General features: G+C 44.5%; 3 protein-coding genes across 4 annotated transcripts in view; 1 reads left to right on the top strand and 2 right to left on the bottom strand.

Moving 5' to 3' along the window:
- Positions 1 to 5224: 5224 nt before the first annotated feature.
- Positions 5225 to 12536, bottom strand: tubb6 (tubulin, beta 6 class V). Of its 2 annotated transcripts, XM_041881055.2 has the most exons (4): positions 12398 to 12536; positions 11750 to 11858; positions 7021 to 7131; positions 5225 to 6422 (listed from the first exon to the last, which is right to left on the bottom strand). In XM_041881055.2, exons 1-4 carry the CDS (start codon positions 12494 to 12496, stop codon positions 5359 to 5361), a joined length of 1383 nt encoding a protein of 460 aa, XP_041736989.1. In that variant the 5' UTR covers positions 12497 to 12536; the 3' UTR covers positions 5225 to 5358. The 2 variants fall into 2 exon arrangements, with proteins under 2 accessions (XP_041736989.1, XP_041736990.1); XM_041881056.2 differs by lacking the exon at positions 12398 to 12536 and having other exon boundaries at positions 7021 to 7154; positions 11750 to 11836.
- Positions 12537 to 14180: 1644 nt separating this feature from the next.
- Positions 14181 to 30665, bottom strand: cidea (cell death inducing DFFA like effector a). Its single transcript, XM_041881057.2, has 5 exons — positions 30485 to 30665; positions 22596 to 22734; positions 21374 to 21520; positions 17394 to 17564; positions 14181 to 15247 (listed from the first exon to the last, which is right to left on the bottom strand). Exons 1-4 carry the CDS (start codon positions 30550 to 30552, stop codon positions 17448 to 17450), a joined length of 471 nt encoding a protein of 156 aa, XP_041736991.2. The 5' UTR covers positions 30553 to 30665; the 3' UTR covers positions 14181 to 15247; positions 17394 to 17447.
- A 24960-nt stretch (positions 30666 to 55625) lies between these two features.
- The window catches only part of LOC121569828 (enoyl-CoA delta isomerase 2-like), a 25036-nt gene continuing 8572 nt past the window's right edge, over positions 55626 to 72089 (top strand). The window contains exons 1-2 of the mRNA XM_041881054.2: positions 55626 to 55785; positions 56867 to 57029. Coding sequence (XP_041736988.1) covers positions 55733 to 55785; positions 56867 to 57029 — 216 coding nt within the window. The 5' untranslated portion in view covers positions 55626 to 55732. The remainder of the gene's footprint in view (positions 55786 to 56866; positions 57030 to 72089) is intronic.

Below are 72089 nucleotides of genomic sequence, written 5' to 3' on the forward strand. Positions count from 1 at the left end.
AGCATAACTCATCTTGAGGGAAGAAAAACTATCCCTTTATTGTTTATAACATGTCTTATACAATATTACCAAACTTTAATAGCCTATAGGCTAAGGCTGCCATATGCTGTATAGGCTCTAATTGCAGGTGTATGTGTGGGTATGCCATAACCTTTGTTAAAGAAAAGGGCAAAAAGCATGGCTCAAGCATCCAGAAAAGCAACAGCATCATTATCCTACTTTAGTTATTTGTTCACTATCTACCCACCAGAGGGTGCCATTCATGCATATACTGTATCTCCCTATGCAGTACCAATGTGCACCTTCCATTCATCTCCATTAAGTACATACACTAAGTCACTCTTCCCCTTATTTGGCAATATTTTCATAACCCTGTCTGAGAGCCAGCGCAACCCAGTCTGAGAGCCAGTGTACAGTCCTCCCTTAATAGGCAGTGGGTTTCTGCTAGAGTGAGGCTGCAGAGACACATGGGAGGGTTTCACTGGGTCTTTAACAGCTGCAAGTACTGTCTCTTTAAGACAGAGTCCAACAATTTCACCAACTGTGGTTATTTTCGATCTTCAAACTCACAAAAATAGGACCATTTCAGGGAAACATTTATTGATGTTTGATTCACATACTGTTCAGACCCGAAATACTCTAACATAGTTGCAACATCTTACTTACTAAAGCAAAATACTTGGTTGGTTGTTGGTTGTGACATACTGCAATCTACCATATCTGGTTCTGGCTCTAATGCAAGAACAGCTTTCTATAGAGAGTTAAATTTTCTTTCTTTTGCTCACATGTTCTGCTATCAATGATTCATTTGATCACTTTTGAGCGAGTGAATCCTTTACAGGGATAAACACTTACAGTCTCTGATAATACTTAAACAATCACTATTAAGTAAAAACATTGTCAAGGTCATTGCTGGATATATGTGTTTCCAGTGCTAATGCCTTAGCTTTAGCTCAGTGAGATAACATTGTCTTCAAAGATGGGGGCTTCAAGGTTCTATTCCCTGTTGGATACAGAATACAGTTAACATGTATTAAGATCAAAGTGTAATAAACAGCCTGCTCATAATAATGTAATAATAATGTAATACATACAGTACTTAAGGCGCGCGACACACACACACACACACACACACACACACACACACACACACACACACACACACACACACACCCCACCCTGGAGTTGTTCTCAGGGTCAGTGCCAATGTAATTTGAGTGGCATGAACCACTTCTGCAGCTGACTTCCCAGCTGACTGGCCAGGCCAAGACCGTCTGTGACACCAGCTGTGCATACCACGCCAAGCCCTTCTAACCACCACATCAAGTCAACGTACAGCCAGTACCAATTCACTTCCCACCCATTCCCCATGGCCTTAACACTTCGATGTTCACAGATCTGAAGGATCTGTATAAAGTAAGTGCAAGCAGTGTGGTGGAGCTTCCACCTTACAGATCTGTAAATGTTGTTAGGGCCAAGTACCCACTATTGGGCTGATATAGTGAGAGAGCCTTAAAAATCAGATGGTGATCATGCTTCATCTTGTTCATATCACGGGGCAGGATTCACTTCCAGTTTGCTTCATTTTCCTAAAGCACACTGCATGCAAGGTGCTTTTATTGTGACATATAGTAAAGTTGTCTTTAAAGGTATAAACCTTTTCACACATACTTGGTATTTATTTCTCACTTCAAGGCCTCCAACTTTAGCACTGAGCTGACACAGTTAGCTATTATGTGTATGGCAGAAGACTCATTGAGGCCATGAATAGCTCTAAATAGTTGGATGCAGACTGGAGGTCCCCTATTGTTAGCTCTACAGTTCTAAGTAGATAAAGCCTTGCTCAGCAGCTGTTGTGAATAACCAGGGGTAGGAGGGGTGATTTGCCCACCATAGGAACGTTGAAGCCTGTCTGCTGTGGTAAATGACTGAGGCGGATATGAACAAAGCACTTGGGGTTTACAATGACTGGTTCCCTTTCTTTGTCCCCTAAATAGAACTGCTAGGAAATCAAGTTCTAAACACAATGGAGGGAGAACGATTAGCAAGCTATTGACAGTGTACTTTTCTGTATTGTCCATACCATAGAGTGCCTGGAGTTATATCTACTAAGCATTTACACCAGTGTTGTTCTTTATTCATCCAGGAAGTCCCTTAAGGCTTGACACTTCTTTTATGATCGAGACCAATGGAACAAGTTATATTCTAAAGGTATTCTAAAGGGTATAAAACATAAAAAGTTTAAGGTAAAATAAAGATTAAGAGATGAATAAGGAAAAGCTCATCAAGACAGTTTCATGTTTTGGCTTTGTCTTCCATTCGCTTTGCACCAGACTAGAGCAGAAGCTTAGCAAATCAGTCTCCCAATGTACTAATCAAATACACATCAACCATCAAACATGTCATGCCCACAACTGACCAACTTGAATTGAGAAAAGTATTTGAATATAGGGTCGTTCCATTTGATTTCGAACACTTTTTGACCGCACCCCTTTGGATTTGAACAAAACCATCTATACATATTTTCCCATGGTAGAAGTGGTCAGAAAGTGACTTTTTGGACCAGAATGCAAAAACTATTAGGGGAAAGATGTGCTCAAAGTTGACCTGTTTTGCATACCCCACCCTACCATGAGACATCCATGTCTTCATCACTTGAACAGTTAAACGGTTAAGTTTTATATAATTTAAAAGCTTAAAAAACGGGTTATATTATTATTTTTATTTGTTATTATTTAACTTTAACATAAATTATCTAAAAATGTGTAAAAGACACAGCATACTCTTGAAGACAGGGTGGGTCATTTCAATCATACAAATATAATTCATAGAATGGACATATCCCTTCAGACCACTGCAATTTAGCTGATACATCATTTAAATTGAAATATTAACTTCCAATTACTACCACAAAGATGACCGCCGGTCAACCCACCATTGTTGAATGTCAACTGAAATGGGAATATCTATTCTATTAACTATATTTCTATGATTTCAATAGGTTTCCTATTGAAGATTGAAACTATAATTTCAAACAAATGATATTCCCATTCATTCAACATTTTCTGATGTGGTGACCTCCAATCGTCATTGTGCTACCATTTTAAAGTTGAAATGTTATTCCCATTTATCAGCCAAAACATGACACCCAACATGAAAACCCTCTGATGATGTAAAATACGGTCTAAGCTACAACATACACTACCGGTCAAAAGTTTTAAAACACCTACTCATTCAAGGGTTTTTCTTTATTTTTACTTTTTTATACATTGTAGAATAATAGTGAAGACATCAAAACTATGAAATAACACATATGGAATCATGTAGTAACCAAATAAGTGTTAAACAAATCAAAATATATTAGAGATTTGAGATTCTTCAAATAGCCACCCTTTGCCTTGATGACAGCTTTGCACACTCTTGGCATTCTCTCAACCAGCTTCACGAGGTACATTTTACATTTTACATTTTAGTCATTTAGCAGACGCTCTTATCCAGAGCGACTTACAGGTAGTCACCTGGAATGCATTTCAATTAACAGGTGTGACTTCTTAAAAATTAATTTGTGGAATTAATTTCCTTCTTAATGCGTTTGAGCCAGTCAGTTGTGCTGTGACAAGGTAGGGGGGGGGTATACAGAAGATAGCCCTATTTGGTAAAAGACCAAGTCCATATTATGGCAAGACAGCTCAAATAAGCAAAGAGAAACGACACTACATCATTACTTTAAGACGAAGGTCAGCAATACGGAAAGTTTCTTCAAGTGCAGTCGCAAAAACCATCAAGCGCTATGATGAAACTGGCCGCCACAGGAATGAGGACCGCCACAGGAATGGAAGACCCAGAGTTACCTCTGCTGCAGAGGATAAGTTAATTAGCGTTACCAGCCTCAGAAATTGCAGCCCAAATAAGTAACAGACACATCTCATCATCAACTGTTCAGCGGAGACTGTGTGAATCAGGCCTTCATGGTTGAATTGCTGCAAATAAACCACTACTAAAAAGGACACCAATAAGAAGAAGAAGCTTGCTTGGGCCAAGAAACACGAGCAATGGACATTAGACCAGTGGAAATTTGTCCTTTCGTCTGGAGTCCAAAATTGAGATTTTTGGTTCCAACCGCCGTGGCTTTGTGAGACGTGGTGTGGGTAAACGGATGATCTCTGTATGTGTATTTCCCACCGTAAAGCTAAAGCATGGAGGAGGAGGTGTTATGGTGTGGGGGTGCTTTGCTGGTGACACTGTGATTTATTTAGAATTCAAGGCATTCCACAGCATTCTGCAGCGATACGCCATCCCATCTGGTTTGGGCTTAGTGGGACTATCATTTGTTTTTCAACAGGACAATGACCCAACACACCTCCAGGCTGTGTAAGGGCAATTTTACCAAGAAGGAGAGTGATGGAGTGCTGCATCAGATGACCTGGCCTCCACAATCCCCGACCTCAACCAAATTGAGATGGTTTGGGATGAGTCGGAGCGCAGAGTGAAGGAAAAGCAGCCAACAAGTGCTCAGCATATGTGGGAACTCCTTCAAGGAAAAGCATTCCAGGTGAAGCTGGTTGAGAGAATGCCAAGAGTGTGCAAAGCTGTCATCAAAGCAAAGGGTGGCTATTTGAAGAATCTCAAATATATTTTGATTTGTTTAACACTTTTTGGTTACTACATGATTACATGTGTTATTTCATAGTTTTGATGTCTTCATTATTATTCTACAATGTAGAAAATAGTAAAAATAAAGAAAAACCTTGAATGAATAGGTGTTTTAAAACTTTTGACCGGTAGTGTAAGTGAAAACGAAAAAAATAAGAGTTTACGCGTTTTTAGATAATTTACGTTAAAGTTTAAATAATGACAATTACTATTTATTTTGTATTTTTTCAAGAAATTATAACATTGTTAGAAAACCTTTCTTGTAAGCTTTTAAATGATATCAAACTCAACCATTTATCTTTTCCAGAGATGAAGAAATTGATGTCTCATGTTACGGTGAGGTATGCAAAACAGGTAAACTTTGAGCACATCTATCCCCTAAATGTTTTGTCATTCAGGTCCAAAAAGTTACTTTCTGACCACTTCCACCATTGGCAAATATGTATAGAAAGTTTCGTTCAAATCAAAAGGGGTGCAGTCAAAAAGTGATTGAAATCAAATGGAACGACCCTATACACAACATATCACACAGTGCAAAACTCTACTAGACGAAAACTTAACATACAACACATTCAAAGCCTTTAAAAATGTTTTATTTCCACCACTGCTTCCGAGACCTCTGGACATAAAAGTTTCAAAACAGTACACATCAAAACACAAGTAAAAACAAAACGTTATTTTTTTTACAAACAGGCAACATTATCCTCACTCATTGAGCTCTTCTTCTTCGTCGTCGAATGTCTCTTCCCCGTCATTGGCCGTGGCCTCCTGGTACTGCTGGTACTCAGACACCAGGTCATTCATGTTGCTCTCGGCCTCTGTGAACTCCATCTCGTCCATGCCCTCCCCGGTGAACCAGTGCAGGAAGGCCTTGCGGCGGAACATGGCTGAGAACTGCTCCGAGATGCGCTTAAACAGCTCCTGGATGGCCGTGCTGTTGCCGATGAACGTGGAGGCCATCTTAAGGCCACGGGGCGCAATGTCACACACAGCCACCTTGACATTGTTGGGGATCCACTCCACGAAGTAGCTGCTGTTCTTATTCTGGATGGCCAGCATCTGCTCGTCAACCTCCTTCATGGACATGGGCCCTCGGAATACAGTGGCCACGGTGAGGTAGCGGCCGTGGCGCGGGTCGCACGCCGCCATCATGTTGCGGGCGTCAAACATCTGCTGGGTGAGTTCGGGCACTGTCAGGGCGCGGTACTGTTGGCTCCCCCGGGCGGTTAGTGGTGCAAAGCCAGGCATGAAGAAATGCAGGCGGGGGAAGGGCACCATGTTGACGGCCAGTTTGCGAAGGTCTGCGTTGAGCTGTCCAGGGAAGCGCAGTGAGGTGGTCACACCGCTCATGGTGGCCGACACCAGGTGGTTGAGGTCTCCGTAAGTGGGAGTGGTCAGTTTCAGGGTACGGAAGCAGATGTCATAGAGCGCCTCGTTGTCAATGCAGTATGTCTCATCAGTGTTCTCCACCAGCTGGTGCACAGAGAGCGTGGCGTTGTACGGTTCGACCACCGTATCAGACACCTTGGGCGAGGGCATGACGCTGAACGTGTTCATGATGCGGTCGGGGTACTCCTCGCGGATCTTGCTGATGAGCAGGGTGCCCATGCCCGAGCCCGTGCCCCCACCCAGGGAGTGGGTGAGCTGGAAGCCCTGGAGACAATCGCAGTTCTCACACTCCTTCCTCACCACATCCAGCACAGAGTCTACCAGCTCTGCTCCCTCAGTGTAGTGGCCCTTGGCCCAGTTGTTCCCCGCACCTGTCTGCCCTGCAAGGGCAGCAAAAACAAAAAGGGATGAAAATGGTCAGTTAAATCCTACACCCCATCCCTCCAGTAACCCCAAATCCACCCCCCACTACCCCAACACACACAAGCTAATTGTGAGCCATTTATCATCCAGTCTAGGCCAAGAGAAATGTGGGGTCAGTACAGGGTGTGTGTGAGGTGAGATTCTTAGGCTCAAGTCCTGGGTGGGACAGTCCACGTGAAAACCCTGAAAAGTTGATTAAACAAATGTCCAAAACATTTAGGCAAGAATGTAGGTTGAGTCTGGCATTTGTACAAGCTACATGTTCTGTCAAATAGTTTTCCATTGTCTCCCCGTAGCTACTAAAGAAAAGGAAAATGACTGTGAGGCCATGTCGAACCCGGATATGTAGTGACGCCTCTAGCACTGCGATGCAGTGCCTTAGACCGCTGCGCCACTCGGGAGGCAATCTCCTGACAACTTCTGCTGGGACCGCCACACTTGATCCATCCCAGTGTTCATTAGGTCATGCAATGGAAAACTTTTTTAAATGATATTGGACAAACCTAGGTAGTCCCTCCCTGTTTTTTAAGGTAAAGTGTTACAGTGTCCACTTACCGAAGATAAAGTTGTCAGGTCTGAATAGCTGTCCAAAGGCCCCCGACCGGACACTGTCCATGGTCCCAGGTTCCAGGTCCACAAGGACTGCTCTGGGAACATACTTGTGTGCTGCAAAAAAGACAACCAGACACCTATACAGATTGGAATACATTTAAAATGTATCTGAATGTATGGTATTGTACAGTAGGCTATGTTTCACAAGCAAGACTTCGTCAGGTATGCCTATTACCTATAACACATTCCTTATTTAGACCTTAAGGAATTGCCAACAACATAATAATATTTTCCTTTTCATTGCAGCCTGCCATCTTCACTCACATTGAATATGCCAGTCCTAACTAATACTAACTTTGAAGTCTGAATTAAATATTCATCCTTTATAAAGGCCTTTATTTAAAAGGTGTATATAGATGCTTCAGAAATAATGTGTGCACATCATGCTATATAAAAAGCCTGGTCTCATAGACTAGACTTAACATAGTAAATGTAATTCCGGGACACTCAAATTAGTATGATATGTTACGTTTAGTATGTTTACATTAGACAGAAGGTTAACCCCGGTGCGTCAATCTAAGTAACATAATAAAAAAAAGCTAGAGATATGTTTTTTTGCATTGGATGCGTCTCAATCCACCGCATCCGCCTATGTCGCACTTCCGCATCGGCGGTGAAAGGTGGCAGAGCTAGAGCGGTGTTTGTCAGACCATGAGACGTCCCAAAAATCATTCTTCTCATGAAAATGTCTGTAGCGTAAGAAACGGCTTTACTCTACAACCCCCACAGGTGTCAGGAGACTCGTCTGACGTCGGTCCCGTCGATGTGCCAACTTCTGTTTGTAACGTCCGAAAAGTTTGGGCAACAAACTAATGTCACCCCACTGTGGAAAGGGGACCCCACAAGTGTCACGGGACTCGTCTGAAGGTTAAAAAAAAAAAAAAAGTAGTTTTGTGCCTACCCAAAAAAAGGGGTTAAATGTGTAAAACAAAATTATATATACAGCTCTGGAAATAATTAAGAGACCACTGCAAAATTATCAGTTTCTCTGGTTTTACTATTTATAGGTATGTGTTTGGGAAAAAAATAACATTTTTGTTTTATTCTATAAACTACTGACAACATTTCTCCCAAATTCCAAATAAAAATATTGTCATTTATTTGCAGAAAATGACAACTGGTCAAAATAACAAAAAAGATGCAGTGTTGTCAGACCTCGAATAATGCAAAGAAGTTCATGTTAATTTTTAAACAACACAATAGTAATGTTTTAACTTAGGAAGAGTTCAGAAATCAATATTTGGTGGAATAACCTCTGATTTTCAATCACAGCTTTCATGTGTCTTGGCATGCTCTCCACCAGTCTTTCACATTGATGTTGGGTGACTTTATGCCACTCCTGGCGCAAAAATTCAAGCAGCTCGGCTTTGTTTGATGGCTTGTGACCATCCATCTTCCTCTTGATCACATTCCAGAAGTTTTCAATGGGATTCAGGTCTGGAGATTGGGCTGGCCATGACAGGGTCTTGATCTGGTGGTCCTCCATCCACACCTTGATTGACCTGGCTGTGTGGCATGGAGCATTGTCCTGCTGGAAAAACCAATCCTCAGAGTTGGGGAACAATGTCAGAGCAAAAGGAAGCAAGTTTTCTTCCAGGACAACCTTGTACGTGGCTTGATTCATGCGTCCTTCACAAAGACAAATCTGCCCGATTCCAGCCTTGCTGAAGCACCCCCAGATCAGCACCGATCCTCCACCAAATTTCACAGAGGGTGCGAGACACTGTGACTTGTAGGCCTCTCCAGGTCTCCGTCTAACCATTAGACGACCAGGTGTTGGGCAAAGCTGGAAATTGGACTCATCATAGAAGATGACCTTACTCCAGTCCTCTACGGTCCAATCCTTATGGTCTTTTGCAAACCTCAGCCTGGCTCTTCTTTACTTCTCATTGATGAAGGGCTTTTTTCTAGCTTTGCACGACTTCAGCCCTGCCCCTAGGAGCCTGTTTCGAACCGTCCTCGCCGTGCACTTCAACCCAGCTGCCGTTTGCCATTCTTTTTGTAGGTCACTTGATGTCATCCTACGGTTGTTGCGTGACATTCGAATGAGTTGGCGGTCATCCCGGTCAGTAGAGAGTCGTTTTCGCCCTCTGTCGGTCTGTAGCGTTGTTATCCTTAATGTCTGCTGCTTGAACTTGTTCTTATGAACCGCCGTCATTGAAATTTTAAGGATGGAAGTAACCTGACGCTCACTGTATCCTTCTGCCGGTAAAGCCAGAATTGAACCCTTCTTTTCCTCACTCAAAACTTTCCTTTTCAACTCTTTTGGCATGGTCAATAGTTATTTTTTATTGATATTACTTTTGAGGTACTATTAGCACTGTTTTTGCCATCCAGCTGGTCCTATTGCAAGAGGATAGCGACGACCACAGCAGTGGTTTTTATACTTTTCCTCGTTAAATAAGATTTGGTTCAGGTGATCTTCTAATCAGTACCTAATTCAGTAGAATGAGGTGTGCCTGTGTTGGAATTCAACAGACACTGCAGTGGAATGGCTGTCATACATGTAGAGATGCTGATTTAAGAAAAATGTGCAGTGGTCTCTTAATTTTTTCCAGAGCTGTATATACACACACACTGCTTTCGGAAAGTATTCAGACCCCTTCCATTTTTCCACATTTAGTTACGTTACAGCCTTATTCTAAAATTGATTAAATATAAAATGTTCCTCAATCTACACACGATACCCCATAATGAAAAAGCGAAAACAGGTTTTTAGAAATGTTTGCTTATTTATAAAAAATAAAAATAAATACCTTATTTACATAAGGATTCAGACCCTTTGCTATGACACTCGAAATTGAGATCAGGTTAATCATGTTTCCATTGATCATCCTTGAGATGTTGCTACAACTTGATTGGAGTCCACCTGTGGTAAATTCAATTGATTAGACATGATTTGGAAAGGCACACACCTGTCTATATAATGTCCCACAGTTGACAGTGCATGTCAGAGCAAAAACCAAGCCATGAGGTCGAAGGAATTGTCCGTAGAGCTCCGAGACAGGATCGTGTCGAGGCACAGATCTGGGGAAGGGTACCAAAAAAATTTCTGCAGCATTGAAGTTCCCCAAGAACACAGTGGCCTCCATCATTCTTTAATGGAGGAAGTTTGGAACCACCAAGCCTCTTCCTAGAGCTGGCCGCCCGGCCAAACTGAGCAATCGGGGGAGAAGGGCCTTGGTCAGGGAGGTGACCAAGAACCCGATGGTCACTGACAGAGCTCCAGAGTTCCTCTGTGGAGATGGGAGAACCTTCCAGAAGGACAACCATTTCTGCAGCACTGCACCAATCAGGCCTTTATGGTAGCATGGCCAGATGGAAGCCACTCTTCAGTAAAAGGCACATGACAGCCCGCTTGGAGTTTGCCAAAAGGCACCTAAAGACTCTCAGACCATGAGAAACAAGATTTTCTGGTCTGATGAAACCAAGATTGAACTCTTTGGCCTGAATGCCAAGCGTCACGTCTGGAGGAAACCTGGCACCATCCCTACAGTGAAGCATGGTGGTGGCAGCATCATGCTGTGGGGATGTTTTTCAGCAGTAGGGACTGGGAGACTAGTCAGGGTCGAGCGAAAGATGGCTTCAGGACAAGTCTCTGAATGTCATTGAGTGGCCCAGCCAGAGCCCAGACTGGAACACGATCTAACATCTCTGGAGAGACCTGAAAATAGCTGTGCAGCGATGCTCACCTTCCAACCTGGCAGAGCTTGAGAGGATCTGCATAGAAGAATGGGAGAAACTTCCCAAATACAGGTGTGCCAAGCTTGTAGCGTCATACTCAAGACGACTCAAGGCTGTAATCACTGCCAAAGGTGCTTCAACAAAGTACTAAGTAAAGGGTCTGAATACTTATGTAAATGTAATATCAGTTTTTTATTTTTTATAAATGTGCACACAAAAATAAAATCAATTTTAGAATAAGGCTGTAACATAAAATGTGGAAAAAAAAATCAATGGGTCTGAATACTTTCCGAATGCACTGCATATTTCCAGAGCTTTCTTATATCTCCTAGATATAGGACAGACACTTTAAAACCTTATTTCTAATGATAGATTTTTTTACTGTATTTTTTCCCCATTTATGCGTTATACAAAACATTTCTCTGGGCTATAGTAGTAAAGGCCAAATTCAATATTATATCAAATAATTTTTGGGGACCTAAAGGGGTACTAAAATCCAATAGCTAAATGATCCATCTTAAAATAATTCCATATTTAGAACCCCCCCCATTTTCGTGCCATTCATCCGCCGCCATCACCTTAGGTTCCAGCATGAAAATGCACGGCCCCATGTTGCAAGGATCTGTACACAAATCCTGTATTCCCAGTCATGTGAAATCCATAGATTAGTACCTAATGAATTCATTTCCATTTACTGATTTCCTTATATGAACTGTAACTCAGTAAAATCTTTGAAATTGTTGCATGTTGTGTTTATTTTTGTTAAGTTTAATTGGAGTTTCCCGGATTTACATTTACAATGTTACATCTACCCCTGAGTTCAAGTTGCAGCAAAGGGGTGGCAAAAGGGTTATGGCAATTTGTCAAAGCACCAGAAGTAAGGACCCTGTAGTAGCCCATGAGTGTGCTTATGTTAAATTCTCTATGCCTTTAGAAATTTGGAACAACTTGTAAGCATGATGATTCATTCAACCACAGACACACTTACAGGAGGCTTCGTTGTAGTACACATTAATCCTGTCGATTTGAAGCGATGAGTCACCCACATAGTTTCCTGCCGGATCGATGCCGTGTTCATCACTGATAACTTCCCAAAACTGTCCAGTTATCAACATTGGAGGAAAAAAGAATACAGTTAAATCTCCAAAAGTTATCAAGACATCATGAAAAAACGATTGGACATTGTGCATCTTTCGGTCTTATTTGATGACTTCAGCACGCTCAGCTGCTGAAACGGATAGACACGCACAGCGCGGATTTCATGCCACTCCCTGGCTGCACTCTAGTGACCGTTATGAAGTTTATTATAGGCTTAATAGAATTGTAATTAAGCGATGCCAATTGATATTTTCAAAAGGCAACGTCGTAGCCTATGACCTAAAGCATGAATTTGTCACATCAGCTTCTAAACATTTAGGCTAAGGCCACACACGGTATTCTCGGAGTTAAAAAATGGACCATTCGTTAGTCATCCGTTGTCATAAATCTGGCAACGGATGACTCCCATTGAAAAAGCATTGGCTCCAGTAAAAATTGAACACAAAATCCATTAAAAAAAAAAAAAATCTCCACAAAACATGGAATGTGTTGTTAATTAAAATGAAAAAGCCATTCAGTTCAAAAGGTCTCTACTTGCCTTGGTGCCAATCTGATTCCCACATTGTCCGGCTTGAATGTGAACAATTTCTCTCATTCTGTCTGTGTGCAAGGGTGTCTTGGCAGCGAGAGTGTGCATGCAGCCTGGTTAAACTCAACTGATTAGCAGGCGCTCTAAATTCCTGTTCTCCTCTGCCGATCTTCCACGCCCAGTAGGGCTGGGACAAGTGAATGACACCCCAGCTGTGCAATAAAGTAGTGAACCGTTATCTTCCATCCCATCTCAGTTTTCACAAGAGAAGTATCTTATCAGGCTTAGTTTGTTGAAATAATGTATCGAATTCAATTCGGTTGTGACTTATGATGCAAATGTAGGCTATTAAATAATTGTTGAATAATTAAAGAGTAGCCTGGGCTTTGCACCATTTCAAGTGTTAAAGTTAGAAGTTGAGCTCACACTAATCTCAGAAGAAAAGGTTAGGGTACAGTATTGTTCCATGAGGGTACAATAATATAAAAATACACAATGTACCTTCAGAGGTACACATGATTTCACATGGTACTGTTCGGTACCTTTTAGGGTAAATGTGCGGATAATCTAGTAATGGTACATTTTTGTACCCATTATTTTGAATCTAAAAAAGGTACAATCATTGGGGGTGTGGCTTTCAATTAGTTATTGTTGGCCACTCGTGAGTGGAAGTGTTGTACCAGTTTAAGTGGTCTATTGTTATATTACAAGTTTGTGCATGTCCGCTGCCAGTTCTGAAGTCTTTATATAGACTTACATAAGAGCATGTGACACTATAGACAATATTGTAGCGAGCTTAACCCAACACTAAGCAACCTAGTCAAGTACAGACCTCTTGGTGTAATGGTTAAGGTGTTGGCTTGACAGCCGCTGGACCCAGGTTTCGAGTCACAGTTGGGGCTACCCTCTGAAGGGGGACTTAGGTTAATATTTGCCACTTGAAAGGAACAAACATCTTTGTCACTGTGTTGGTACCTTAAAAAAAAAAAAAAAAAAAAAGGTACAAACTGCAAAAAGTACAATGGAGGTACCTTATAGGGTGTGACAAAACATCCATCACACGAAGGAAGTACATGAGTGACGACGCACAGACTGAAACAGGGGGACTAGATGGGTCATATTAATGCGTCTCTACAAGCTAGTCTTGGTCCATTTTATGCCATTTGTTACGGCGTCCCCTTATGAACACAACCCAGAATGTAGCCTATTATCGTTAATTCCCCTGACTGCTCCCATGAATAGATGACATTCCTGCAGGTGTCAAGACAAAAGGATCAAATTACCCAATTGAGGATATCAGGACTGGCTTTCACACTGCTAATTTTGGACTGCCCATAAAGGCCTTGGTACAGGAGGGTGCAACAATACACAACATTCAGATAGAATTGTACCATGTAGAACAAACAGGATTGATCAGTCATTTATTGGGAATAGTGTCCACGAGTAGTCTGATTGCACCCATAAAGATTCGAAATGCCTGTTTACAGAAATGTGTATGTCTATTGCTCTGGTGAAGGATATGTAAGTGTCACTGTGGTTACCCAGCAGAATTAATGAATTAGAGGAAATGTACTGTGCCATGTCTGACCACCCATCACTAGCACACAGCGCAATGGATTTAAAGAGCTTAAGGCTGACAAAGGAAATCATGGCAGTCGGCAAAATGACTGCAGCTAGGCCCTTTGACTGAAGCGTGGGATCCCCAATGTCTATGTATTTTACAATAGCCCACATAAAATAATATACAATCATGTTGACAAAGAACTAGTCGCTTGCACCAAGTCAGATCTGATACTTTTTACAAAAACCTTTATTTATAGATTTGACAGACAGGGCAAATATTCAGTGACATTTTAATTTCAGAGTGCTTCCAAATGGAACTTTTTTTGTACTTGCAGTCACAGACAGTTGGGCTTTCAATTAGTCCTGGAGTAAACCCCATTTTACATTTTAGTCATTCAGCAGACACTCTTATCCAGAGCGACTTACAGGAGGAATTAGATCCTTGCTCAAGGGCACATTGACAGATAGTCAGCTGAAGGATTCGAACCATCGACCTTTCGGTTACTGGCCCAATGCTAGGCTACCTAGCGTTGGGCCATAGTCTTCCCTCAATTCCTCAAAACTCATTGAGGACAATATCTGAGGTGATCTTCTCCTCCAATGCGATTTTAGAAGATGCATAGAGGAATCAAGGAAAGACTTGAGATTCAGCCTAGTAGATTGCCATTCTTCTAATGGGGAATGGAACCACTAAAACAGACAATATCAAGTCAATCCAAGCAACATGTCAGGCATGCTTCTCACCCGAACCCCCACGGTTTAAAAACATACAATGACACAATGAAGCCATCCAGATTTCAAGGGCTAGTTTAAGAACATTGATCTTTTGCTACAGAGGCCAACCAGATTTTTTATTTTTCAACTTTAAAAAAATTAAAAAATCACCATGTGGGCCAAATCCCAACTAGAGATTAATGCAAGTTGGGTTGTTGCCCGTAGTAGAAATGTGCATATATTGTATTTACATCCTCCTCCAGCAGGGCAGTGCTTTTATTTGATGTGTTTCATCAACATTGTTTTACATACATTTGCAATGGCTCAACTAAACCAGCCCATAACAAGGCCTACATGCATCTCATGAAGGAATTTTCCCCATTTCTTAGTGAGACAAATGGCATTCAAGAGGCCCTGGACACTTGTCACCTGGTGCATTTTAAAGCGCTCAAAACAGGGCCTTGGACTTTGGTCATGCCCTTGTAGTCGTCATCCCCAATGTACTGCAGTATGTATGAGGAACCACACAGAAGCAGCTGCCCCGCCACCCTCGCCACATATGTCAGACAACGCAGAAGAGATCTAAAGAGAATGTGAAAAGGGAGAGCTGAAAACTTCCTGAAGCAGTCAAAGCACATATTCTGATATCTCAGAACTTGTTCAGTGAAGACCCATTTGTAAGCCACAACTTGTTCACGTTAAAAAACAAGTGGAATCTCAAGAGATCCTTGCAGCCAACCAACACGACACAAACTGGTAGAATAAACATTGTTTCCATGTCATTTAAACACCAAAAATGGTCCCATCTGATGATGTTGAAAATTGGCAACAAAATATATATATATATTTTAACATTAGTCCAATGACATGGTTCAATTTCTTGTTGGTTTCACTTTGAATTCACATAAGTTGCCAACTCCATTAAATGTAAATCAAAACTAGACGTTTAACTGACATCTGTGCCCAGTGGGAATAAACAAACAAAAACACAAGAGGACCCAATGACCTGCCGACATTGTACAGTGAGGGAAAAAAGTATTTGATCCCCTGCTGATTTAGTACATTTGCCCACTGACAAAGAAATGATCAGTCTATAATTTTAATGGTAGGTTTATTTGAACAGAGAGACAGAATAACAAAAAAATCCAGAAAAACGCATGTCAAAAATGTTATACATCGATTTGCATTTTAAATGATGGAAGTATGTATGACCCCCTCTCAATCAGAAAGATTTCTGTCTCCCAGGTGTTTTTTATACAGGTAATGAGCTGAGATTAGGAGCATACTCTTAAAGGGAGTGCTCCTAATCTCGACTTGTTACCTGTATAAAAAGACACCTGTCCACAGAAGCAATCAATCAGATTCCAAACTCTCCACCATGGCCTAGACCAAAGAGCTCTCCAAGGATGTCAGGGACAAGATTGTAGACCTACACAAGGCTGGAATGGGCTACAAGACCATCGCCAAGCAGCTTGGTGAGAAGGTGACAACAGTTGATGCGATTATTCGCAAATGGAAGAAACACAAAAGAACTGTCAATCTCCCTCGGCCTGGGGCTCCATGCAAGATCTCACCTCGTGGAGTTGCAATGATCATGGTGAGGAATCAGCCCAGAACTACACGGGAGGATCTTGTCAATGATCTCAAGGCAGCTGAGACCATAGTCACCAAGAAAACAATTGGTAACACACTACGCCGTGAAGAACTGAAATCCTGCAGCGCCTGCAAGGTCCCCCTGCTCAAGAAAGCACATATACAGGGCCGTCTGAAGTTTGCCAATGAACATCTGAATGATTCAGAGGAGAACTGAGTGAAAGGGTTGTGGTCAGATGAGACCAAAATGGAGCTCTTTGGCATCAAGTCAACTCGCCGTGTTTGGAGGAGGAATGCTGCCTATGACCCCAAGAACACCATCAAACATGGAGGTGGAAACATTATGCTTTGAGGGTGTTTTTCTGCTAAGGGGACAGGACAACTTCACCGCATCAAAGGGACGGGGCCATGTACCGTCAAATCTTGGGTGAGAACCTCCTTCCCTCAGCCAGGGCATTGAAAATGGGTCGTGGATGGGTATTCCAGCATGACAATGACCCAAAACACACAGCCAAGGCAACAAAGGAGTGGCTCAAGAAGAAGCACATTAAGGTCCTGGAGTGGCCTAGCCAGTCTCCAGGCCTTAATCCCATAGAAAATCAGTGGAGGGAGCTGAAGGTTCGAGTTGCCAAACGTCAGCCTCGACACCTTAATGACTTGGAGAAGATCTGCAAAGAGGAGTGGAACAAAATCCCTCCTGAGATGTGTGAAAACCTGGTGGCCAAATACAAGAAACATCTGACTTCTGTGATTGCCAACAAGGGTTTTGCCACCAAGTACTAAGTCATGTTTTGCAGCAGGGTCAAACACTTATTTCCCTCATTAAAATGCTAATCAATTTATAACATTTTTGACATTACTTTTTCTGGATTTTTTTGTTGTTATTCTGTCTCTCACTGTTCAAATAAACCTACCATTAAAATTATAGACTGATCATTTCTTTGTCATGGGCAAACGTACAAAATCAGCAGGGGATCAAATCCTTTTTCCCCCTCACTGTATATTTCTCTGCAAAAATATTGAACATTTTGACCAGTGCCTATAGAAACGTAAATCAGTCTACTTCACCTGACATTTAAAAACCCAGCCCCCATTAATTTCCCCTCGAGAGATGGTGTAGTAGTAATGTACTCACTTCAAGATAATCTTGGCCCTGGTGCATTGGAAGTCGTATGACAGTGTGTAGATTTCATAAAGAGTCACTGATGGTTAGACACCCGATGAAGTCCTTGGGGTTCAACTTGTACAGGTCAAAAACCAATTTACAGATTCCATTTCTCCTGGGCTGGATGGAACTTGGGAGGACCTGTACAAGAATGGACAAAGGTCAGTCTAAGACAGGGCTATTAAAATCTGGCCCTCTAGGTGAGTTACACTTATGGTTCATTCTTCCCTCTAATCAAGGCATGATTTAGACAGTGCCTGCAGAAAGTATTCACACCTTGACTTTTTCCATATTTTGTTGTGTTACAAAGTGGGATTAAAATTGATTTGTCAATCACACAAAATACTGTCAGTGGCAAAAAAACACAGACAATCTATAAAACACTAATAAGTCTTGAAACCCCTGAGTCAATACATGTTAGCATCACCTTTGGCAGCGATTACAGCTGTGAGTTTCTGGGTAAATCTAAGATCTTCGCATACCTGGATTGTACAATATTTGCCCATTCTTTTAGAAATTCTTCAAGCTCTGTCAAATTGGTTGTTGACCATTGCTAGACAGCCATTTTCAAGTCTTGCCATAGATTTTCAAGCCGATTTAAAATCAAAACTAACTCGGCCACTCAGGAACATTCAACGTTGTCTTGGTAAGCAACTCAAATGTATACTGAACAAAAACGCAACAATTTCAAAGATGTTACAGTTCATGAGGAAATCAGTCAATTGAAATGAATTCATTAGGCCCTAATCTATGGATTTCACGACTGGGAATACCGACTTGCATTTGTTGGTCACAGATACCTTAAAAGAAATGGCCCTCAGGATCTCGTCACGGTATTTCTGTGAATTTAAATTTCCATAGATAAAATGCAATTGTGTTCGTAGCTTATGTCTGCCCATACCATATCCCCACCGCCACCATGGTGTACTCTGTTCACAACATTGACATCAGCAAACCGCGGTTGGAGATACTGCTAAATTCTCTAAAACAACGTTGGAGGCAGGTTACAATAGAGAAATGAAAATCTGGGATCTTTTATTTCAGCTCATGAAACATGGTACCAACACTTTACATGTTGCGTTTATATTTTTTGTTCAGTGTATATTTAGCCTTTAGGTAATTGTCCTGCTGAAAGGTGAATTTGTCTCCCAGTGTCTGTTGGAAAGCAGACGGAACCAAGTTCTCCTCTAGGATTCTGCCTGTACTTAGCTCTATTCGGTTTCTTTCTGTCCAAAAATTAACTCCCTAGTCTTTGCCAATTACAAGCATAACAATAACATAATGCAGCCACCACCATGCTTGAAAAAGATGAAGAGTGGTACTCAGTGATGTTGGATTTTCTCTAAACAAAACGCTTTGTATTCAGGACAAAAAGTTAATTTCTTTGCCACATGTTTTGCAGTATTACTTTAGTGCCTCATTGCAAACAGCATGCATGTTTTGGAATATTTTTATTCTGTACAGGCTTCCTTTTCACTGTCATTTAGGTTAGTATTGTGAATTAACTACAATGTTGTTGATCCATCCTCAGTTATCTCCCATCACAGCCATTAAACTGTTTTAAAGTCACCATTTGCCTCATGGTGAAATCCCTGAGCAGTTTCCTTCCTCTCCGGCAACTGAGTTAGGAAGGACGCCTGTATCTTTGTAGTGACTGGTTGTATTGAAGCACCATCCAAAGTGTAATTAATAACTGCACCATGCTCGAAGGGATATTCAATGTCTGGTGCACTTCTTTGTGAACCTTGGAAAACCTTCCTGGTCTGTGTGTTTGAATCTGTGCTCGAAATTCACTGCTCGACTGAGGGACCTTACAGATAATATGTGTGGAGTACAAGAGATGGGGTGGTCATTTAAAAATCATTTTAAAACGCCGTTATTGCACAGTGAGTCCATGCAACTTATTATGCGACTGGTTTAGCACATTTTTACTCCTGAACTTATTTAGGCTTGCCATAACAAAAAGGGTTGAAGACTTGACTAAAGACATTTCAGCTTTTCATTTAATTAATTTGTCTAAAAGCATACAGTACCAGTCAAAAGTTGACAACTCCTCATTCAAGGGTTTTTCTTTATTTGTACTATTTTCTACATTGTAGAATAACAGTGAAGATATCAAAACAATGAAATAACACATGGAATCATGTAGTAACCAAAACAAAAGTTAAAACGTTGAATCAGAGTTACCAGCCTCAGAAATTGCAGCCCAAATAAATGCTTCACAGAGTTCAAGTCACAGACAACTCAACATCAACTGTTCAGAGGGGACTGTGTGAATCATGCCTTCATGGTCGAATTGCTGCAAGAAAAACTAAAAGGACACCAATAAGAAGAGACCTGCTTGGGCCAAGAAACACGAGCAATGGACATTTGACCAGTGGAAATGTGTCCTTTGGTCAGGAGTCCAAATTTGAGATTTTTGGTTCCAACCGCTGTGTCTTTGTGAGACGCGATGTGGGTGAACGGATGATCTCCGCATGTGTATTTCCCACCTTAAAGCATGGAGGTGTTATGGTGTGCTTTGCTGGTGACACGGTCTGTGATTTATTTAGAATTCAAGGCACACTTAACCAGAATAGCTACTACAGCATTCTGCAGCAATACACCATCCCATCTGGTTTGGGCTTAGTGGGACTATCATTTGTTTTTCCAACAGGACAATGACCCAACACACCTCCAGGCTGTGTAAGGGCTATTTTACCAAGGAGAGTGATGGGGTGCTGCATCAGATGACCTGGCCTCCACAATCCCCCAAACTCAACCCAATGGAGATGGTTTGGGATGAGTCGGACGGCAGAGTGAAGGAAAAGCAGCCAACAAGTGCTTAGAATTTGTGGGAACTCCTTCAAGACAGTTGGAAAAGCATTCCAGGTGAAGCTGGTTGAGAGAATGCCAAGAGTGTGCAAAGCTGTCATCAAGGCAAAGGGTGGCTATTTGAAGAATTTCAAATATATTTTGATTTGTTTAACACTTTTTTGGTTACTACATGATTCCATGTGTGTTATTTCATAGTTTGATGTCTTCACTATTATTCTACACATGTAAGAAATAGTAAATATAAAGAAAAACTCTTGAATGAGTAGGTGTGTCCAAACTTTTGACTGGTAGTGTAGTTCCACTCTGACATTATGAGGTATTGTGTGTAGATAAGTGGCAAAATTCTAAATGTAATTAATTTTAAATTCAGGCTGTAACAATATGTGGAAAGAGTCAAGGGGTGTGAAGACTTTCTGAAGTTACTGTATGATTTTTTATTTTATTTAACTAGGCAAGTCAGTTAAGAACAAATTCTTATTTACAATGACGGCCTACACCAGCCAAACCCGGACGACACTGGGCCAATTGTGCGCCGCCCTATAGGACTCACGGCCAGTTGTGATAGAGCCTGGAATCGAACCAGGGGGTCTGTAGTGACGCCTCAAGCACTAAGATGCAGTGCCTTAGACCACTGCGCCACTCGGGAGCCTGGATAGTGCAATGGACTACAGTTAATTTACAGTTGAAAAGAAAAAAAAGAGAAGTGTCTTGACACTCCAGGACAGAAATAGAAAAGTGCTGGTCTAAGAACAATCACCAAGAAATAATTGTGCTCAGTCTGGACCTTGCTGCTTTGAGTCAGGGGTCAGTGCTGGGTTGGAACAAAAGCCTGCTGTGCACACACAGTAGCTCTCCGGAACCAGACAGAGATCCCTGGTTTGATGTGACAGTGTGGCCCTCTTGTGGTGTGTGATAATACAGCAAGTCTCCACAATTGATAAACATATGACATCCGAAAATCCTAACTAAATTGTAAAAGCCACAGTCCTAAAACAGAGAAGTAAGCAATGGCCAGCCCTCACTTGATTTGAAGTTGCAGCAGATAGTGATCGTCTAACGCTTTTTCAAAGGCAACAGTATGCCTAGCATACAAACGTTTTGGCTTCTGACTGTGTGTGTGTGTGTGTACGTACCCGAGTCCACATCTCTCCCTTCTGCAGGACCATGACCGGAGTGTTGGCGGCCAGGGACTGGAAGAAGGCCTCAGAGTCCACCACTGTCCCATCCTCCTCTAGAACCAGGATGAGGAACTGGCATGTCAACAGGAAGGCACTTGCTGTCTGGGGAGGACCGGCATCAAAGCACACACACTTTTCATCATGTGATATGAAAGTTGTTGTAATTGTTTTTTTAAAAGGAAAACAAATATTCTAAAAGTAGGCAACAACGATGCGTTCAATCAAAAATTGTAACATTGAACATTTGTGTTTGTGTAGAACTGCGCTTTTACGGCTGTTTTACGGATGACATGCCAGGTGTGACCATCCTTGGAGGATCAACCATACTAAGTATATCCAATTGCGAATCACAAATACTGTAGGCCATCTGCGCAACATGAGACTGGGTTGCGTTCAGGAGGGTAAAACATTCTACAGATAGAAATGTCTTGTATAGAGCCGACATGATTCCTTGTTCTATAAGACCGAGAAACAACTTGTTCTACATATCATTTCTATCTGAACATTCTATAACATTTCACTCCACTCCAGACCCCAAGTCTCTCGGGTGAGGTTACTCAACAATTGCAACAAGCAGCATCACCTTAACAGTGTCAGTAGACAAGGGGTGGATTAAATGTGTTGAAATGTTGAACATTTGGCTACAGAGTTGTCTGTCTAGTAGCAGTGCTTGCAATTTTGTGTCTATTAACTTCACAAGGTAATGTAACCTGTCCTTGGACTTGATGACATCATTACCAGAAAGTTCCACCTCACAATCCTCATCTAAATAGACATTTTTTAATTTATTTTACGTGACATCTTACATCAACCACACCCCCACTAAATAATTGATGTACGTGTTAGAGAGACTGATTTTCCATCCCCATGAAATGGCTCTCTGAATACTTCAGAAACTGACATGTTGAATGTCAGGCATTGTGAATACCCCAGCGGCACAAACAGTATGCAAATGTTGCAGATAGAAATTACATGAATTGAGCTATAGCCATTTACATTTTAGTCATTTAGCAGACGCTCCTATCCAGAGCGACTTAGCGGTCTTAAGATTAATGCACAAACTAAGTGATTTCTTATTCTACATGTCAGATGTATGTTTGTTCCGCAAAATATATATTTATATCTGAACGCTCCACAACGTTGTCCTGCTGAACGTAGCCCAGGAGGATGCATTTACCTGGTCTAGAAGGTCATCCAGGGAGGCGGCTATTAACCCTTTCCTCTGTCTTCGACTCTGGGTACAGAGCCTGAAGGGACGGGGCTGGGGTGGGGGAAGGATCCAGTGTGAGATTGTGGTTCGGACAGTTGACACTGACCTGTCAGTAGAGAAGCAAAAAGGAAAATGAGTTCAGTTCAGGGTCGTGTTCAGTATAGCACAACATAGCAAAACTTGTCTCCAGTTTAAGACAGTTTTGTGCCTAGCTTCTTAGTGTGGCATGATACTACTTGTTGGACTTCTTACAGAGAAACAAAGCTCAAACATCGTACTTCGGTAGTACTCAATCATACTGCACGTCTCTCTGCAGCGAGGAGACTGCATCTCAAATGTTGCATTAGGATCATCAGGTCTCAGCAGAATAAGTATGAAGTGAGATTATAGAGCAAGTGGAACTCTAAAGTATATGCAAAGAATGTCTATTATTCAGATTTGCGTTTCAAACTAAAGCCAACATTGGAAGTTGGCTAGAGCAAGCAGCCTTGTTCACTCTGCAGGCCTGATTTAAATGGCCTCATTGCTGGTAAACAAACTGACAGATTGAGTTATGCAGAACTGAAATTGGACTTTAAAAGGAAAACTGGCTTATAATTTATGAATTGACAACTTCATATCATTTAAGCCTTGGTCACACTGCAGGCCTTAAAGCTTAAATCTGTTTTGGAATACTGACTGTCCAAACAGCAAGTGACCAAATCGGATGTGTGTGTGTTCAGAGAGCAATCATTTGCTGACATGCCTATGCTAGTTCTCATAATAATGATGGATGTGTGCAGTGGTTATGTAGCAAGCTAAGGTGCCAATGCCTGCCATGGACATTTCCCAGTTGCTTTGAATGTTCAAAATTATAGTGTAAGAAAATGTTTAAAGTAACTTTTTTTTAAACCTCAAAAGGATAAGATAACACAACTTTCAAAACAAGTCATTTTTGGCTATCCACAGCAGTCAACTAGCTAGTTAGGTATATCAGTTTAACCTCTACGGGATCGGTGTCCCGTATACGGGACGGTTGAGCTAATGTGCGCTAATGTGATTAGCATGACTGTTGTAAGTAACAGCAAAGTTTCCAGGACATAGACATGTCTTATATGGGCAGACAGCTTCAATTCTTGTTAATCTAACTGCACTGTCCAATTTACAGTAGCTATTACAGTGATAAAATACCATGCCATTGTTTGAGGAGAGTGCACATAAACAAAAAACGTATCACGGCAACTGGTTTGTTACAGTCACCTCTGAAGGTAAATAATATACTTACATTCAGTAGTCTTGCTCTGATTTGTCATCCTAAGGTTCCCAGAGATAACATGTAGCATAGCTTTTTTTTTTTTTTTTTTTCTCGGGGGGAATGGATCAGCTTAATATTGCAGATAGATTGTATCTTCTATCAATGTAATTGTCTGCATCACTTCCAATCCCCCATGTTTATTTTTTATATATATATTCCCCTTTATTACTTTTCAACCCCACCATCCTTTCCCTACTTGGAGTAAATTAGTGAACAACAACGCCCAGGCCTCTACTTCCGGTCTATACTTACTATCTACACCTTATGGACAGAGTTAATTTTACAATAATTCTATATCTATATATATATATATTTATTTTTTTGCTCCTGAACTTCTTCTACTCTCAACCTCTCCGATCATTTTCATGATGTCCATCCGGTTTGCTTCTAAATGCCATATCTTTCTAACTGTGCTCTTTCCCAAAAGCTCCCAACATACAACCTATATACTTATTATGGACACAGTATGCTTACATTATTAGCTATCTTTGTTATTATTTGTTGTCATTTGTTATTAGTCCCATCCTTCTACTCTATTCAATACCTCCCATCTATCTCGTAACACCATCCATATAGGATTTCTATTTGCCATATATATTTCAACCGTACTGTGATGTTTTACAAAAGTTCTGAACCTTTCTATTCTCATTGCTTCTACAGATTGTGAATTAAAAATAAACATTTTTGCTAGAAGTATTATTATATTATTGATTGATTGACTATGACTTTTCAGATCACCCAGTAATGCTATCTGCAAGGTTAGTTCCAGGTAAATATTGCAATCCTTTAGCCATTCCTGGACCTGTGTCCAAAAACAAGCTACAAATGGACAGAACCAAAACAAATGATCCTATCTCTTCACAGCAAAATCTGCAGAGCTGGGAAGATTGTATCCCCCATATAAATAACATTCTATTGGTAGCAAGAATTTTATATAATAATTTAAATTGAAAGATTCTAATTTTTGAATCCGGTGTCGTTTTGCGTGTCAGTTCATAAACACTATGCCATGGGATCAGTACGTCAAAGATCTCTTCCCAACTATTTTGCAATCTATATGGGACGGCTGTCAATCCTTTGGTCCTTAAGTGAAACTGATATACTTTTTTATTTATCACAGTTTTCCTTAACCAATTATGTTCTTTAATGCAAGGCCGACAGACAAGTTCCTTACTTTCTCCCCCTTCAACTTTCCTCTTCCACTTTTGCGGTAAGGCTGAAATTATTTGGTTGTAATTCTGGGTAGAGCAGACATTTCCATATGTTTTTGTTAGCTGCATGTGCGACATAACTCCACCAGTCCTACCGATGATATCATTTACGAAGATTATACCTTTTTTAAACATTTTGTCAAAAAATAAAGGTTTTTTGTCAATTAGTATATTTGAATTTAACCACAATATTTGTTGCATTATTTGTTCTGTCGTTTCTGGAGGATTAAATTGAAATTGCAACCAACTTTCTATGGCTTGTTTTAGAAATAGTGACATTTGGGAGATTATTTCCTTTTCAAATAACTGAAAGTGAGAGGTTGTAATCTGAATAAAGGGAAAAAGGCCTTTCTTGAACAGTGGGTGAGACAATCTTACTAATTTGCTTGAGAACCAGTTCGGATTTAAGTATAACTTTTGGATGACTGAAGATTTGTGATAGGTCTAATGCTTTAATATTTATGTCCTCCGAATTCATATTCATTATATAAATATGCGCTTTTAATTTTGTCTGGCTTGCCGTTCCAAATAAAATTGAATATTTTTTTCTCATATAATTTAAAAAACTGTTTGCTAGGCGTAGGCAAGACCATAAGCAAATAGGTAAACTGGGATAATACTAAAGAGTTAATCAGGGTGATTTTCCCACAAATTGACAGGTATTTTCCTTTCCATGGTAGTAATATCTTATCTATTTTTGCTAACTTTCTATTAAAATTTATTGAAGTGAGATCATTTATTTCCTTTGGGATATGTATTCCGAGTATATCCACATCACCATCAGACCATTTTATTGGTAAACTACATGGTAATGTAAAAATTGTATTTTTTAGTGATCCAATACGTAATATAGTACATTTGTCATAATTTGGTTTTAATCCAGAGAGGTTAGAAAATGTATCTAGATTTCTCTATGAGGCTGTGGAGGGATTCTAGTTGTGGATCTAAAAGAAAACATGAATCATCTGCGTACAATGACACCTTTGTTTTTAAGCCCTGTATTTCTAATCCTCTGATATTATTATTGGATCTGATTTTAATAGCTTACATCTCGATGGCCACAATAAATAGATATGCCGATAGTGGACAACCTTGTTTCACTCCTCTTGACAGTTTAAAACTTTCTGAGAAATAGCCATTATTTACTATTTTACATGTAGGGTTACTATACATGATTTTGACCCATTTTATAAGAGATTCTCCAAAATTGAAATGCTCCAGGCATTTATATATAAATCCCAGTCGAACTTTATCAAATGCCTTTTCGAAGTCTGCTATGAATAGCAGGCCTGGTTTCCCATATTTTCCATAGTGTTCTATTGTTTCCAATACTTGCCTTATATTATCTCCAATGTATCTTCCATGTAAAAAACCTGTCTGATTAGAATGAATAATATCCGACAATACCTTTTTAATTCTATGCGCTATACATTTTGCTAGGATTTTTGCATCACAACACTGAAGTGTAAGGGGCCTCCAATTTTGTAAATGGACTGGATCTTTATATTTTCCACTTGTATCCTGTTTCAGTAATAATGAGATCAGACCTTCTTGAGTGTCAGATAATCTACCATTTACATAGGAGTGGTTAAAACATGCTAATAACGGTCCTCTTAGTATATCAAAAAAAGGTTTGGTATACCTCGATTGGTATGCCATCCAACCCTGGAGTTTTCCCGGACTTAAAGTCTTTAATTGCATCCAGAAGTTCCTCCTCTGTAATTTCACCTTCACATGAGTCTTTCTGTGTGGCTGTTAATTTGATATTATCAATAGAAAAAAAAGCTCTACAATTAGCTTCAGTTAGAGGAGATGGAGGCGACTGAAAAGAAAACATATGCTTAAAGTACTTTGTTTCTTCCTTCAAAATATCATTAGGTGAATTATGGGTGACTCCGTCAATTGTAACCAATTTCATTAAGTTCTTTTTGGTAGCATTCCTATGTTGAAGATTAAAAAAGAATGTTGTGCATTTTTCCCCATATTCCATCCAGTTTGCTTTATTTTTATAATATATTACACTTGATCTTTCTTGAATAAGTTTTTCCATTTCTTTTTCCTCTAATTTATTCTGAGCCTCTATGTTACAGTTTTTATTGCCATCTATCTGTTCTGTTAGACTTTCTATTTCCTTTCTTAGTATAAACTCTTTTGACCTAAATTGCTTTTGTTTTCGAGATGAGTACTGAATTGCATGGCCTCTAAAGGCACATTTAAAGGTGTCCCATACAATAAGGGGATTCGCTGTACCTATGTTATGTTGGAAAAAGTCAGTTATAAATTCCTTTGTTCTAATTATAAATAAATTATCATCCAATAGGCTTTGATTAAATTTCCAATATCCTCGCCCACGTGGAAATTCAGTCAGAGTAATGTATATGCCTATTATATGATGGTCCGACCGCATTCTGTCCCCTATCAACACTTTTTTTAGTATTGCTGTAGCATAGCTTTGTTTGATAAAATTCATTTTTATATTCAAATGTAGGAACTGGGTTCTACAGTTTGAACCCCTGCTGTCTCTGGCTCCACACCCGGCCATGTAGATGTGTGAAAGTTAGTGTATAAGCTAATGATCCATCATGTATGACTTTCCTGGGCGTGTGTAAACTTACAAAAATGATATGGTAATACAAAATGCATGTTTTCTATAGTTATGTACTTGAAAATGTATCAATTGACCAATTCAGCACATTTGGGCAGACTTGATACAAAATAGTCCAGTATTGCAATGCTTCACTGGATCAATCTGAAACGTTGCACACACAAAATCTAAATTGCGCCTAAACTGCAATATTATATTGTGGCCTTTCTCTTGCATTTCAAAGACAATAAAAAATAAACACTTGTTTTTTGTTTTGTTTGTACTATCTTTTACCAGATCTAAATGTGTTATATTCTCCTATATTAGTTTCACATTTCCACAATCTTCAAAGTGTTTCCTTTCAAATGGTATCAAGAACATGCATATCCTTGCTTCAGGTCCTGAGCTTCAGTTAGATTTGGGTATGTAACTTTTGGCAAAAATTGGAAAAAAGGGTCAGATCCTAAAGAGGTTAACTTTCTAGCACATTCACTAATTTGTTTGTAAACAATTTACAAGCTAGTTAGCTATCACATGTTCTTGTCAAACTGTCAACATAGTAGGTAGCAAGCAACAAGATATGCCAAATAAGTCTAAAACCCACAAGGGCAAATAAATCACATTGCCATCAACCAGATTTGCATCTGATTTCAAAGCACCTACAAAGGTGTTTTGTAAAGTGTCTTGAAATATCTGATTCCATGTGGTTTTTGGCTGTTCAGACTGCAGGAGAAAAGAACAGATTTGAATATGCAAAAAAAATGGATTTTAGTTACTTTAACCTGCCAGTGTGAACAAGGCTTTAGAGTTGTTAAGTCTGAACAGATTGTTCTCCCAGTGTGTCAGCCAATCAAGAATTGAGTTTCATGCCAAATCACATAATAACCATTGAGTCAAATCTAGTGATTGACAACATCCGGTAATAACAAAACTTCAGTCCTATTCAATATCAGTCCCACAGTTTGTAACATCATTACACTGCCAATGAGGGGAGAGGGGAGGTAGACCTCTGGAAATGTATGACAAAGGGCACACAGGCATTAGTGGCATCACAGAAGTATGAACATTATTACTTGACATCTTTTGCTTTCAGCCTACATTATTATTATAATTTGATTGAAGTTCAGATGTTTGAGTTTAAGAGTTTTAAAATTGCCATAATTAAACAGTTTTACTAATTTGGAGGAGGGCCACATTCAGTTGCCAAAACATTGAAAGTTGCAGATAGAAGAAATGTCATGACTAGGATCGACATGATTCCTTGTTCTACATGTCGGATAGGCATGTTTGCTCTACATAACATATTTATATTTGAAAGTTCAACTTTGAAAATTCTGAAAGATCTAAAGACGCACCTGTGAAGCATAGCCTACATAATTAGGATTTGCCAATTAGTCACGGCCCTGTGTGTGACAGACCTGTGGCACATTCAGCAGGGGTATATTTATTACGCAGATTCTGTTGCAAAACGTTTTAAAACAAACAGTTTACTCAAAACAATGTTGAGTTCGGTTGTGTTCTTAAACAGAAGTTGTAGTTCAGTCGTGTCTAAAAAAAAATGTGTGTAAGAAGTTGGAAGGAACACACACACACCACTTTAGAGCACAGAACAATCTATCATTTATATATGTGCAGCCAAAATTGTTGCAGAATATTCCGATTCGAGTTGCAACGTGTTGAAACAATACAATTAAAATGCACTACAACTTCCGTTTAAGAACCCAACAGCTTTTACATCATGTTGAAGAGCGTTTGGAGTAAACTGTTTCTGTTGAAAAACGTTTGAAATGTTGATTAAATGTTTTGCAACAGAATGAATATACCCCTGCTGAACGCGCCACCGGTCTGTCTCGCACAGGTATATTACTAATTGGCAAATCCTAATTATGTAGGCTATGCTTCACAGGTGCGTCTTTAGATCATTCAGAATAGTATTTTCAAAGTTAAACCCAAAGTTTGCGATGTTTGGTGGCTTAAATGCAGTAGGATATGGGGGAGAGCCGGGACGAAAGTAAAATTGTTTCAGATAACACCGAAGCTAAAATGATGCAGTGAAGTCTGCACGTTCCTAATGTGGAGGATGAACACCCTGCAAAAAAAAAAACTGCCTGTTACACCGAGTTAGTGGTTTTGAGCGATGCAAGTTTTAAAAAACGGAATAGTCATTGGAAATATGTAACATATCCTATTACATTCCCATTAAAGTGAGATGAGAAAAGTATGGTTAATATAGTTATGTGTTCCATTTTAGTCCGATTAATATTGTTAGGCAAAACATTGTGGTTGGGAAACATGTTGATTCATGGTTCATTTTCATCGCCTAAAATGTTGATGTCAAACCTATAGCATAATTATTCAAATCGAAACAAACATTATGGCTGATAGTGCATACTTGTTGAAAGTAACGAGCATTACAAACCGGACATAAGACAGTGTACTTATCGCCAGCTGTTACTTCTGTCCCAATGCTGTGTTACTGTCGCCCGCCGGCAGTTACAAAACTAACTTTGCGTTGGTCTGTTCTAGGTCTATTTCATTTCAACTAATTTACCCTAGAAAATGAAATTACAGTTGCTAATGGTATTGGACACATAGGCTAAGAAGTTTCATAAAATATGGTGTCCCTACCGCCATCGATCTGAGTAATTAGAAAATAAACAAAAAAGTGTTACTTTCGTCCCGGTTCTCCCCAGCTAGTAGTAAGACCTCTAAATATGCTACCTATAATGTTGGGTAATTAAATGACACCTGGGTAGTTTATCCTTACCTCACCCAAGAGTCCGGGAGAAGGGTTTTCGCATATTCCACACTTGAATTGATAGACAGTGAAGCCATTGTTTAAAATCAAGTGCAATCCTTGTTTTGCAAGAACATCGAAAATCAAGTAGGCTAGATGAGAAAAGAAAGTTCTCGCGCTATTCCCGGATCTTGCCCGCCTGTAGCCTACCGGCTGGCCCTGCCAACCGAAGGGAATTACCGAGGGTTTACTTTACGCCTCTACATTCAGTGACCAACAATAATAGTGATACCTTTTTATAAGGTTGCCCTCACAGGACTGGTCGCTAGTTAGTGACAAAAGCAATACCATGTGCCACAAGTTGTCCCATCTGCGTAATAATTAATTATTCAACAAAAAAATTATACAGATAGGCCATAGAATCAATCAAAAAAATATAAATAGCCTGATAGGCCTATACATAATTTGAAAACCACTGACACCCAGCTTGCGCTTAATGTATTACGAAGGCTAAGAGCCAATTTATGGTTGATCCGAAAAAATTTGCTCGGAAGCGCCGTATGGATTGTGTGACGCAATTTCAGAGCCGCCAGAGGCACGGAGAGGCCAAATTGAGCTCCATGCCGCATTGCTGTGCGCCTCTCAAATTGTGTAACAATGCAGAGGTCTCCATAAAGCTAAACATTGACATGATTGGTTGACTGTAGGTGGGGGCGGAAGATCCTGTATAAACCAAAATTCACTTCCTTGACATCTTCCTTCACAACAGCGCTGCACTGCTCCGCGAAGCGCAAGAAGTATGAATACCCTCCCTCACTTCTGCAGAGGCCTTATCACCGTAAATGCGGCACAGCCAATGCAGACAGCAGATTGACCATGTAGCGCCTTTAAGGGCTCAGAAGCACCAATAGCGTTTGCTGGCGGAGAGTATTTAGCACCTCTGAATTTAATTTGCGAACTAAGTGCACAAGGATTTACAATGTACAATCGCTTGAAACATTTAGTCATACATCTACAGCTTGTGGTCCCTAAAACACAGTGTGTTGAATGATTGGCAGACAAACGCAGGGGCGGACTTTGTGATTTGGAGGCCCCAGGCAGAGGCCAGTCAAGCACATGCATATTTTTTTTAAAATGGGTTTTATAGTAAAGACACGTAATTTAACTGTAAAAATGTATTACATTTTAATGTGCCATGAACACAACCAGTCATTATGTTTTCATCTGATTGTTAAACAAATCACTTCAGAAAGAAGTATACACAGTACAGAAGAGGAGGAGGTCGTCGGGTAAGCTTGGCGTCGGGTAAGCTTGGCTTTATACATAGCTTGGGCTTTGTCGAGTAAGGCTTAAACTATGTATTTAGATTGTAGTTAGGTATTGTAGGTAGTTATCGTGGGTTGTTGTATGTAATTATTGTAGGTTAGTATTGTATTCGGCTGTGCCGGGTGTAGCACGAAGCTAGCTAGCTAACCCACCACCTGGACTAGCTGGCGAGTAGCTATTAGCAACGGTATAGTTGTTTCACGCCTGAGAGTGCCTGTAATTACGCCAGCTGGCTGCCTACAATAATTACATACAATAAATGCCTACCATTCAGTTGTTTTCTAACCTCATTGTCTGAACCGTTAACGTTAGGTAGCAAATGGCTACTGTGCTTGAAATTTAGCTAGCTTGTTGCTACCTGGATAGCTACTAGTAAACAATAGCTGGAACGACCGAGCGAACAGACGCGAACTGGCTGAGTCAATTCAGTGGCTAGCTTTGCACTTGGCTAGCTAACAGTAGCTGCTAGGGGTAAGTCATAACCTACATTTGTGTTTTTTTATTTTTTTTTTTACATATTGATAGCCCGAGTCGTTCAAGGAATTCGGGACATGGGTGACTAGTTAACGTTAGTTTGGCTCTCTCTGTGTGTTCGTGCCGTGAAAGGAGGGGTTCTTCTTTGTCTGAAAGCAATGGCTAGCTAGTTTGCTAACTATTCTAGCTAACTAACTGGCTGAATAAGTTGACGACGGACTCGCTCAAGCTGTCGGGACTAACCCACAACGTTAGACACGGACACGAACGATCTGCTTGCGTGTTGATACACTGGTGGTTTGTTGTGGCCGGCATGCTAGCTGGCTGTGGCGTCTTATGACGAGGTGCCCGGACGATTTTCACGGAATAATACTGCACCTAGTTAGCTAGCTGAATAAACTAAGTTAGTCTATTCCTGGAAAACATTGAACCGCTGTAGTTTACAACAATTATAGTTTCTGAGGTGGAAGTTGGGAGAGTTATATTTGGGGGTTGCGGTGAGGGAGGCCCCGCTCTCTCCTTTGCCAGATGTTTAGTTCATTTCATTCCGATCTCCCCTGCATTATTGTAGCCATCTGCTGCAGCCTGTCAACTATGCCTCTGCCTATCCCTGTTCTCTCCTCACCGCACAGGCTACACAAACGCCTCACACCGCGTGGCTGCTGCCTCTCTAACCTGGTGGTCCCTGCACGCACCTCCCACGTGGAGTTCCAGGTCTCAGGCAGCCTCTGGAACTGCCGTTCTGCTGCCAACAAGGCAGAGTTCATCTCAGCCTATGCTACCCTCCAGTCCCTTGACTTCTTGGCGCTGACGGAAACATGGATTACCACTGAAAACACTGCTACTCCTGCTGCTCTCTCCTCGTCTGACCATGTGTTCTCGCATACCCCGAGAGCATCTGGTCAGCGGGGTGGTGGCACAGGAATCCTCATCTCTCCCAAGTGGACATTCTCAATTTTTCCCCTGACCCATCTGTCTATCTCCTCATTTGAATTCCATGCTGTCACAGTCACTAGCCCATTTAAGCTTAATATCCTTGTCATCTATCGCCCTCCAGGTTCCCTTGGAGAGTTCATCAATGAGCTTGACGCCTTGATAAGTTCCTTTCCTGAGGATGGCTCACCCCTCACAGTTCTGGGGGATTTCAACCTCCCTACGTCTACATTTGACTCATTTCTCTCTGCCTCCTTCTTTCCACTCCTCTCCTCTTTTGACCTCACCCTCTTACCGTCCCCCCTACTCACAAGGCAGGCAATACGCTTGACCTCATCTTTACTAGATGCTGTTGTTCTACTAATCTCACTGCAACTCCCCTCCAAGTCTCCGACCACTACTTTGTATCCTTTTCTCTCTCCCTCTCCTCCAACACTACTCACTCTGCCCCTACACAGATGGTAATGCGCCGTCGCAACCTTCGCTCTCTCTCTCCCGCTACTCTCTCCTCTTCCATCCTATCATCTCTTCCCTCTGCTCAATCCTTCTCCCTCCAATCTCCTGATTCTGCCTCCTCAACCCTCCTCTCCTCCCCTTTCTGCATCCTTTGACTCTCTATGTCCCCTATCCTCCCGGCCGGCTCGGTCCACCCCTCCAGCTCCGTGGCTTGATGACTCATTGCGAGCTCACAGAACAGAGCTCCGGGCAGCTGAGCGGAAATGGAGGAAAACTAGACTCCCTGCGGACCTGGCATCTTTTCACTCCCTCCTCTCTACATTTTCTTCATCTGTTTCTGCTGCTAAGGCCACTTTCTACCACTCTAAATTCCAAGCATCTGCCTCTAACCCTAGGAAGCTCTTTACCACATTCTCCTCCCTGCTGAATCCCCCCCCCATCCTCCCTCTCTGTGGATGACTTCGTCAACCATTTTGAAAAGAAGGTTGACGACATCCGATCGTCGTTTGTTAAGTCAAATGACACTGCTGGTCCTGCTCACACTGCCCTACCCTATGCTTTGACCTCTTTCTCCCCTCTCTCTCCAGATAAAATCTTGTGACTTGTGACGGCAGGCCGCCCAACAACCTGCCCGCTTGACCCTATCCCCTCCTCTCTTCTCCAGACCATCTCCGGTGACCTTCTCCCTTACCTCACCTCGCTGATCAACTCATCCTTGACCACTGGCTATGTCCCTTCCGTCTTCAAGAGAGCGAGAGTTGCACCCCTTCTCAAAAATCCAACACTCGATCCCTCTGATGTCAACAACTACAGACCAGTATCCCTTCTCTCTTTTCTCTCCAAAACTATTGAGCGTGCCGTCTTTAGCCAACTCTCTTGCTATCTCTCTCAGAATGACCTTCTTGATCCAAACCAGTCAGGTTTCAAGACTGGTCATTCAACTGAGACTGCACTTCTCTGTGTCACGGAGGCTCTCCGCACTGCTAAAGCTAACTCTCTCTCCTCTGCTCTTGTCCTTCTAGACCTGTCTGCTGCCTTTGATACTGTGAACCATCAGATCCTCCTCTCCACCCTCTCCGAGCTGGGCATCTCCGGCGCGGCTCACTCTTGGATTGCGTCCTACCTGACCGGTCGCTCCTACCAAGTGGCGTGGCGAGAAGCTGTCTCCGCACCACGTGCTCTCACCACTTGTGTCCCCCAGGGCTCAGTTCTAGGCCCTCTCCTATTCTCGCTATACACCAAGTCACTTGGCTCTGTCATATCCTCACATGGCCTCTCCTATCATTGCTACGCTGACGACACACAACTAATCTTCTCCTTTCCCCCTTCTGATAACCAGGTGGCGAATCGCATCTCTGCATGTCTGGCAGACATATCAGTATGGATGACGGATCACCACCTCAAGCTGAACCTTGGCAAGACAGAGCTGCTCTTCCTCCCGGGGAAGGACTGCCTGTTCCATGATCTCGCCATCACGGTTGACAACTCCGTTGTGTCCTCCTCCCAGAGTGCGAAGAGCCTTGGCGTGACCCTGGACAACACCCTGTCGTTCTCTGCTAACATTAAGGCGGTGACCCGATCCTGTAGGTTCATGTTCTACAACATTCGGAGAGTACGACCCTGCCTTACACAGGAAGCGGCACAGGTCCTAATCCAGGCACTTGTCATCTCCCGTCTGGATTACTGCAACTCGCTGTTGGCTGGGCTCCCTGCCTGTGCCATTAAACCCCTACAACTCATCCAGAATGCCGCAGCCCGTCTGGTGTTCAACCTTCCCACGTTCTCTCACGTCACCCCGCTCCTCCGCACACTCCACTGGCTTCCAGTTGAAGCTCGCATCTGCTACAAGACCATGGTGCTTGCCTACGGAGCTGTGAGGGGAACGGCACCTCCGTACCTTCAGGCTCTGATCAGTCCCTACACCCAAACGAGGGCATTGCGTTCATCCACCTCTGGCCTGCTGGCTCCCTACCTCTGCGGAAGCATAGTTCCCGCTCAGCCCAGTCAAAACTGTTCGCTGCTCTGGCACCCCAATGGTGGAACAAGCTCCCTCACGACGCCAGGACAGCGGAGTCACTCACCACCTTCCGGAGACATTTGAAACCCCACCTCTTTAAGGAATACCTGGGATAGGATAAAGTAATCCTTCTACCCCCCCTTACCCCAACCCCCCAAAAAAATATATATATATTTGTAAAGTGGTTATCCCACTGGCTATAAGGTGAATGCACCTATTTGTAAGTCGCTCTGGATAAGAGCGTCTGCTAAATGACGTAAATGTAAATGTAAAGTAGGTTACTTTGGCACATTCATCCAAAAATAATTCCAGCATCCGAACAGTGCACTGTGGACCCACCAACTTTCAGCTACTTTACTTAAATTCGCAAGTGGCTGAAACCACACTATATATACACAAAAGTATGTGGACACCACTTCAAATTAGTGGATTTGGCTATTTCAGCCACACCCGTTGCTGACACACAGTCATGCAATCTCCATAGACAAACATTGGCAGTAGAATGGCCTTACTGAAGAGCTCAGTGACTTTCAACGTGGCACCGTCATAGGATGCTACCTTTCCAACAAGTCAGTTCGTCAAATTTCTGCTCTGCTAGAGCTGCCCCGGTCAACTGTAAGTGCTGTTATTGTGAAGTGGAAATGTCTAGGAGCAACACCGGCTCAGCCGCAAAGTGGTAGGCCACACAAGCTCAAAGAACGGGACCGCCGAGTGCTGAAGCGCATAGTGCGTAAAAATCTTCTGTCCTCGGTTGCAACACTCACTACAGAGTTCCAAACTGCCTCTGGAAGCAACGTCAGCACAATACAGTGAGGGAAAAAAAGTATTTGAACCCCTGCTGATTTTGTACATTTGCCCACTGACAAAGACATGATCAGTCTATAATTTTAATGGTAGGTTTACAGAGTAACAACAAAAAAAGAATGTCAAAAATGTTATAAATTGATTTGCATTTTAATGAGGGAAGTAAGTATTTGACCCCTCTGCAAAACATGACTTAGTACTTGGTGGCAAAACCCTTGTTGGCAATCACAGAGGTCAAACGTTTCTTGTAGTTGGCCACCAGGTTTGCACACATCTCAGGAGGGATTTTGTCCCACTCCTCTTTGCAGATCTTCTCCAAGTCATTAAGGTTTCGAGGCTGACGTTTGGCAACTAGAACCTTCAGCTCCCTCCACAGATTTTCTATGGGATTAAGGTCTGGAGACTGGCTAGGCCACGCCAGGACCTTAATGTGCTTCTTCTTGAGCCACTCCTTTGTTGCCTTGGCCGTGTGTTTTGGGTCATTGTCATGCTGGAATACCCATCCACGACCCATTTTCAATGCCCTGGCTGAGGGAAGGAGGTTCTCACCCAAGATTTGACGGTACATGGCCCTGTCCATCGACCCTTTGAGGCTGTGAAGTTGACCTGTCCACTTAGCAGAAAAACACCCCCAAAGCATAATGTTTCCACCTCCATGTTTGACGGTGGGGATGGTGTGCTTGGGGTCATAGGCAGCATTCCTCCTCCTCCAAACACGGCGAGTTGAGTTGATGGCAAAGAGCTCGATTTTGGTCTCATCTGACCACAACACTTTCACCCAGTTCTCCTCTGAATCATTCAGATGTTCATTGGAAAACTTCAGACGGGCATGTATATGTGCTTTCTTGAGCAGGGGGACCTTGCGGGCGCTGCAGGATTTCAGTCCTTCACGGCGTAGTGTGTTACCAATTGTTTTCTTGGTGACTATGGTCCCAGCTGCCTTGAGATCATTGACAAGATCCTCCCGTGTAGTTCTGGGCTGATTCCTCACCATTCTCATGATCATTGCAACTCCACGAGGTGAGATCTTGCATGGAGCCCCAGGCCGAGGGAGATTGACAGTTCTTTTGTGTTTCTTCCATTTGCGAATAATCGCACCAACTGTTGTCACCTTCTCACCAAGCTGCTTGGCGATGGTCTTGTAGCCCATTCCAGCCTTGTGTAGGTCTACAATCTTGTCCCTGACATCCTTGGAGAGCTTTTTGGTCTTGGCCATGGTGGAGAGTTTGGAATCTGATTAATTGATTGCTTCTGTGGACAGGTGTCTTTTATACAGGTAACAAACTGAGATTAGGAGCACTCCATTTAAGAGTGTGCTCCTAATCTCAGCTCGTTTCCTGTATAAAATACACCTGGGAGCCAGAAATCTTTCTGATTGAGAGGGGGTCAAATACTTATTTCCCTCATTAAAATGCAAATAAATTTGTAACATTTTTGACATGTGTTTTTCTGGATGTTTTTGTTGTTATTCTGTCTCTCACTGATCAAATAAACCTACCATTAAAATTATAGACTGATAATTTCTTTGTCAGTGGGCAAACGTACAAAATCAACAGGGGATCAAATACTTTTTTCCCTCACTGTAACTGTTTGTCGCGAGCTTCATGAAATGGGTTTCAATGGCCGAGCAGCCGCACACAAGCCTAAGATCACCATGCGCAATGCCAAGTGTCGGATGGAGTGGTGTAAATCTCGCAGCCATTGGACTCTGGAGCAGTGGAAACATGTTCGGGCTAGGCCTCTTAGTTCCAGTGAAGGGAAATCTTAACGCTACAGCATACAATGACGTTCTACACGATTTTCTGCTTCCAACTTTGCCATCGATAAAATGCAATTGTATTCATTGTCTGTAGCTTATGATTGCCCATACCATAACCCCACTGCCTCCAATGGGCACTCTATTCACAACGTTGACATCAGCAAACCGCTCGCCTACATGACTGGTCTGTGGTTGTGAGGCCGGTTGGACGTACTGCCAAATTCTCTAAAATGACATTGGAGGCAGTTTATGGTAGATAAATTAACTTTAAATTCTCTGGCAACAGCTCTGGTGGACATTCCTGCAGTCAGCATGCCAATTGCACACTCCCTCAAAACTTGAGACATCTGTGGCATCGTGTTGTGTGACAAAACTGCACATTTTAGTGGCCTTTTATTGTCCCCAGCACAAGGTGCACCTGTGTAATGATCCTGCTGTTTAATCAGCTTCTTAATATGCCACACCTGTCAGGTGGATGTATTATCTTGGTAAAGGAGAAATGCTCACTAACAGGGATGTAAACAAATTTGTGCACAGAATTTGAGAGAAATAAGCTTTTTGTTCATATGGGAAATGTCTGGGATCTTTTATTTCAGCTCATGAAACATGGGACCAACACTTTACATGTTGCGTTTGTATTTTTGTTCAGTGCACATGTTCTCTGCCTCAACGACGATGGCAGTATTATCAGCAGCACCTGTTTTTTTAAATAAAGACATTTGTTAACTTAGGTCATTTTTCTGTTAAAATTAATATTGTGTTTATTTTTCCTTTCTCTGCTCTGCTCTGAAAGCGCCTTATTGCTACAGCTTAATTTAACAATGCACTGGAATAGTTCATTATGAACCAGTCTATGGGTGATTAATGACACTTGTTTCTACTACTGTGAGGAAAACTTGGATTATATTAATATCGATTTGAAATATACTGTATGTATCCATCTTTGGTGAAGTTTTCCCTAAATGCTTATGACAAATCCAGCTCCAAAACCAGCCATAGCCAAGCCATCTGGCTAATCTTTTGAATATGTGTAGTTAAAAAAACCAGCAGCAACATTTGACATTTTAGTCATTTAGCAGACGCTCTCATCCAGAGCGATTTACAGTTAGTACATTCATCTTAAACTACCTAGGTGGGACAACCACATATCACCGTCTTAGTAAGTACGTTTTTCCTCAATAAAGTAGCTATCAGCAAAGTCAGAGCTAGTAAGGGAGAGAAAAGTCTAGTGCCAGTGTTAGTTCACAAAAGGGGGGTAGGGTTTCAGATGTTTTCGGAAGATGGGCAGGGACTCTGCTGTCCTAGCTCCAGTGGGAAGCTGGTTCCACAATTGGGGGGACAGGACAGAGAAGAGCTTGGACTAGGCTGAGCAGGAGCTGCCCTCCCGTAGGGGTGGGAAGGCCAAGAGACCAGAGGTGGCAGAACGGAGTGCTCGGGTTAGGGTGTAGCGTTTGAGCATAGCCTGAAGGTAGGGAGGGGCTATTCCTCTTGCTGCTCCGTAGGCAAGTACCATGGTCTTGTAGTGGATGCGAGCTTCGACTGGAAGCCAGTGAAGAATGCTGAGGAGCGGGGTGACATGGGAGAACTTGGGAAGGTTGAACACCAGGTGGGCTGCTGTCAAGGTGACGTGTATGCGGGAAACGAAGTCAAGCGCAGGACACCGAACTACTGGCAGAATGTACTTTACTTAACACAGTAAAGAAAGTACAAAACAAACCTCCAAACAGGGAGGAACAAATAACGCATACAACCAGCACTGCCGACCTAACGGAAAACAATCACACACAATAACCAATGAGAGACAGGGGTTTATAAAGGGAATACAATATAACATAATGGGAAACAGGTGCAAACAATCAGGACAAACTAGACAAACACCGAAACATAGATCGGTGGCAGCTAGTACTCCGGGGACGACGAAAGCCGAAGCCTGCCCGAGCAAGGAGGAGGGGCAGCCTCGGCTGATTCCGTGACATTACCCCCCTGATGCGCGGCTCCAGCCGTGCGCCGACCCCGGCCTCAGGGACGGCCAGGAGGACGCGGAGCAGGGCGAGTCAGATGACTCCGGTGGAAGTCCCTCAACATGGAGGGATCTAGGATGTCCCTCCTAGGGACCCAGCACCGTTCCTCCGGACCGTACCCCTCCCACTCCACGAGATACTGCAGGCCCCCCATCCGACGCCTCGAATCCAAGATGGAACGGACTGAGTACGCCGGAGCCCCCTCGATGTCCAATGGGGGCGGAGGAGCCTCTCGTATCTCATTCTCCTGGAGTGGACCAGCCACCACTGGCCTGAAGAGAGACACATGGAACGAGGGGTTAATGCAGTAATTAATGGGCAGTTGTAACCTATAGCATACCTCGTTCAATCTCCTCAGGACTTTAAACGGCCCCACAAACCGCCGACCCAGCCTCCGGCAGGGCAGGCGAAGGGGCAGGTTTCGGGTCGAGAGCCAGACCCGATCTCCCGGTGCATACACCGGAGCCTCACTGCGGTGGCGATCGGCGCTCGCCTTTTGCCGCCTGATAGCCCGCTGCAGATGGACATGCGCAGCGTTCCAGGTTTCTTCCGAGGGCCGAAACCACTCGTCCACCGCAGGGGCTTCGATCTGGCTCTGATGCCAAGGTGCCAGGACCGGCTGATAACCTAGCACACACTGGAAAGGCGTAAGGTTAGTGGAGGAGTGGCGGAGTGAGTTTTGGGCTATCTCTGCCCAGGGAATATATCCTGACCACTCCTCCTGCCGGTCCTGGCAATAGGACCTCAGAAACCTACCCACATCCTGGTTCACCCTCTCCACCTGCCTTTACTCTCTGGGTGAAAACCTGAGGTAAGGCTAATCGAGACCCCCAGACGTTCCATAAACGTCCTCCAGACTCTAGAGGTGAACTGGGGACCCCGATCAGACACTATATCCTCAGGCACCCCGTAGTGCCGGAAAACGTGTGTGAACAGGGCGTCAGCAGTTTGTAGAGCAGTAGGGAGACCTGGCATAGGAATGAGACGGCAGGCCTTCGAAAACCGATCCACAACGACCAAGATCGTCGTGTTCCCCTGGGAGGGGGGAAGGTCCATGACAAAATCCACCGATAGGTGAGACCACGGCCATTGTGGAACGGGTAGGGGTTGTAACTTCCCTCTGGGCAGGTGTCTAGGCGCCTTACACTGGGCACACACCGAGCAGGAGGAAACATAAACCCTCACGTCCTTAGCTAAAGTGGGCCACCAGTACTTCCCACTAAGGCAGTGCACTGTCCGACCAATACCAGGATGACCAGAGGAGGGTGACATGTGAGCCCAATATATCAATAGATCGCGAACCTCGAGCGGCACGTACCTCCGAACCTCTGGACACTGTGGGGGAGTAGGATCGGTACGTAACGCCCGCTCGATGTCCGCATCAACCTTCCACACCACCGGTGCCACCAGACAAGACTCCGGGAGTATGGGAGTGGGCTCAATGGACCTCTCCTCTGTGTCATATAGTCGGGACAGGGCGTCTGCCTTAGCATTCTGTGACCCTGGTCTATAGGTGAGCTTAAATACAAATCGGGAGAGAAACATAGACCACCTTGCCTGGTGAGGGTTCAGCCTCCTCGCTGCCCGGATGTACTCCAGGTTACGATGGTCAGTCAGAATGAGAAAAGGGTGTTTAGCCCCCTCAAGCCAATGCCTCCACACCTTCAGGGCCTGAACCACAGCCAACAGCTCCCTGTCCCCCACGTCATAATTGCGCTCCGCCGGACTGAGCTTCTTAGAATAGAAAGCACAGGGGCAGAGTTTTGGTGGCATACCCGAGCGCTGAGACAGCACAGCGCCGATCCCAGCCTCGGACGCATCCACCTCAACTTGGAACGCCAAAGAGGGATCCGGATGTGCCAGCACCGGAGCCGAGGTAAACAGGTCCTTCAGATGTCTAAACGCCCTGTCCGCCTCAGCCGACCACTGCAGACGCACCGGACCCCCTTTAGCAGGGAGGTAATGGTGAGCTGCTACCTGTCCAAAGCCCCAGATAAACCTCCGGTAGTAATTGGCAAAACCCAAGAACCGCTGCACTTCCTTCACCGTGGTGGGAGTCTGCCAATTACGCACGGCAGAAACGCAGTCAATCTCCATCTCCACCCCTGACGCGGACAACCGATGTCCCAAGAAGGAGATGGACTCCAGGAAGAACAGACATTTCTCCGCCTTCGCATACAGGTCATGCTCTAACAGTCTACCAAGCACTCGACGCACCAGGGACACATGCTCGGCTCGTGTAGCGGAGTATATTAGAATGTCATCAATATACACCACTACACCCTGTCCATGCAAGTCCCGGAAAATCTCGTCCACAAATGATTGGAAGACTGAAGGAGCATTCATTAAACCGTATGGCATGACGAGGTACTCATAGTGACCCGAGGTGGTACTGAATGCTGTCTTCCACTCATCTCCCTCCCTAATGCGCACCAGGTTGTACGCGCTCCTGAGATCCAATTTTGTGAAGAATCGCACCCCGTGTAATGACTCCGTCATACTAGCAATCAGAGGGAGAGGATAGCTGTATTTGATTGTGATCTGATTGAGACCACGGTAATCAATACACGGGCGTAAACCCCCATCCTTCTTCTTAACAAAAAAGAAACTCGAGGACGCAGGGGAAGTGGACGGCCGTATGTATCCCTGTCTCAGAGATTCGGTGACGTATGTCTCCATAGCCGCCGTCTCCTCCTGAGACAGAGGATACACATGACTCTGGGAAGCGCAGCGCCTACTTGGAGGTCTATCGCACAATCCCCCTGTCGATGAGGTGGTAATTGAGTCGCCTTCTTTTTACAGAAGGCGAGTGCCAAATCGGCATACTCAGGTGGAATGTGCATGGTGGGAACTTGGTTCGGGCTTTCCACCGTCGTTGCCCCTACGGAAACATCTACACAGCGCCTGAAACACTGATCAAACCATCCCTTGAGAGCTCTCTGTTGCCATGAAATGTTGGGGTCATGAGATGTTAACCAGGGAAGCCCCAACACCATGGGAAACGCAGGAGAATCAATCAAATACAAACGTAGTATCTCCTCATGACCCTCCTGCGTTTTCATCCTGAGCGGCGCTGTGACTTCCCTAATCAATCCTGACCCCAAAGGGCGGCTATCTAGGGCATGGATGGGGAAGGGCACATCAACAGGTACAATAGGAATCCCTAACTTATAGGTGAATTGGCGATCGATAAAATTCCCAGCTGCGCCTGAATCTACTAGTGCCTTATGCTGGGAGTGAGGAGAAACCTCGGGAAACACAACTTTAATACACATATGCTCAACAGAGAGCTCTGGGTGAGTTGGGTGCCTACTCACCTGGAATGACTCATCAGTGCGCTGCCTACCGCCTCGATTCCTAGGAGACCCTCCCCAGCACCGACCAGCAGTGTGTCCTCTGCGGCCACAGTTGGTGCAGGTGACGGCCTCCCTCCTGGTCTCTCTCCTGGTCTCCCTAGCACCAGTGCTGGGGGATGGAATGGACGGCCCTGAATCCGGACGTCCGCGGGTAGCCAACGGGGTATCCAGGCGAATTGACATGTCCACCAGTTGGTCGAAGCTGAGGTTGGTGTCCCTGCAGGCCAATTCCCGACGCACGTCCTCCCTCAGGCTGCATCTGTAGTGGTCGATGAGGGCCCTCTCATTCCATCCCGCGTTGGCAGCCAGCGTCCGGAAGTCCAGCGCGAACTCCTGTGCGCTCCTCCTCCCCTGTCTAAGGTGGAATAGACGCTCACCCGCCGCTTTACCCTCTGGTGGATGATCGAATACTGCCCTGAAGCGGCGGGTGAACTCCGCATAGTTGACAGTAGCGGCGTCTATACCCCCCCACTCGGCATTGGCCCACTCCAGCGCCTTGCCGACAGACAGGAGATGAGGGCGGACACGCTCTCGTATCCCGAGGGCACTGGGTGGATGGTTGCTAGGTAGAGTTCAACCTGGAGCAGGAAACCCTGACACCCGGCCGCTGTGCCATCATAAGCCCTTGGGAGCGAGAGCCGAATCCCACTGGACCCCGGAGGTGAAGCGATGGGCATCGCCGATGGTGGTGGTATCGTTGGAGAAGGCGTAGGCAGACCCTCTCTTTCCCATCGCCCAATAGTGCTCACCACCTGTTCCATGGTGGTGCCGAGAGCCTGGATCATGGCCGCTTGGTGTTCGACCCGTTCCTCCATTGATCCAGCTGGCACCTCCGCTCCTGCTGACTCCATGAGTGGTGTGTGATTCTGTCAAGGTGACGTGTAGGCGGGAAACGAAGTCAAGCGCAGGACACCGAACTACTGGCAGAACGTACTTTACTTAACACAGTAAAGAAAGTACAAAACAAACCTCCAAACAGGGAGGAACAAATAACGCATACAACCAGCACTGCCGACCTAACGGAAAACAATCACACACAATAACCAATGAGAGACAGGGGTTTATAAAGGGAATACAATATAACATAATGGGAAACAGGTGCAAACAATCAGGACAAACTAGACAAACACCGAAACATAGATCGGTGGCAGCTAGTACTCCGAGGACGACGAACGCCGAAGCCTGCCCGAGCAAGGAGGAGGGGCAGCCTCGGCTGATTCTGTGACAGCTGCAGTGTTCTGGATAAAATGCAGGGGTTTGATGGCACAAGCGGGGAGCCCAGCCAACAGCTAGTTGCAGTATTCCAGACCGGAGATGACAAGTGCCTGGATTAGGACCTGCACCGCTTCCTGTGTGAGGTAGAGTCGTACTCTATGGATGTTGTAGAACATGAACCTGCAGGAGTGATTCACTGCTTTGATGTTTGCAGATGTTTGCAGGTCATGCCAAGGTTCTTTGCACTCTGGGAGGGGGACACCGTGGAGTTGTCAACCGTGATTGAGAGGTCTTGGAGGAAGAGCAGCTCCGTCCTTTCGAAGTTGAGCTTGAGGTGGTGGGACTACATCCAAACTGAGATTGTTGCCAGGCACGCAGATATGCGTGTCGCCACCTGGGTGTCAGAAGGGTGGAAGGAGAAAAGTAGTTGAGTGTCGTCCGCATAGCAATGATAGGAGAGACCATGTGAGGATATGACAGAGCCTAGTAACTTGGTGTATAGAGAGAAGAGGAGAGGGCCTAAAACCGAGCCCTGAGGACACCAGTAGTGAGAGTACATGGTTTGACACAGATCCTCTCCACGTCACCTGGTAGGAGCGGCCTGCCAGGTAGGATGCAATCCAAGAGTATGCAGAGCCTGAGACGCCCAGCCCTGAGAGGGTGGAGAGGAGGATCTTAAGGTTCACAATGTCAAAGGCAGTGGATAGATATAGGAGGGTGAGAACAGAGGAGAGAGATTCAGCTTTGGCAGTGCAGAGAGCCCCCGTGACACATAAAGAGCAATCTCAGTTGAGTGACGCATCTCGAAGCCTGACTGGTTACGGTTAAGAAGATCGTTCAGAGAGAGATAGTGAGAGAGTTGGTCAGAGACAGCACCCTCATGTGTTTTTGGAAAGAAACGTTTTTGACGTCGGAGGAGTCGAGTGTTGGTTTTTTGAGGACAGGAGCGATTCGGGCCATTTTGAAGTCAGAGGGGACGCAGCCAGTGGTCAGGGATGAGTTGATGAGGGAAGTGAGGAATGGGAGATCTCCAGAGATGGTCTAAGGAAGAGAGGAGGGGATGGGGTTGAGCAGGCAGGTTGTCAGGTGGCCGAACTTCACTAGTTGCAGGATTTCATCTGCAGAGAGGGGAGAAAGAGTTCAAGGCGTAGGGTAGTTCTGTGTGAGTGGGACCAGTGGACTCAATAGGCTGAGTGAATGAGGAGCGTATGTTGTCAACCTTCTTTTCAAAGTGCTTGACAAAGTCGTCTGCAGAGAGGGAGGAGGGAGGGTGGGAGGATTAAGGGGGAGGGGAAGGTGGAAAATAGTTTCCTAAGGTTAGAAATTTAGAATGATAGAAAGTGGCTTTAGCAGCGGATACAGAGGAAAAGAAGGTAGAGAGGAGGGAGTAAAATTATGACATGTCCTCTATACATTTAGTTTTCCACAATTTTCACTCAGCTGCCCGCAGCTCTGTTCTGTAAGCTCACAATGACTCACACAGCCACGGAGCAGGAGGGGAGGTGTCACGCCCTGACATAGAGTTTGCTAGTTGGTTTGGTCAGGGTGTGAATATCTATGTATGTGAATATCTATGTTTTGTATTTCTATGTTGGCCGGGTGTGGTTCCCAATAAGAGGCAGCTGTCGATTGTTGTCTCTGATTGGGGATCATACTTAGGTAGCCATGTTACCTACCTGTTTTGTGGGATCTTGTTTCTGTGTGTTTATCTTGTTTGATGTTAGCCTGTAGAACTTCACGTTATGTTGCTTTTGTTGTTTTGTTCGGTGTTTATTTCAATAAACGAACATGTACGCATACCACGCTGCACCTTGGTCCAATCCTGTACTCAACGAACGTGACAGAAGATCCCACCACCAACGGACCAAGCAGCGTGCCCAGGAGGAGCAAACACCCTGGACACAGGTGGGGAAGATGTGGTCTTGGGAGGAGATTTTTGCAGGTAAAGGACCCTGGGCGTAGGTAGAAGCCCAGGTAGGAGAGGATCAACGGCGACGCCAACGGTGCTGACCGCTAAGGAAGCCCGAGAGGCAACCCCAATATTTTTTTTTTTTTTTGTGGGGGCACACGGGGTGGTTGGCTAAGCAGCAGGAGGCTCGGAGAGACCTGCAGATTAGCACTCTGATAGAAGAGGCAACCACCTTACGGGGGCTGATCGCGAAGATAGAGCAGGAGAGCTCCTTTCAAAAGGAGGCGCTGCAGGAGGCCCTTAGGGAGAAGGAGTCAATGGTTGCACAGGGAGAGGAGCTGGCCAGGCAACAAGAGAAGCTGAGAAATTAACCCTCCAGCAGAGAGTTAAGTCGTTAGAGCAGAGGTTAGCAGAGCCAGCTACCCGCACTCGCTGTAAGGAGCGTGTGTTCATTGTGGAACCAGGTTATGCGGAGGACGCACTGTGTCGCCAGTGTGCCTTCACAGCCCAGTGCGTCCTGTGCCAGCGCCCCGCACGTGCCGTGAGAAAGTGGGCATCCAGCCAGGACGGGTTGTGCCAGCTTTACACTCCAGACCTTCAGTGCGCCTCCACGGTCCAGTATATCCTACGCCGGTTCTACGCACTGTGTCACCAGTGCGCCGCCCCAGCCCGGTACGGCCCGTACCTGCTCCTCGCACCAAACCAGTGGTGCGTGTATCCAGTTCGGTACGGCCCGTTCCTGCTCCTCGCACCAAACCAGAGGTGCGTGTATCCAGCCCGGTACGGCCCGTACCTGCTCCCCGCACCAAATCAGTGGTGCGTGTATCCAGTCCGGTACGGCCCGTACCTGCTCCCCGCACCAAACCAGTGGTGCGTGTCGCCAGCCCGGTGTCACCAGCCCGGTGTCACCAGTGTGCCTCCCCAGCCCGGTACGGCCCGTACCTGCTCCTCGCACCAAACCAGTGGTGCGTGTATCCAGTTCGGTACGGCCTGTGCCTGCTCCTCGCACCAAACCAGAGGTGCGTGTATCCAGCCCGGTACGGCCCGTACCTGCTCCCCGCACCAAACCAGTGGTGCGTGTCGCCAGCCCGGTGTCACCAGTGCGCCTCCCCAGCCCGGTACGGCCCGTACCTGCTCCCCGCACCAAACCAGTGGTGCGTGTATCCAGTCCTGTACGGCCCATACCTGCTCCCCGCACCAAACCAGTGGTGCGTGTATCGAGTCCAGTACAGCCCGTACCTGCTCCCCGCACCAAACCAGTGGTGCGTGTCTCCAGTCCGGTACGGCTCGTGCCTACTCCCCGCACCAAACCAGTGGTGCGTGTTGCCAGCCCGGTACGCCCCGTACCTGCTCCCCACACCAAACCAGTGGTGCGTGTATCCAGTCCTGTACGGCCCGTACCTGCTCCCCGCACCAAACCAGTGGTGCGTGTCGCCAGCCCGGTACGCTCTGTACCTGCTCCCCGCACCAAACCAGTGGTGCGTGTCTCCAGTCCGGCACGGCCCGTGCCTGCTCCTCGCAACAGACCAGTGGTGAGTGTCTCCAGCCCGGCGCGGCCCGTGCCTGCTCATCGCACCAGACTAGTGGTGCGTGTTCCCAGCCCGGTACGGCTGGAGCCAGAGCAGTCCGCTCAACCGGTGCCTAGTCCAGCTCCGGTTAGCTGCTCCACTCCAGTGCCAGAGCAGTCTGCTCCACCGGTGCCCAGTCCAGCTCCGGTCAGCTGCTCCAGTCTAGAGCCAGTGTGTCCTGTGCCAGCGCCCCGCACGTGCCGTGTGAAAGTGGTCATCCAGCCAGGACGGGTTGTGACAGCTTTACGCTCCAGACCTTCAGTGCGCCTCCACGGTCCAGTATATCCTGCGCCGGTTCTACGCACTGTGTCACCAGTGCGCCGCCCCAGCCCGGTACGGCCCGTACCTGCTCCTCGCACCAAACCAGTGGTGCGTGTATCCAGCCCGGTACGGCCCGTACCTGCTCCCCGCACCAAACCAGTGGTGCGTGTATCCAGTCCGGTACGGCCCGTACCTGCTCCCCGCACCAAACCAGTGGTGCGTGTCGCCAGCCCGGTGTCACTAGCCCGGTGTCACCAGTGCGCCTCCCCAGCCCGGTACGGCCCGTACCTGCTCCTCGCACCAAACCAGTGGTGCGTGTATCCAGTTCGGTACGGCCTGTGCCTGCTCCTCGCACCAAACCAGAGGTGCGTGTATCCAGCCCGGTACGGCCCGTAACTACTCCCCGCACCAAACCAGTGGTGCGTGTCGCCAGCCCGGTATCACCAGCCCGGTGTCACCAGTGCACCTCCCCAGCCCGGTACGGCCCGTACCTGCTCCCCGCACCAAACCAGTGGTGCGTGTATCGAGTCCAGTACAGCCTGTACCTGCTCCCCGCACCAAACCAGTGGTGCGTGTCTCCAGTCCGGTACGGCCCGTGCCTGCTCCCCGCACCAAACCAGTGGTGCGTGTTGCCAGCCCGGTACGCCCCGTACCTGATCCCCGCACCAAACCAGTGGTGCGTGTATCCAGTCCTGTACGGCCCGTACCTGCTCCCCGCACCAAACCAGTGGTGCGTGTCGCCAGCCCGGTACGCCCTGTACCTGCTCCCCGCACCAAACCAGTGGTGCGTGTCTCCAGTCCGGCACGGCCCGTGCCTGCTCCTCGCACCAGACCAGTGGTGAGTGTCTCCAGCCCGGCGCGGCTCGTGCCTGCTCATCGCACCAGACTAGTGGTGCGTGTCCCCAGCCCGGTACGGCTGGAGCCAGAGCAGTCCGCTCCACCGGTGCCTAGTCCAGCTCCGGTCAGCTGCTCCACTCCAGTGCCAGAGCAGTCTGCTCCACCGGTGCCCAGTCCAGCTCCGGTCAGCTGCTCCAGTCTAGAGCCAGAGCAGTCCGCTCCACCGGGATCCAGTTCAGCTCTGGTCAGCGGCTCAACTCCAGTGACAGAGCAGTCCGCTTTACCGGTGCCTAGTCCTGTCCCGTTCAGCTGCTCCAGTCCAGAGCCAGAGCAGTCCGCTCCACCGGGGTCCAGTTCAGCTCCGGTCAGCGGCTCCATTCCAGAACCAGACGTCAACCCCTCTCCAGGGTTGGGGCCTCCCACACCAGGGTCCAGACAGGGCTTGTTGCATCGCGGGGGGATTGCCGGTCCAGGCCCAGACGTCAGCCCCTCTCCAGGGTCGGGGCCTCCCACACCAGGGTCCAGACAGGGCATGGTGCATCGTGGGAGGACTGAGAGGGGAAGCATCGCGCCGAGGTCCAGACCGGACCAGGGGTGCAACGGGGAGGCAGAAAGGGAGAGGACGTCACTGCTCGGAGCCGGAGCCGCCACCGAGGCTAGATTCTCACCCGGACCCTCCCCTGTTAAGTTAGGTTATGCGGCCAGAGTCCGCACCTTTGGGGGGGGTACTGTCACACCCTGACATAGAGTTCGCTAGTTGGTTTTGTCAGGGTGTGAATATCTATGTATGTGAATATCTATGTTTTGTATTTCTATGTTAGCCGGATGTGGTTCCAAATCAGAGGCAGCTGTCGATCGTTGTCTCTGATTGGGGATCATACTTAGGTAGCCATGTTACCTACCTGTTTTGTGGGATCTTGTTTCTGTGTGTTTGGCTTGTTTGATGTTAGCCTGTAGAACTTCACGTTACGTTGCTTTTGTTGTTTTGTTCGGTGTTTATTTCAATAAACGAACATGTACGCATACCATGCTGCACCTTGGTCCAATCCTGTACTCAACGAATGTGACAGGAGGGCCGAGCTGGCCGGGAGGAAACGGGACAGGGCGAGTCATAGGATGCGGAAAGGGAGGAGAGTAGGGTCGAAGAGGCAGAATCAAGAGACAGGAGGGAGAAGGATTTAGCAGAAGGGAGAAATGATAGGATAGAAGAGGAGAGAGTAATGGGAGAGAGAGATCGAATCTTATTAATGTAAAGTGTTCACATACCATTTCAAATATTACTGTCAAACAGTATTTTTAATTGTCATGAGATGTTAGATTTTTCCCTTTCATACTGCAGTGTGTGATCTAATGCAATCCGGGAAATGTATTTTTATAGACAACCCACAACACGTTCTTAGAATATTCATAGACCACTGTAATTATTTAAAATAGTTTGAGGAGAATGTGTTTTAACAATTAAATGTTTCAACCGTATGCTACATCGCATTGGTAACATTTACATTACATTTACGTCATTTAGCAGACGCTCTTATCCAGAGCGACCTACAAATTGGTGCGTTCACCTTATAGCCAGTGGGATAACCACTTTATAATTTTTTTTATATATATATTTTTTTTATATATATTTTTTTTTTGGGGGGGGGGTAGAAGGATTACTTTATCCTATCCCAGGTATTCCTTAAAGAGGTGGGGTTTCAAATGTCTCCGGAAGGTGGTGAGTGACTCCGCTGTCCTGGCGTCGTAATGGAGCTTGTTCCACCATTGGGGTGCCCGAGCAGCGAACAGTTTTGACTGGGCTGAGCGGGAACTGTGCTTCTGCAGAGGTAGGGGAGCCAGCAGGCCAGAGGTGGATGAACGCAATGCCCTCGTTTGGGTGTAGGGACTGATCAGAGCCTGAAGGTACGGAGGTGCGGTTCCCCTCACAGCTCCGTAGGCAAGCACCATGGTCTTGTAGCAGATGCGAGCTTCAACTGGAAGCCAGTGGAGTGTGTGGAGGAGCGGGGTGACGTGAGAGAACTTGGGAAGGTTGAACACCAGACGGGCTGCGGCATTCTGGATGAGTTGTAGGGGTTTAATGGCACAGGCAGGGAGCCCAGTCAACAGCGAGTTGCAGTAATCCAGACGGGAGATGACAAGTGCCTGGATTAGGACCTGTGCCGCTTCCTGTGTAAGGCAGGGTCGTACTCTCCGAATGTTGTAGAGCATGAATCTACAGGATCGGGTCACCGCCTTGATGTTAGCGGAGATCGACAGGGTGTTGTCCAGGGTCACGCCAAGGCTCTTCGCACTCTGGGAGGAGGACACAACGGAGTTGTCAACCGTGATGGCGAGATCATGGAACGGGCAGTCCTTCCCCGGGAGGAAGAGCAGCTCCGTCTTGCCAAGGTTCAGCTTGAGGTGGTGATCCGTCATCCATACTGATATGTCTGCCAGACATGCAGAGATGCGATTCGCCACCTGGTTATCAGAAGGGGGAAAGGAGAAGATTAGTTGTGTGTCGTCAGCATAGCAATGATAGCAGAGGCCATGTGAGGATATGACAGAGCCAAGTGACTTGGTGTATAGCGAGAATAGGAGAGGGCCTAGAACTGAGCCCTGGGGGACACCAGTGGTGAGAGCACGTGGTGCGGAGACAGCTTCTCGCCATGCCACTTGGTAGGAGCGACCGGTCAGGTAGGACGCAATCCAAGAGTGAGCCGCGCCGGAGATGCCCAGCTCGGAGAGGGTGGAGAGGAGGATCTGATGGTTCACAGTATCAAAGGCAGCAGACAGGTCTAGAAGGACAAGAGCAGAGGAGAGAGAGTTAGCTTTAGCAGTGCGGAGAGCCTCCGTGACACAGAGAAGAGCAGTCTCAGTTGAATGACCAATCTTGGAACCTGACTGGTTTGGATCAAGAAGGTCATTCTGAGAGAGATAGCAAGAGAGTTGGCTAAAGACGGCACGCTCGAGTTTTGGAGAGAAAAGAAAGAAGGGATACTGGTCTGTAGTTGTTGACATCAGAGGGATCGAGTGTTGGTTTTTTGAGAAGGGGTGCAACTCTCGCTCTCTTGAAGACGGAAGGGACATAGCCAGCGGTCAAGGATGAGTTGATGAGCGAGGTGAGGTAAGGGAGAAGGTCACCGGAGATGGTCTGGAGAAGAGAGGAGGGGATAGGGTCAAGCGGGCAGGTTGTTGGGCGGCCTGCCGTCACAAGTCGCAAGATTTCATCTGGAGAGAGAGGGGAGAAAGAAGTCAAAGCATAGGGTAGGGCAGTGTGAGCAGGACCAGCAGTGTCATTTAACTTAACAAACGAGGATCGGATGTCGTCAACCTTCTTTTCAAAAAGGTTGACGAAGTCACCCACAGAGAGGGAGGGGGGAGGATTCAGCAGGGAGGAGAAGGTGGCAAAGAGCTTCCTAGGGTTAGAGGCAGATGCTTGGAATTTACAGTGGTAGAAAGTGGCTTTAGCAGCAGAAACAGATGAAGAAAATGTAGAGAGGAGGGAGTGAAAAGATGCCAGGTCCGCAGGGAGTCTAGTTTTCCTCCATTTCCGCTCGGCTGCCCAGAGCCCTGTTCTGTGAGCTCGCAATGAGTCGTCAAGCCACGGAGCAGGAGGGGAGGACCGAGCCGGCCGGGAGGATAGGGGACATAGAGAGTCAAAGGATGCAGAAAGGGAGGAGAGGAGGGTTGAGGAGGCAGAATCAGGAGATTGAAGGGAGAAGGATTGAGCAGAGGGAAGAGATGATAGGATGGAAGAGGAGAGAGTAGCGGGAGAGAGAGAGCGAAGGTTGCGACGGCGCATTACCATCTGAGTAGGGGCAGAGTGAGTAGTGTTGGAGGAGAGCGAGAGAGAAAAGGATACAAAGTAGTGGTCGGAGACTTGGAGGGGAGTTGCAGTGAGATTAGTAGAAGAACAGCATCTAGTAAAGATGAGGTCAAGCGTATTGCCTGCCTTGTGAGTAGGGGGGGACGGTGAGAGGGTGAGGTCAAAAGAGGAGAGGAGTGGAAAGAAGGAGGCAGAGAGAAATGAGTCAAAGGTAGACGTAGGGAGGTTGAAGTCACCCAGAACTGTGAGGGGTGAGCCATCCTCAGGAAAGGAACTTGTCAAGCTCATTGATGAACTCTCCAAGGAAACCTGGAGGGCGATAAATGAAAAGGAAATGTTAAGCTTGAATGGGCTAGTGACTGTGACAGCATGGAATTCAAATGAGGAGATAGACAGATGGGTCAGGGGAAAAAGAGAGAATGTCCACTTGGGAGAGATGAGGATTCCTGTGCCACCACCCCGCTGACCAGATGCTCTCGGGTATGCGAGAACACATGGTCAGACGAGGAGAGAGCAGTAGGAGTAGCAGTGTTTTCAGTGGTAATCCATGTTTCCGTCAGCGCCAAGAAGTCAAGGGACTGGAGGGTAGCATAGGCTGAGATTAACTCTGCCTTGTTGGCCGCAGAACGGCAGTTCCAGAGGCTGCCGGAACTCGTGCGTGCAGGGACCACCAGGTTAGAGAGGCAGCAGCCACGCGGTGTGAGGCGTTTGTATAGCCTGTGCGGAGAGGAGAGAACAGGGATAGACAGAGGCATAGTTGACAGGCTACAGAAAATGGCTACAATAATGCAAAGGAGATCGGAATGAAATGAACTAAACATCTGGGGAAAGCGAGAGAGCGGGGCCTCCCTCACTTACGTTTCACTGAAACACCCAAATATAACTCTCCCAACTTCCACCTCAGAAACTATAATTGTTGTAAACTACAGCGGTTCAATGTTTTCTAGGAATAGACTAACTTAGTTTATTCAGCTAGCTAACTTGGTACAGTATTCTTCCGTGAAAACCGTCCAGGGCACCTAGTCATATGACGCCACAGCCAACTAGCATGCCGGCCTCCAACAACACTGTTTAGCACCAATACTCTGCCACAACAAACCACCAGTGTGTCAACATGCCAAGCAGATCATTCGTGTCCATGTCTAACGTTGTGGGTTAGTCCTGACAGCTTGAGCGAGTCCGTCGTCAACTTATTCAGCCAGTTAGTTAGCTAGAATAGTTAGCATACTAGCTAGCCATTGCTTTCTGCCAACGAAGAAACCCGTCCTCCCACGGCACTAACACACAGAGAGAGCCAAGCTAACATTAACTAGTCACCCATGTCCCAAATTCCCTTGAACGACTCTGGCTACCAGTATGGAAAAACAAAACGCAAATGTAGGTTATAACTTACCCCCAGCAGCTACTGTTAGCTAGCCAAGTGCAAAGCTAGCCACTGAATCGATTCGGCCAGTTTGCGTCTGTTAGCTAGGTCGTTCCAGCTATTGTTTAGTAGCTATCCAGGTAGCAACAAGCTAGCTACATTTCGAGCACAGTAGCTACTTACTACCTAACGTTAACGCTTAATGTATTTTTTTACCATTCTTTTTTACATCATTATTATTATGCCCTGTGATGATGTAAAGCCCCAGGTAATTGCCTGTTTTGCCTAATTGTATGTCTGCCACTGACCAAGTGGGAAGGTGGTAATTACAAGTTATGAGGTGGTAAATACCAGTTGGATGCAATGCATTCACGTGCCTTGAACTCGTTGAGAAACGCTTATTGGCTAATGGCCAACAAGCTGCATCAACCATAAACTAAAAGTACAGCTATCATGCTAGTAAACAAATTATAGTGAAAAAAGCTTTTTATAAATTATTTGTTGTTGCATTTAACTGCCCAAAAAGTATGTTATCTAGGTGAGGTCAGCGTTCAGCATGTGGGAGCAGTTAGTCTGAACTCAGAGCTGATAGACGGGTTTCCCACTAGTAATTACCAATTGGAGTGGCAATCAAGTCGATTTTTCCCAGTCGTATGTGGTAAATAACACCTTCCCACTGGGTTATGAACGCAGCATAACACTCTCCCCGCGGGTCCCTGCGACTGTCACTAACTGTTGCCAAGAGGTTGCCTCTTGAAGTGGTTGCTATAGTATAGGTGTTGAAGTAAGGTCGCTACAATTAAAACAAGGTCGCTACAAATACCTATAAACAAGTAGATGTATAAAAAGGCAACATGGGCTCGCTCACAGTAGTGTTTAACATTGCAGAAACTAAGGTACTTTACTTTCCCAGTGAGTAATGACCTATCTAACTCTGTGGGAAATAATTTGCGCAGAGCTCCCCAGTCCCCACTGTCATTACCTGAGCAACACGACAACAGTCTGGAACGCACCCTTGAAGGAAAGGGTGGCGCAATCCAAATGCCTTAGCCAATGGTGAAAAACGACGAAGGTCAAGGGGCGGGTTCAGAATTGTAAACAGCTAATGAATTTCACTGGATTGTCTTGAACAACGAAGTACTGTATTTTGGATTGAAAGTACCTCACTGTCATGGCTGTGGTTTTACGCAACATTTCACCGTGGCGATTTGTCAGATTTGCCAGGTAAGATTAGCTATAAAGAATACACTCACTTGCAAAGTGGATTTACAGCTAATTTAATATAGCCTGTGGTGCACGAATTTGAGGTCAAACCATAGACCATAAACTGAGTTGCCTGGAAAATGTCATTTTTTACCTTTAGTTGTTGTGTATGCCGGGAGCTACGTTAGCTACCATTATAGCCCAATCGTCATTGCGAATAGTTATTATTTTATTTTCACCATGCAGTTTTGGCTGGTTGCCACGAGAGCCTGTTAAAACTCGGTGCCTGTATTTAAAGAAGTTGTCTCAAAGATGTAATGTTCTGCACGAGCTAGGGCTGTCTGTCTTGCTTGGAATGAAGTTTAGCTTGCTAGTTTAGCTAACGTTAGCTATCTCTAAGCTGTTCTGGGGTGCAACCGTACAGTACACTGCAGTTATTCTGCAATTTCTGCGTCCAAAATACCACAGTCGACTGAATTTACAGCACTTTTACTGCAGTTTCCAAACTGCCATCTTTTTTTGTAAGGGACAATATAAAAACAGCACATAAATGACCTAACATTCCAATGTATCAGCTACCACGACAAACACCTGCACAATGACCTGTTGCTAGGACGTGGGGCAAAGGGCATAGCTAGCTGTTAGAAGGCTAGTTACTTTAGTTAGCCTTTCAACAGCTAGCCATGCCCTTGGCCCCACATCCAGGCGTAGGTTGGAGCCCTGTCTATCCAAAGACACCCTCTTTGGTCTAACTAGCTACCAATGAATGAAAACCAGAGGAAAGGTCGCATAACTCATTCTTGATGGCCCATCCAATGCTGTCACTACATTGTATCAGAAACTGTACTGTAACTCTCAGTACATTGTTAAGGTTCGTCTTGTTCTGATCCTCCTCATATATATTACAATTAATTATTTAGAAAGGCCACTGTAGGTGTTTGGATCTAATTTAATGTCCTCAGCCAAGTTCAGTTAATTTGTGCTTCACCATTTTATTGGAAAAATTAGGCTTATAAAATAATTTAGCCTTTGTGGCAGTCAGTAATTGTTTTTGAAACTGTACCAGTTATGTCACTAATTTGTCCTGAAATCATCTCTTCAGGGCAGTCCAAGTCGCACACATTCCCAATCTGAAGCTGCACACGACTGGTTCTATGATGGGGGCGACGGTGGAGCAATTCAATCATGCCAAGAGTCAGATGGGCACGCTGAAGGAAGACCCTGGCAATGAGGCCAAGCTGAAAATCTATGCTCTCTTCAAACAGGTTAGAGGTCATTGTGCTTTAGTCTTAACTACTTGGCTGTTATGTCTCTGAACATCAAGAGCAATGTTCCCTCTAATCTTTTTCGTCAATGAGCAAATTTCAGGTCTTAAATATTGTGAAAATTCTGTGCAACCTCCAGGGCATTTACTGTGAACACTGAGGCTGTACCCGCTTTAGGTTGCAGTTTTAAGTGGCCAATAAGGCTACTGTGGCTATTTGATCATGTAGGCCTACCAGAGTGGCCAACCATCAAAAACGGTGGAGAAAAATGCATCCCATAATATTTTAACATGAAAATGTTTACATACACTTAGGTTGGAGTCATTAACTTGTTTTTCAACCACTCCATACATTTCTTGTTAACAAACTATAGTTTTGGCAAGTCGGTTAGGACATCTACTTTGTGCATGACGCAAGTAATTTTTCCAACAATTGTTTACAGACAGATTATTTCACTTATAATTCACTGTATCACAATTCCAGTGGGTCAGAAGTTTACATACACTAAGTTGACTGTGCCTTTAAACAGCTTGGAAAATTCCAGAAAATGATGTCATGGCTTTAGAAGCTTCTGATAGGCTAATTGACATAATTTGAGTCAATTGGAGGTGTACCTGTGGATGTATTTCAAGACCTTCCTTCAAACTCAGAGCGTCTTTGCTTGACATCATGGGAAAATCAAAAGAAATCAGCCAAGACCTCAGAAAAAAAAATATGTAGACCTCCACAAGTCTGGTTCATCCTTGGGAGCAATTTCCAAACGCCTGAAGGTACCACTTTCATCTGTACAAACAATAGTACGCAGGTATAAACACCATGGGACCACGCAGCCGTCATACCGCTCAGGAAGGAGACGTGTTCTGTCTCCTAGAGATGAATGTACTTTGGTGCGAAAAGTGCAAATCAATCCCAGAACAATAGCAAAGGACCTTGTGAAGATGCTGGAGGAAGCAGGTACAAAAATATCTATATCCACAGTAAAACGAGTCCTATATCGACATACAGTGGGGGAAAAAAAAAAAAAGTATTTAGTCAACCACCAATTGTGCAAGTTCTCCCACTTAAAAAGATGAGAGAGGCCTGTAATTTTCATCATAGGTACACGTCAACTATGACAGACAAATTGAGAAAAAAAATTCCAGAAAATCACATTGTAGGATTTTTTATGAATTTATTTGCAAATTATGGTGGAAAATAAGTATTTGGTCACCTACAAACAAGCAAGATTTCTGGCTCTCACAGACCTGTAACTTCTTCTTTAAGAGGCTCCTCTGTCCTCCACTCGTTACCTGTATTAATGGCACCTGTTTGAACTTGTTATCAGTATAAAAGACACCTGTCCACAACCTCAAACAGTCACACTCCAAACTCCACTATGGCCAAGACCAAAGAGCTGTCAAAGGACACCAGAAACAAAATTGTAGACCTGCACCAGGCTGGGAAGACTGAATCTGCAATAGGTAAGCAGCTTGGTTTGAAGAAATCAACTGTGGGAGCAATTATTAGGAAATGGAAGACATACAAGACCACTGATAATCTCCCTCGATCTGGGGCCCCACGCAAGATCTCACCCCGTGGGGTCAAAATGATCACAAGAACGGTGAGCAAAAATCCCAGAACCACACGGGGGGACCTACTGAATGACCTGCAGAGAGCTGGGACCAAAGTAACAAAGCCTACCATCAGTAACACACTACGCCGCCAGGGACTCAAATCCTGCAGTGCCAGACGTGTCCCCCTGCTTAAGCCAGTACATGTCCAGGCCTGTCTGAAGTTTGCTAGAGTGCATTTGGATGATCCAGAAGAGGATTGGGGAGAATGTCAGATGAAACCAAAATATAACTTTTTTGGTAAAAACTCAACTCGTCGTGTTTGGAGGACAAAGAATGCTGAGTTGCATTCAAAGAACACCATACCTACTGTGAAGCATGGGGGTGGAAACATCATGCTTTGGGGCTGTTTTTTCTGCAAAGGGACCAGGGACGACTGATCCGTGTAAAGGAAAGAATGAATGGGGCCATGTATCGTGAGATTTTGAGTGAAAACCTCCTTCCATCAGCAAGGGCATTGAAGATGAAACGTGGCTGGGTCTTTCAGCATGACAATGATCCCAAACACACCGCCCGGGCAACGAAGGAGTAGCTTCGTAAGAAGCATTTCAAGGTCCTGGAGTGGCCTAGCTAGTCTCCAGATTCAACCCCATAGAAAATCTTTGGAGGGAGTTGAAAGTCCGTGTTGCCCAGCGACAGCCCCAAAACATCACTGCTCTAGAGGAGATCTGCATGGAGGAATGGGCCAAAATACCAGCAACAGTGTGTGAAAACCTTGTGAAGACTTACAGAAAACGTTTGACCTGTGTCATTGCCAACAAAGGGTATATAACAAAGTATTGAGAAACTTTTGTTATTGACCAAATACTTATTTTCCACCATAATTTGCAAATAAATTCATAAAAAATCCTACAATGTGATTTTCTGGATTTTTTTTCTCATTTTGTCTGTCATAGTTGACGTGTACCTATGATGAAAAATACAGGCCTCTCATCTTTTTAAGTGGGAGAACTTGCATAATTGGTGGCTGACTAAATACTTTTTTCCCCCACTGTAACCTGAAAGGCCGCTCAGCAAGGAAGAAGCCACTACTCCAAAACCGCCATAAAAAAAGCCAGACTACGGTTTGCAACTGCACATGGGGACAAAGATCGTGCTTTTTGGAGAAATGTCCTCTGGTCTGATGAAACAAAAGTAGAACTGTTTGGCCATAATGACCATCGTTATGTTTGGAGGAAAAAGGGGGCAGCTTGCATTGGAGTGGCCATCACAAAGCCCTGACCTCAATCCTATAGAACATTTGTGGGCAGAACTGAAAAAGCGTGTGCGAGCAAGGAGGCCTACAAACCTGACTCAGTTACACCAGCTCTGTCTGGAGGAATTGGCCAAAATCCACCCAATTTATTGTGGGAAGCTTGTGGAAGGCTACCTGAAACATTTGACCCAAGTTAAACAATTTAAAGGCAATGCTACCAAATACTAATTGAGTGTATGTAAACTTCTGACCCACTGGGAATGTGATGAAAGAAATAAAAGCTGAAATAAATCATTCTCTCTACTATTATTCTGACATTTCACATTCTTAAAATCAAGCGGTGATCCTAACTGACCTAAGACAGGGCATTTTTACTAGGATTAAATTTCAGGAATTGTGAAAAACGGAGTTTAAATGTATTTGGCTAAGGTGTATGTAAACTTCCGACTTCAACTGTATGTGCTTAATTTAGAGTTATTAATGTAACTTTAGTTGTTCTACAAATGTTGGGCTATATGTTTTGATTTTTAATACATTGTATGGCTGCATGATGCAACTCTAATGATGATTTGAAAAAAGTCACTTGAAAGGCATGAGCTCTGCTTAGTTTTTTGCGCCTTTTCCAGCCCTTCTCCCTAAATGCTGCCCGCTCCGAAGCACCTCTCATCTCACACGGCTCTCCATCACGTGTTCGGGTCTTCCTCACAAGCTACAAGTGAAGACGGACACATCGGTGACGCAATTGCGCTCGTCCTTATCCAATTCCGAGATGCATATTGAAGATATTGGAAGAACTGTCCACATTTACTTTTCGTCAGCCAACAATATGAGTAGGCCTAACGAACAGCAAAAGCACTAGCCTATGTCAATCTACTATCCCCCATAGTACAAAGGTCAACCTATTCTGTGCGAGAAATAAATATTCCAAACGTGTTGTGGGATGCGATAGATCCCAAATTAATACAACCACTAGCATCAAAAAACCTTTTTTTACGCAATGTGGCTGACGCAAGAGATCAGAATGTTTAGCTTAAAATGATGATAAAATATTAGGCAATTTCTTCACATTATAAGCGCAGCAATGCGCACGTGGTAGTAGGCTATAAGCGCGAATGTTCCATTAGTGGAAAACACCATTATCAAAAGTGACGTAAATACAATTATGCATGTAATGCTTTTATTATAAAGGTGCATTTTTATGGTGAAAATTATCTTCCCCAAACTTGAAACTCACGCGCTGCTTATGTATGCCAGTTAGTCTCTACACTCCTTGTAAAGCGGATGAATGTGCTTAATTTGGCCACTTTAGTTGTGATACAAACCTTATTAAAACATATAGGCCTATGGGCTAGGCTACCTGAGGTGTGTGACTATGATTTACAAATGTAAAAAAAAAAGCCATGGTTTCTTATGCTGGGCATCATTCACAAGTGATAATATAGAATTCACAAGTGATAGGCTAATATTGTCACCATCAGACTATTATTGATTTAATCTTGTCTTTACATATACTAAATAATATGTGTGAAATTTGTTTTGCTTTAGAATGGACCGTTATCATGCACCTGTATCGAAACAGGGTCAGCGGAAAAAAATACATCTCATCTATGCAATTAAATAGCAAATGGAGGATGCTTTTCCCCGTGGTTTATTTTCACGCCAGCCAGGTAGGCTATACTCCTTTTGTAAAGAGAAGCAATGTGCTTAATATTAGGAAAGTTGAGAAATAAATATAGTAGGTCTAGCCTATAGAAAGCTGATGGGATCCTCCTCCTTTTTAGTAGAGGCCATCACTCTGTTTTCTCGCGGAATTGCATAGCCTATTGAAATGTTGCGCAACATGAACTCATGGGCTCTCATGTAGTGTTTCATTAGATTTTCGATTACATTTGCATTGATGTCAGAGTGATTTAGAGGGTCAATAGAGTGCTGAGTACCAGGCAGTTAGCAAGTTTGGTAGGCTACTAATGACCATCAGCAGCATCAGAGCTTGGAGAAGCCTAATTATCGTGACTAAACAGTCACGTGGAATTTGACTGCCTTTTTGACTCGTGACCGCCGGTGTGGCGGTAATACGGTCACCGCAACAGCCTTAGGCATGATCATGGACAACACCCTGTCGTTCTCCGCAAACAACAAAGCAGTGACCCGCTCCTGCAGGTTCATGCTTTACAACATCCGTAGAGTACAACCCTACCTCACACAGGAAGCGGCGAAGGTCCTAATCCAGGCACTTGTCCTCTCCCGTCTGGACTACTGCAAGTCGCTGTTGGCTGGGTTCCCCGCTTGTGCCATCAAACCCCTGCAACTTGTCCAGAACGCAGCAGCCCACCTGGTTTTCAACCTTCTCAAATTCTCTCACGTCACCCGCTCCTCCACACACTCCACAGGCTTCCAGTCAAAGCTTGCATCCACTGCAAGACCATGGTGCTTACCTACGGAACGTCAAGAGGAACTGCCCCTCCCTACCTTCAGGCTATGCTCAAACCCTACACCTCAACACGAGCACTCCGTTCTGCCACCTCAGGTCTCATGGTCTCCACCCCTATGGGAGGGTAGCTCCCGTTCAGCCCAGTCCACGCTCTTCTCTGTCCTGCACCCCAATGGTGGAACCAGCTTCCCCCTGAAGCTAGGACAGCAGAGTCCCTGTCCATTTTCCGAAAGTCGCTCTGGATAAGAGTGTCTGCTAAATAATGTTACCACCCATGACTGTATTTGTTAGTGACAGAGACGTGGTTGTTGCATTCATCAATCTTTTGTCCTGTGGACTTCAACAAGTGAGATCCTAAGTGAATATTTTATCACAATGTTTTTCACAATGTTCCTAACCCTGGCAGTCATTCTGAATGCAGGTTAATACAAATCCCAACTGTTGGATGTCCTATCTCTGGGTGGATTCCAATAGGCATTAAACATCAGTATAATGTGACTTGCATGTAGGGTTGCAGAATTCTGGTAACTTTCCCAAATCTCCCAGGTTTTCCTGAAATCATTTGGAATCTGCCTCTCAACTGGAGGGAATTATCAGGAAATCCAGAATCCTTCAACCAGGATTTCTGGAAAACTTTACTTGCAGGCCTGATGTGGCTTGTAAACCATGAGTGTCAGGCCACTGTATTTGGGTAACACTAGGCCTAAAAATTAGGCCTTGTGAAATATGTAATTTATTGGCATGAATTTTTATGATAACATTCACCTAGGAACTCACTTGGTGAAGACCACAGATTGAAAATGAATGAATTCAACAACCATGTCTCTGTCACTAACAAATACAGTCATGGGTAGTAAATCTACAATTCACTCAAAGGCAAGGTACAAAGGGAGATTATATTGGAGGCATGGCTTAGTGGGGGTGGAAGTGTTGAGTGGAGGTGTTGTATCAGTTTTTGGTCTATGGTAGAGGTACATTATTACCACTTACAAGGAACAAATGGCTTTGTCAGTGTGGTGATACCTAATGTGTTACAGTGGGGAAAAAAAGTATTTAGTCAGCCACCAATTGTGCAAGTTCTCCCACTTAAAAAGATGAGAGATGCCTGTAATTTTCATCATATGTACACGTCAACTATGACAGACAAAATGAGAAAAAAAAATCCAGAAACTCACATTGTAGGATTTTTAATGAATTTATTTGCAAATTATGGTGGAAAATAAGTATTTGGTCAACTTCAAACAAGCAAGATTTCTGGCTCTCACAGACCTGTAACTTCTTCTTTAAGAGGCTCCTCTGTCCTCCACTCGTTACCTGTATTAATGGCACCTGTTTGAACTTGTTATCAGTATAAAAGACACCTGTCCACAACCTCAAACAGTCACACTCCAAACTCCACTATTGCCAAGACCAAAGAGCTGTCAAAGGTCACCAGAAACAAAATTGTAGACCTACACCAGGCTGGGAAGACTGAATCTGCAATAGGTAAGCAGCTTGGTTTGAAGAAATCAACTGTGGGAGCAATTATTAGGAAATGGAAGACATACAAGACCACTGATAATCTCCCTCGATCTGGGGCTCCACGCAAGATCTCACCCCTTGGGGTCAAAATGATCACAAGAACGGTGAGCAAAAATCCCAGAACCACACGGGGGGACCTAGTGAATGACCTGCAGAGAGCTGGGACCAAAGTAACAAAGCCTACCATCAGTAATACACTACGCCGCCAGGGACTCAAATCCTGCAGTGCAAGACGTGTCCCCCTGCTTAAGCCAGTACATGTCCAGGCCCGTCTGAAGTGCATTTGGATGATCCAGAAGAGGATTGGGAGAATGTCATATGGTCAGATGAAACCAAAATATAACTTTTTGGTAAAAAACTCAACTCGTCATGTTTGGAGGACAAAGAATGCTGAGTTGCATCCAAAGAACACCATACCTACTGTGAAGCATGGGGGTGGAAACATCATGCTTTGGGGCTGTTTTTTCTGCAAAGGGACCAGGACGACTGATCCGTGTAAAGGAAAGAATGAATGGGGCCATGTATCGTGAGATTTTGAGTGAAAACCTCCTTCCATCAGCAAGGGCATTGAAGATGAAATGTGGCTGAGTCTTTCAGCATGACAATGATCCCAAACACACCGCCGGGCAACGAAGGAGTGACTTCGTAAGAAGCATTTCAAGGTCCTGGAGTGGCCTAGCCAGTCTCCAGATCTCAACCCCATAGAAAATCTTTGGAGGGAGTTGAAAGTCTGTGTTGCCCAGCGACAGCCTCAAAACATCACTGCTCTAGAGGATATCTGCATGGAGGAATGGGCCAAAATACCAGAAACAGTGTCTGAAAACCTTGTGAAGACTTACAGAAAACGTTTGACCTGTGTCATTGCCAACAAAGGGTATATAACAAAGTATTGAGAAACTTTTGTTATTGACCAAATACTTATTTTCCACCATCATTTGCAAATAAATTCATTAAAAATCCTACAATGTGATTTTCTGGATTTATTTTTTCTCATTTTGCCTGTCATAGTTGACGTGTACCTATGATGAAAATTACAGGCCTCTCTCATCTTTTTAAGTGGGAGAACTTGCACAATTGGTGGCTGACTAAATACTTTTTTCCCCCACTGTATGTACCTATAACTAATGGTACAAAGCAAATGTTTATAACCCCTTAAGAACAAAACAAACAAAAACAATTGTATGAGTAATACACAGGCCTGCAAGTCACATTGTGCTGGCTTGCAAAGTGATTCGTAATTCCTATTGGTAGTGATGTTACATTTGATGCCGGAGCTCTGAGGAATGCACCGAAATCGCAAAGCAGTGTACTTCAAAGCAGTGTGCCTATTCTGCCCTGGAATTGCGTTCCCATGCAAAACTAGACAGATGGCTAACAACTTCAATAAAACTTCCAAGGCGTGACTTTTCTTGAACGAATGTATTGAAAACGTTTATGTTGTGAAACTGCAAATACAGAAAATAATATACTTTAGTATTCAATTCACATTGACATACTGTAGCTGTACATTATACATTTCAAGTTGAAGTTGCATAAATACAAAGCAAGTGCCAAGTTACCATGTATCTGACATGACGACAAACCAAATAGATAATTACTGTATGAGTAACAACTAGCCAACTCCTTTCATTACTCTAATAATGTACAAACACCTCTGTAAAATAACAAAGCATATTACACTAGAAACAGTAACAACTATAGTATGTTTTACCCTTCTTTTACATGACGCACGAGCAAACTAATACCGCTGACGACATCCATGAAAGTCAATGCAATATGCGTGAGTAAATGTAACCAACTAACATTGATAAGTAATTCTATCAATAACAATATTATCATCACTAGCAATATGCTTGAATTGAACTTACAAACAAATATTTTCCGAGGCTGAAGCGTAACAAGAAATAGTTGCACAGAAAGAACTGTACAGTAGTGTTGTTTCTAGCTGCTTGTCTGCGTGCAGAATGACTACTCTAACTTCTAACAGGATGGCAGCACAGTGCCGATGCCTGGATCACTTTATTAGAAGCACATGATTAACGACGTACGAAGCTTTGTTTCGTCGAACAACCACCTGATTGGTTTGGTATTGGTAGAAGACATGAAGGCTACACTGCGCACATGCTATGGAGTGTGGGACGTGGTCTATAATAATTTGGCTGCTATACATTATTTTGACCAGCAGGTGCAACTATTGTACACTGCGTTGATCAAAGCCTCAAGTAATGAACCTATTTTTGACACAATATACTGGAAAACCTCAGTGCTTCATTTCCCCATCACTACCTATTGGAATCCAGCCAGAGGGGATATCCAACATTTGGTATTTTTCAGAATGAATTCCAGGGTTGAGAAGACTACCTGGCAGACAAAGATATACAGTGAGGGGAAAAAAGTATTTGATCCCCTGCTGATTTTGTACATTTGCCCACTGACAAATAAATGATCAGTCTATAATTTTAATGGTAGGTTTATTTGAACAGTGAGAGACAGAATAACAACAAAACAATCCAGAAAAACACATGTCAAAAATTTTATTAATTGATTTGCATTTTAATGAGGGAAATAAGTATTTGACCCCCTCTCAATCAGAAAGATATGTCTTTTATACAGGTAACGAGCTGAGGTTAGGAGCACACTCTTAAAGGGAGTGCTCCTAATCTCAGTTTGTTACCTGTATAAAAGAAACCTGTCCACAGAAGCAATCAATCAATCAGATTCCAAACTCTCCACCATGGCCAAGACCAAAGAGCTCTCCAAGGATGTCAGGGACAAGATTGTAGACCTACACAAGGCTGGAATGGGCTACAAGACCTTCGCCAAGCGGCTTGGTAAGAAGGTGACAACAGTTGGTGTGATTATTCGCAAATGGAAGAAACACAAAATAACTGTCAATCTCCCTCGGCCTGGGGCTCCATGCAAGATCTCACCTCGTGGAGTTGCAATGATCATGAGAACGGTGAGGAATCAGCCCAGAACTACACGGGAGGATCTTGTCAATGATCTCAAGGCAGCTGGGACCATAGTCACCAAGAAAACAATTGGTAACACACTACGCCATGAAGGACTGAAATCCTGCAGCGCCCGCAAGGTCCCCCTACTCAAGAAAGCACATATATATGCCCGTCTGAAGTTTGCCAATGAACATCTGAATGATTCAGAGGAGAACTGGGTGAAAGTGTTGTGGTCAGATGAGACCAAAATGGAGCTCTTTGGCATCAACTCAACTCGCTGTGTTTGGAGGAGGAGGAAGAATGCTGCCTATGACCCCAAGAACACCATCCCCACCGTCAAACATGGAGGTGGAAACATTATGCTTTGGGGGTGTTTTTCTGCTAAGGGGACAGGACAACTTCACTGCATCAAAGGGACGACGGACGGGGCCATGTACCGTCAAATCTTGGGTGAGAACCTCCTTCCCTTAGCCAGGGCATTGAAAATGGGTCGTGGATGGGTATTCCAGCATGACAATGACCCAAAACACACAGCCAAGGCAACAAAGGCGTGGCTCAAGAAGAAGCACATTAAGTTCCTGGAGTGGCCTAGCCAGTCTCCAGACCTTAATCCCATAGAAAATCTGTGGAGGGAGCTGAAGGTTCGAGTTGCCAAACGTCAGCCTCGAAACCTTAATGACTTGGAGAAGATCTGCAAAGAGGAGTGGTACAAAATCCCTCCTGAGATGTGTGCAAACCTGGTGGCCAAATACAAGAAACGTCTGACCTCTGTGATTGCCAACAAGGTTTTTGCCACCAAGTACTAAGTCATGTTTTGCAGAGGGGTCAAATACTTATTTCCCTCATTAAATTGCAAATCAATTTATAACATTTTTGACATGCGTTTTTCTGGATGTTTTTGTTGTTATTCTGTCTCTCACTGTTCAAATAAACCTACCATTAAAAATTATAGACTGATCATTTCTTTGTCAATGGGCAAACATACAAAATCAAACTTTTTTCCCTCACTGTATGAGGCTACCTAAAGCATCTAAACAGGAATAACCATTTAATTAATGGGTGCATTAAGTCCAAGTTACATTATAGATTAGTTTAGAAAATGAATGTCATTTATATTTGTTTCAGCATAAGATTAATTAATCAATCAATACGCAGACATAGATATTGAAAGAAACATTTCAAATAGTCAACCTGCAATAGAGCATGCTGGGAAATATGATAATGATGGGTGTGGTTTTGGTTCACAGTGATGTGTATTAGTTTCAGCCCCGTTGTAGGGTAAAAATAGTCCCAGAGACCTGGCAGTGTGGTGCCAGGATAACAACCTCTCCCTCAACGTGATCAAGACAAAGGAGATGATCGTGGACTACAGGAAATGGAGGACTGAGCACGCCCCCATTCTCATTGACGGGGCTGTAGTGAAGCAGGTTGAGAGCTTCAAGTTCCTTGGTGTCAACATCACCAACAAACTATCATGGTCCAAACACACCAAGACAGTTGTGAAAAGGGCACGACAACGCCTATTCCCCCTCAGGAGACTGAGGATCTGAGGACCCATGCCAAATCTTTTCAAAGTTCTACAGCTGCACCATCGAGAGCATCCTGACTGGTTGCATCACTGCCTGGTATGGCAACTGCTCGGCCTCCGACCGCATGGCGCTACAGAGGGTATTGAGTATGGCCCAGTACATCACTGGGGCCAAGCTTCCTGCCATCCAGGACCTCTATACCAGGCGGTGTCAGAGGAAGGCCCAACATTTTTTCAAAGACTCCAGCCACCCTAGTCATAGACTGTTCTCTCTCTCTGCTACCACACGGCAAGCGGTACCGGAGTGCCAAGTCTTCTTAACAGCTTCTACCCCAAGCCATAAGACTTCTGAACAGCTAATCAAATGGCTACCTGGACTATTAACATTTTTTTTTGTTTAATGTATTCTTATTTATTTTTATGCTGCTGCTACTCTCTGTTTATTATCTATGCATAGTCACTTTACCCCTACCTACATGGAAATATTACCTCAACTAACCTGTACCCCCGCACATTGACCTGGTATCCCCTGTATATACCCTCATTATTGTTATTTTATTGTTACTTTTTTATTTGTTTTACTTTAGTTGATTTAGTAAATATTTTCTTAACTGCATTGTTGGTTAAGGGCTTGTAAGTAAGCATTTCACAGTAAGGTCGACACCTGCTGTATTCGGCACGTGACAAATAACATTTGATTTGACTTTATGAAGTCCATAGGACCGAAACTGTATGAATTCAATAACCATGCTTCTGTCACTAACAAATAGAAATATGGGTGGTAACTACAATTCACTCAAGGCAAGGCACTCTGGGAAATTATTGAATAAGATTTGACACTAAGCAGTGTGTTTTAATTTAACACTGGTTCCAGTGTGTACAGTGGGGAAAAAAAGTATTTAGTCAGCCACCAATTGTGCAAGTTCTCCCACTTAAAAAGATGCGAGAGGCCTGTAATTTCCATCATAGGTACACGTCAACTATGACAGACAAAATGAGGAAAGAAAATCCAGAAAATCACATTGTAGGATTTTTAATGAATTTATTTGCAAATTATGGTGGAAAATAAGTATTTGGTCAAAAACAAAAGTTTCTCAATACTTTGTTATATACCCTTTGTTGGCAATGACACAGGTCAAACGTTTTCTGTAAGTCTTCACAAGGTTTTCACACACTGTTGCTGGTATTTTGGCCCATTCCTCCATGCAGATCTCCTCTAGAGCAGTGATGTTTTGGGGCTGTCGCTGGGCAACACGGACTTTCAACTCCCTCCAAAGATTTTCTATGGGGTTGAGATCTGGACACTGGCTAGGCCACTCCAGGACCTTGAAATGCTTCTTACGAAGCCACTCCTTCGTTGCCCGGGCAGTGTGTTTGGGATCATTGTCATGCTGAAAGACCCAGCCACGTTTCATCTTCAATGCCCTTGCTGATGGAAGGAAGTTTTCACTCAAAATCTCACGATACATGGCCCCATTCATACTTTCCTTTACACGGATCAGTCGTCCTAGTCCCTTTGCAGAAAAACAGCCCCAAAGCATGATGTTTCCACCCCCATGCTTCACAGTAGGTATGGTGTTCTTTGGATGCAACTCAGCATTCTTTGTCCTCCAAACACGACGAGTTGAGTTTTTACCAAAAAGTAATATTTTGGTTTCATCTGACCATATGACATTCTCCCAATCCTCTTCTGGATCATCCAAATGCACTCTAGCAAACTTCAGACGGGCCTGGACATATACTGGCTTAAGCAGGGGGACACGTCTGCACTGCAGGATTTGAGTCCCTGGCGGCGTAGTGTGTTACTGATGGTAGGCTTTGTTACTTTGGTCCCAGCTCTCTGCAGGTCATTCACTAGGTCCCCCTGTGTGGTTCTGGGATTTTTGCTCACCATTCTTGTGATCATTTTCACCCCACGGGGTGAGATCTTGCGTGGAGCCCCAGATCGAGGAAGATTATCAGTGGTCTTGTATGTCTTCCATTTCCTAATAATTGCTCCCACAGTTGATTTCTTCAAACCAAGCTGCTTACCTATTGCAGATTCAGTCTTCCCAGCCTGATGCAGGTCTACAATTTTGTTTCTGGTGTCCTTTGACACCTCTTTGGTCTTGGCCATAGTGGAGTTTTGAGTGTGACTGTTTGAGGTTGTGGACAGGTGTCTTTTATACTGATAACAAGTTCAAACAGGTACCATTAATACAGGTAACGAGTGGAGGACAGAGGTGCCTCTTAAAGAATAAGTTACAGGTCTGTGAGAGCCAGAAATCTTGCTTGTTTGTAGGTGACCAAATACTTATTTTCCACCATAATTTGCAAATATATTCATTAAAAATCCTACAATGTGATTTTCTGGATTTTTTTTCCTCAATTTCTTTGTCATAGTTGACATGTACCTATGATGAAAATTACAGGCCTCTCTCATCTTTTTAAGTGGGAGAACTTGCACAATTGGTGGCTGACTAAATACTTTTTTTCCCCACTGTATATGGTCCCACTCTTCAGTGTTGATTTACAGTGTGGAAAAAAAGTATTTAGTCAGCCACCAATTGTGCAAGTTCTCCCACTTAAAAAGATGAGAGAGGCCTGTAATTTTCATCATAGGTACACGTCAACTATGACAGACAAAATGAGAAAAAAAATTCTCCAGAAAATCACATTGTAGGATTTTTAATATATTTATTTGCAAATTATGGTGGAAAATAAGTATTTGGTCAATAACAAAAGTTTCTCAATACTTTGTTATATACCCTTTGTTGGCAATGACACAGGTCAAACGTTTTCTGTAAGTCTTCACAAGGTTTTCACACACTGTTGCTGGTATTTTGGCCCATTCCTCCATGCAGATCTCCTCTAGAGCAGTGATGTTTTGGGGCTGTCGCTGGGCAACACGGACTTTCAACTCCCTCCAAAGATTTTCTATGGGGTTGAGATCTGGACACTGGCTAGGCCACTCCAGGACCTTGAAATGCTTCTTACGAAGCCACTCCTTCGTTGCCCGGGCAGTGTGTTTGGGATCATTGTCATGCTGAAAGACCCAGCCACGTTTCATCTTCAATGCCCTTGCTGATGGAAGGAAGTTTTCACTCAAAATCTCACGATACATGGCCCCATTCATACTTTCCTTTACACGGATCAGTCGTCCTAGTCCCTTTGCAGAAAAACAGCCCCAAAGCATGATGTTTCCACCCCCATGCTTCACAGTAGGTATGGTGTTCTTTGGATGCAACTCAGCATTATTTGTCCTCCAAACACGACGAGTTGAGTTTTTACCAAAAAGTTCTATTTTGGTTTCATCTGACCATATGACATTCTCCCAATCCTCTTCTGGATCATCCAAATGCACTCTAGCAAACTTCAGACGGGCCTGGACATGTACTGGCTTAAGCAGGGGGACACGTCTGGTACTGCAGGATTTGAGTCCCTGGCGGCGTAGTGTGTTACTGATGGTAGGCTTTGTTACTTTGGTCCCAGCTCTCTGCAGGTCATTCAGGAGGTCCCCCCGTGTGGTTCTGGGATTTTTGCTCACCGTTCTTGTGATCATTTTGACCCCACGGGGTGAGATCTTGCGAGGAGCCCCAGATCGAGGGAGATTATCAGTGGTCTTGTATGTCTTCCATTTCCTAATAATTGCTCCCACAGTTGATTTCTTCAAACCAAGCTGCTTACCTATTGCAGATTCAGTCTTCCCAGCCTGATGCAGGTCTACAATTTTGTTTCTGGTGTCCTTTGACACCTCTTTGGTCTTGGCCATAGTGGAGTTTTGAGTGTGACTGTTTGAGGTTGTGGACAGGTGTCTTTTATACTGATAACAAGTTCAAACA

This window comes from Coregonus clupeaformis, chromosome 7 (assembly GCF_020615455.1).
Source record: "Coregonus clupeaformis isolate EN_2021a chromosome 7, ASM2061545v1, whole genome shotgun sequence".
Lineage (NCBI taxonomy): Eukaryota > Metazoa > Chordata > Actinopteri > Salmoniformes > Salmonidae > Coregonus > Coregonus clupeaformis.

Coding starts and splice junctions, on each gene's coding strand:
- cidea (XM_041881057.2), bottom strand. CDS start 30,552: ATGGCTTCACTGTCTATCAATTCAAGTGTGGAATATGCGAAAACCCTT. Junction 21,521..22,595: donor TGGATGACCTTCTAGACCAG/GTAAATGCATCC, acceptor GGTCCTCCCCAG/ACAGCAAGTGCCTTCCTGTT. Junction 17,565..21,373: donor AGGGAGAGATGTGGACTCGG/GTACGTACACAC, acceptor ATTCTTGTACAG/GTCCTCCCAAGTTCCATCCA.
- tubb6 (XM_041881055.2), bottom strand. CDS start 12,496: ATGCACACTCTCGCTGCCAAGACACCCTTGCACACAGACAGAATGAGA. Junction 11,859..12,397: donor GGAATCAGATTGGCACCAAG/GCAAGTAGAGAC, acceptor ATAACTGGACAG/TTTTGGGAAGTTATCAGTGA. Junction 7,132..11,749: donor GTACTACAACGAAGCCTCCT/GTAAGTGTGTCT, acceptor TCTTTTTTGCAG/CACACAAGTATGTTCCCAGA.